This window comes from Oncorhynchus mykiss, chromosome 18 (genome assembly GCF_057628025.1).
Source record: "Oncorhynchus mykiss isolate SJ-2025 chromosome 18, ASM5762802v1, whole genome shotgun sequence".
Classification (NCBI taxonomy): Eukaryota; Metazoa; Chordata; class Actinopteri; order Salmoniformes; family Salmonidae; genus Oncorhynchus; species Oncorhynchus mykiss.
The window spans coordinates 50,042,003-50,104,694 of NC_143039.1; the positions used below are offsets into that span (position 1 = coordinate 50,042,003).

Here is a 62,692-nt window from a genome sequence, read left to right on the forward strand (position 1 = left end):
CTGCAGTACGAGCTCTCAGAATGGTACGGATATCTCCGTTCACCAAGGGTTTTTGTTTGGGGTATGTTCGGATTGTTATTGTGGGTACATCATCAACACATTTCCTATTGAAGCCTGTGACTGACTGTATATTCCTCAATGTTGATGGATGAGTCCTGGGTGGATGAACATATTCCAATTAGTATCCTCAAAACCGTCCTTCATCTTTGAGTCTGCTTCTTCTGTCCAGTGCCTCACTATTCTCTGTGTTGGTAGCTCAGTTACATACTTTTTCATGGCAGGCTAGGAGAACGTACACAGCAGGTTAAGATAATTAACGTAGCAGGTTAGAGAGTTAAGGTTAGGAAAAGGGTTAGGGTGAGAGAAAATGCTCTCCTAACCTGCTACGAAAAATCAATTGTCTCGAAGTGTCCTGTTTTTATGGAGGGACATTCTGAATGTGTCCTTTCCTCATTCATTTGTTACTTGTTGTAGGCCTAGGCTACAGCTATCAATGTCTTCTGCGGTAACCACTCCGTCTGTTGTAGTAGTCACGATTTGTTACTTTACTATATTTCTGTATTTATAATGCTATTGTGTTGTTTTTTTGTTATAGGGAAAGCCAGGTGGAACTACGAGAACACATAGACAATCTAGCTACAGGTAAAACTATTCACTTTTACATGCTTAATATGCACTCCCGGGGGAACAGGGAAGTGGACGGGTGCCAGGTTAATGCACTTGACCTTGTGAAAGAAAGCCAAGCCCATGGAAACCCCTGTGTGAGACAGGCAGAGGCTGCTGTGATGTGACTAGTATAACCACAGGTTTCGAAGCTTGTGTGTAAGGCTTGTACAAGCTCCTGTGCTGCCTGGTTCTCATGAGGTCATAACAATACATTGCTTTTAATTATATACAGAATCAATCTGACAAATTTGAAGGCATGAACAACAGCTGAATACCTTACCAAAATGACTGCTGCCTTATCCATTTTCTTTATGAGATTAGCCAATCATCCTGTCGGTCATCCTCATCTCATCCCTTCATTTTTAGAGCTGTGCAGGATAAATGAGCACCAGAAGGTGGTGCTAGATCTGGACCCCTATGTGAAAAAGCTGCTGAATGCGAGACGCAGGGTGGTGCTGGTCAACAACATACTACAGAATGCTCAGGTCAGTGGCTCAAAGCAAGAGCTTGGATGCTTTCTTTCTTTGCCTGTGCAGTGTCTTACACTATTTTGTGGGCCTTCTTTTACTCCTGTCCTTGTATCTAACACTCTATTTGTATGTGTGTCACTGTCAAATTCAGTGACGTGGTGTTCATCCCATGTATCTATCTATACCTTAATTCCAATGGGCATGGCAATTCTGCTTTGTTCGGTGCCTTTTGAATTCATGCCGCTCGGGTGGTATTTTATGTCAAGCTACTGACTTTCAATGCTCACTTGAGTTTCACTCTTTCTCCATCTCTCTAGGAACGGTTGCGACGGCTCAATCACAACGTCGCCAAAGAGACAGTGCGTCGGAAGACCATGCTGGAGACCTCCGGAGCGTTCACGCCTCGGTCGCCCAGTAAACCATGACCAGTAAACCATGCCCCACTCCTCAGCTTGGAAAAAAACTGCTTAATAACAACACTGAGCTTGTCTGCCTGTGTCCTGGACTGAATAAAGTTTTCATGAACTCTCCACTAAGGTTGGGCAGTATCCAGATATTCATACCGTTCTTGTACCATACCAGGAAATACGGTATTAGTCAGTGCACACAAGGGGCACTATTATTTTCAAACATATTCAAATGTTTACGGGGGCGTTGGGGTCCCAACAAGTTACTAGTGACAAGTTCTCTTTCAATTCTCACAGATTAAAGCAATACTCAGTTTACCTGCTTAAACGCCAACCTCACATCTCTGCTTTGTGCTGTTGTAGCAATGTGTACGTGTCTTGTGTAGTCACAAACTACTAGTTTACAATAAGCCAAAGGCAATTGGAATCAGGGGTGCTTTGCTTCAAAAACGTACACAACTTGATCAAATGTTAAGATTGCGCAAGCTAAAATTGGAATCGGAAATAATAATCTTATGCAAAGAAATGTGTTTACACTGCTGGAGTGCTTTGGGCCTACTGGTTTTTACAACCCTCTCTCTTTCCAGAATATGTGTATGGATGCCTCTGCATTCCATTCAAAGCTATGGCCACAGGGTGAAGTATTTTTGTCACTGTGGACTAAGTAACTAGACCCGGCAGGAAAAAACAAATGTAGTGCAGGAAAATAAAGATGCAAGGAATGTACGGAAACAGAGCCGTCACTGTTTCACGCTTCTAGCAGCAACTGATATGCAACCCTGCCTAATATGGTTTTGTCAAAACTTTTTTTCTCAATGTCGAATCTAATTTTATTGGTCGCGTACACATATTTTGCAGATGGTATCGCAGGTGCAGCAAAATGCTTATGTTTCTAGCTCCAACAGTGCAGTATTACCTAACCATACAAAATATGTTAATGACAACTTCTGTACTTAGTTGCTATTGAATAAAACAGAAGCATCACCCTTTTTTTGGTCTGTATTATGAATTGCACATATAATACAGTTTATACACTTTAACAGAGTATAAGGAAACTGTCTTAGTACTACTGTCATTACATGGTTGTATGATGTGTGTGTAGACAATCAGAGCAAATCTGTACAATTATTTGGGTTCTATGGGAGTGGTCTGACTCCACAATGAAATGTGTTATTGTAGTCAAATATTTACTTTTAAGTTTTGTACAAACAGTTTTAATTGGTTCAAGATGACAGATCAGTATCAAAGTGGAAGATGGTGGTGAGCCGGTATCCTTCTTCTCAACTGTTTTCAAGCATTTTGACAGTAAAACTTCAAGGACACCTTAAAAAATGCGATTTAATTCAAATTCTGCTCTGTAATTCTAATCACAAATCTCAACCAACTCCGTTTTTCTCACAAACAAACCTTGTGTGGTGTATAAAACTCATGTTTATGTGGGTATACTGATCTTAAATAATTGTGTTGTCATGCCATGAGAGACAGCGTTGTAGGATACTCCGATCAATTTATTAGGTACACCACCTTGTTCCCGAAAATGGATCGCTCCTACAGACAGTGAGTCACATGGCCGTGGCTTGCTGAATAAAGCAGCCATAAAGCATTCAGTTACTGTTCGAATGAAAGTTAGAATGGGTAAAACGAGTGACCTACTGTAAACGACTTTGAGTATGGTATGATCATCAGTGCCAGGTGCACTGGATCCAGTCTCTCAGAAACGGCCGCCCTCCTGGGCTTTTCACGCATTACTGTGTTTATGTTTTACTTAAAAAGGTGGAACAAAGTCCAGTCCTGTGGGCGAAAACAGGTTGTTTATGAGAGAGGTCGAATAAGAATGGCAAGAATTGTGCAAGCTAACAGGCGGGCCACAAACAGACAAATAACGTCGCTGTACAACAGTGTTGTGCAGAACGGCATCTCGGAATGCACAACTCATTGATCCTTGTCATTGATGGGCTATTGCAGCAGACGACCACACCAGGTTCCACTCCTATCAGCTAAAAACAAGAAGAAGCCGCTCCAGTGGGCACGCGATCACCAACACTAGACAATTGAGGAGTGGAAAAACATTGCCTGGAACTTGACAGTGAGTTCAGTTTACTTAAGTGGCCTGGCCAGTCCCCAGACCTTAACCCAATAGAGCTTCTTTAGGATGAGCTGGAACGGGCAGTTCGCAGCATGAATGTACGGCCGTCCAATCGGCAACAACTGCTTGATGCCATTGTGTCAGCATAGACCATTATCCCTGTGAAACGTTTCCAACACATTGTAGAATTCCCCCAAAGAATTCAGGCTGTTCTGGAGGCAAAGGGGGGGATCCGGCTCAGTATTAGATGGGTTTACCTAACAAACTGTCCGGTGAGTGTATATTGACCATCAGTGACATCACTGATTGTGATAATTTAGGACCAAAAAGACAATCAACTGTTCAAACCTGTTGTTAGAACAATGGGCTATGTTTTTTATATTTATTATTGCTCTAGCCTGCTCCCATATCTTTTTGTGCTTTCTTGTCAGTTCCTATGGTCATTGTTAGCCAACAAATATGAGATCGAGCTAGAATTGCTCCACCTCTCTTTTTAAAAAGTCCTTTGTCTGAATACCTTTATCAGCATTGCCCTCTTGCATAATTGGATCAGTGATAAAAATGCAAGGTATGTCTGCCTCCAATGTCAATACTGAATGTTTTGTAATGAGAGAAGGGGGGTTGAAGGTGACCCCGTTGGGTTTGAGCTAGAGTCGGAGGGAATGTGAGATAGGGATATGAGAGAGGGGCGGAGGTCAAGAGGGGAAGGCTTGTGGAAGAGGAATTGATCAAAATGGTTTGGGTGAGGCCCGAGTTTTAGTTTTATGGTGGCGTCATCTTAGGTTGGGGTAGTTCGAGAGAAACGGAAAGGCTGAGACAAAGTGAAGATGTACACTGACTGTACAGCCCGTGGTATGTGTTGCAGATCAGGCCTGACTTTCTTGAATATCCCTGGATTTCCCTGAACATGGATTTGGAGAGAATTTGTGCAGACAGGTATGTATGGCACTTTCAATGGAGAGTTAGAGTTTCACGACAGTTCTTTGTGCCTATAACTCTTATTGTATCTTAGAGAAAAGCTGAAGGGGGCTCGATCCTCAATCTGCGGTGCAGAAGCAATCGTTTAATGACCTATACCACAAAGCCTGAGGCTCAGGTAGAGGTAATTGCACTCACATATGCCACGCGAGTGGCACTGCTTATCACAGAATGTCATACAACACTCAAGTGTTTTAATACTATATCCCTTGACACAATGATGAAAATAATCATGGCCTCTAAACCTTCAAGCTGAATACTGGACCCTATTCCAACTAAACTACTGAAAGAGCTGCTTCCTGTGCTTGGCCCTCCTATGTTGAACATAATAATCGGCTCTCTATCCACCGGATGTGTACCAAACTCACTAAAAGTGGCAGTAGTAAAGCCTCTCTTGAAAAAGCCTAACCTTGACCCTTGGGGATGTCATTTGAAAACATAATGTTAACTTTCACTGCTATGCGGATGACACACAGCTGTACATTTCAATGAAACATGGTGAAGCCCCAAAATTGCCCGCGCTACAAGCCTGTGTTTCAGACATAAGGAAGTGGATGGCTGCAAACTCGAACAAAACTGAGATGCTTGTTCTAGGTCCCAAGAAACAAAGATATCTTCTGTTGAATCTGACAATTAATCTTAATGGTTGTACAGTCGTCTCGAATAAAACTGTGAAGGACCTCGGCGTTACTCTGGACCCTGATCTCTCTTTTGACGAACATATCAAGACTGTTTCAAGGACAGCTTTTTTCCATCTACGTAACATTGCAAAAATCAGAAACTTTCTGTCCAGAAATGCAGAAAAATTCATCCATGCTTTTGTTACTTGTAGGTTAGACTACTGCAATGCTCTACTTTCCAGCTACCCGGATAAAGCACTAAATAAACTTCAGTTAGTGCTAAATACGGCTGCTAGAATCCTGACAAGAACCAAAAAATGTGATCATATTACTCCATTGCTAGCCTCCCTACACTGGCTTCCTGTCAAGGCAAGAGCTGATTTCAAGGTTTTAGTACTAACCTACAAAGCATTACATGGGCTTGCTCCTACCTATCTCTCTGATTTGGTCCTGCCGTACATACCTACACGTACGCTACGGTCACAAGAAGCAGGCCTCCTAATTGTCCCTAGAATTTCTAAGCAAACAGGTGGAGGCAGGGCTTTCTCCTATAGAGATCAATTTTTATGGAATGGTCTGCCTACCCATGTGAGAGACGCAAACTCGGTCTCAACCTTTAAGTCTTTACTGAAGACTCATCTCTTCAGTGGGTCATATGATTGAGTGTAGTCTGGCCCAGGAGTGTGAAGGTGGACGGAAAGGCTCTGGAGCAACGAACCACCCTTGCTGTCTCTGCCTGGCCGGTTCCCTCTAGTGGTGTGGGGGTTGTGCTTTGGCAAAGTGGGTGGGGTTATATCCTTCCTGTTTGGCCCTATCCGGGGGTATCATCGGATGGGGCCACAGTGTCTCCTGACCCCTTCTGTCTCAGCCTCCAGTATTTATGCTGCAGTAGTTTATGTGTCGGGGGGCTAGGGTTATATCTGGAGTACTTCTCCTGTCTTATCCGGTGTCCTGTGTGAATTTAAGTATGCTCTCTCTAATTCTCTCTTTCTCTCTTTCTTTCTCTCTCTCGGAGGACCTGAGCCCTAGGACCATGCTACAGGACTACCTGGCATGATGACTCCTTGCTGACCCCAGTCCACCTGGCCGTGCTGCTGCTCCAGTTTCAACTGTTCTGCCTGGAATCCTGACCTGTTCATTGGACGTGCTACCTGTCCCAGACCTATTATTTGACCATGCTGGTCATTTATGAACATTTGAACATCTTGGCCATGTTCTGTTATAATCTCCACCCGGCACAGCCAGAAGAAGACTGGCCACCCCTCATAGCCTGGTTCCTCTCTAGGTTTCTTCCAGGTTTTGGCCTTTCTAGGGAGTTTTTCCTAGCCAACGTGCTTCAACACCTGCATTGCTTGCTGTTTGAGGTTTTAGGCTGGGTTTCTGTACAGCACTTTGAGATATCAGCTGATGTACGAAGGGCTATATAAATAAATTTGATGATACAAATGGTACATTAAAACAGAATTGTACTGACTCTACGGAGGTGAGAACATACGGCCCAGTACATCACCTGACCCAAGGTTCCATCCATCAAATTGAATTGTCAAAGACTTGAGCCACCCTAGTCATAGACTGTTCTCTCTGCTAGCGCACGGCAAACGATACTGGAGGGCCAAGTCTAGGTCCAAGAGGCTTCTAAACAGCTTTTACCCTCAAGCCATAAGACTCCTGAACAGCTAATCAAATGGCTACCCAGACTATTTGCATTGCACCCCCCTCCCCTTCTACGCTGCTGCTACTCTCTGTTTTTTATCTATGTATAGTCACTTTAATAACTCTACCTACATGTACATATTACCTCAATTACCTTGACACCAGTGCCCCCGCACATTGACTCTGTATATAGCCTAGCTATTGTTACTTACTGCTGCTCTTTAATTATTTGTTATTCTTATCTCTTACATTTTTTTGTAGGTATTTTCTTAAAACTGCATTGTTGGTTAAGGGCTTGTAAGTAAGCATTTCACTGTAAGGTCTACAACGGTTGTATTCGGCGCATGTGACAAATAACATTTGATTTGATGGTTGGTTTAGAAAAAAAGTTATCACACCCTTTCTAGAGTTCAGTAGATCAAATGTATTACCCAAGACAAGTGGAGTACTAATTGCCCCATTTGTCACCATGGTACCTTGTTGTCTGTCATTGTTAGCCATGCCCCTTCAGTTTCACTCTAAAATGACCTTAGAGTTAACAAATGAGGGTCAAATCAAATCAAAGTTTACTTGTCATGTGCACCGTGCTGGGCGCAGAATACAACAGGGAAATGCTTAGTGGTGCAAAAAATAATAGGGACAAAATTAACAATACAATAGTCATCAAACTTGGGGTGGTGTGTAGGCCTACGTGGGCGACAGGTGGCCTAGTTGTTAGAGCATTGGGCCAGTAACTGAAAGGGTGCAAGATCGAATCCTGAGCTGACAATGTAAAAATGTGTCGTTCTGTCCCTGAACAAGGCAGTTAACCCACTGAAATAAGAACTTGTTCTTAACTGACTTGCCTAGTTAAATAAATGTACAAAATAATGATAATAGCTTACAACACACATCACTAGTCATTAGCAGTGTGGAAGGGCAGAGGGGCGTGGTAATCTCCGCGGCGCCACTTTAAAAAAACAGTCGCGTTGATATGTTAATCTTTCACCGTGAAAGCCTCGTCACTATTGGCTGAGAGCCGCCGTCCCTTTGAGACCGGAGGCCCCATTGGCTGGTGCTCAGCGAGACACTCACGCGCACAATATCTTCCTTCTTTTGTTATTGTACGGAGCGCGAGGTTTCTGGGCGCTAGCAGGATGCACGAGCGGAGACAGCGAGGCTGATAGTCATATCGACAGGGATAGAAGCAGATAGCCCCTTAGGGGAGGAAGGAAAGTCGGGTTACTAGCTACCTCAGTGCACCACATTCACCACTATTTCACTTCTTATCCTTCAATACTCCGGCTGATGTGTAAGTATAGTTAATTTATCAAAGTATGCGGCTTTTTCTCGTCACGGGAGCTCTTCATTCTCCAATCATACTAAATAAGATATGGATGTTGAGGAGATTTCTGTACCCGGTCCTGACAAGCAAAATAGCTTGATTACTCGCTAACGTTAGTTGTATCAACCAGGCATGTGTCTGGGGAGTGTGTCTGTGTGTCTTGGTTTTTATGATATGCTTAAGATAAGGTGCTTTTATTTCGAATGATTTGGTCCTGCAGTGATTTCACTGGCTGCATGACTGTCTAACGTTAAGTCTGCATTGGCGATTCTTTTTTCGGAAAGGTAGTTGATATGACATTTTGCCCTCTATCTTATCAACTTCTGATGTTCTATTCAAATATGCTACTGTAATGAGTTGTATTGTAGCGCCGGCTTTCGTATGATTAGATTGATACAATGCCGAAAGCGTTTTATCATCCCTACCAGGATTTCTTAAAATGTTTAGACGTTAGACGGTAGCCTAGATTTGGTGACGCGTAATGACCAAATATGGTGTGGCAGTGTTTACGTCTCCGCGGAAGATCCTAGTAAAGTGAATGTATGGCTTGAAAATTGGTCAGATTGAGTTAGAATAATGCATTGTAAGGGTCGGCCAAGAAGGTTACAACAGCAGTGCTGTGTTTTGGTTGTAGTCTATTTTTTCCATGTAAGGATACTTTCCATTCTATGAGATTAGTTTATAGTCAAGTGCAAGTGTACCAGACACTGCCATAAAACAGTACATCTTCAATTGGCAAAGCATATTTGGGCGCTGTTATAACTGTTATGTTATAATAGGTTCACTACTATGGTTTTACAGATACAGTATATCATGTTAACATGAAATGTAACAGCAACACATTATACATGTAGGCTTATAAGTGGATGACAACCTTGTGCTCATTGTTATTACATTTTAATAATATTTTACCTTCAAAATGGGGCAGCCATAAGAGGGTACTTTTGGCCTAGAGGAATAGTGTCAGAACAGAATTGTAGTCCTTCCTTCATTAATTGCTCACTTGATAATTTTCTAGTTATATACCTATTCATTGTGGGGTAGGCCCTAGTTTAGTACAAATCTATCATATACCCACAGAATGACATCTCTATGCCAGGCTATCATTCTTTTCTCAGACTGCCCTTATTGTTGGTCACCTGTTGCATGGATTCACTTCTGAATACTTTAATTTTGCTTTATGATTTAGAGCCCTTCTTAAGCTTGGTTTGTAGTCGGTCTTACGACAGGTCGATCAACAGTCCTTAGACCTGTGGTTACTAACCAAACTGGTCGATCTCCAAGGCATTCGTAGTCGATCGCCAAACATTTTCCCCCCCCTGAAAAATTATTAATGCTTGCGTTCCTTTTTTTTTTTTTTTTTCCTCTCATGCTGTTGGCGGTAGGTGCACTAGGTAGGCGAAATGTTCCCATTTTGAACCAGTCTGAAGGTACAAACTCTGCTTTCCCTGCGGGCCCGGAGAGCAAATCAAGTGCACTCAGATTACAGTGTCTGCTGTAACGTAGCAGACCCAAAAGAAAGCTACAGCAAAATGTATACTGTGAGATTTCAACACTTTTAAAAACCATGACAAAAGAGAGACGCCAACGAATACAGCAAAGAGCTGCTGTTTTTATGAGTGAGTTCGCTTTAAGTTCTTAGTCAGCACTGTCAACACTTTTTATTCAACACTTTTATAAGCCATAAAATGCCTGTTCTTCCCACTTCCACTTGCGCTACAACCAGCACTGCAGATGAAATGATTGAGTAGGAAAGTGTATCGATATGCTTGCATTATTATTATTATATTTTTTAATATTGAGAAACATTTCACTTTCTCTGCTCATAGGAATAACAAACTGAATTTGTGCATGAGGCAGAAATAATGTGGTGCGACTCGAGTTTCGCCATCAGTGTAACGGATTTCCTCCTCTTCGTCTGAGGAGGAATAAGGATCGGACCAAAGCGCAGCGTGGTAAGTGTTCATGATGATTTTAATAAAATAAAGCACTGAACACTGAATCAAAACAATAAACGATGAGGTGAATTTATAAAACCGAAACAGTACCGTGTGGCCCAAGCACTTACACGGAAACAAACACCCACAAACCAAAAGTGAAACCCAGGCTACCTAAGTATGATTCTCAATCAGAGACAACTAATGACACCTGTCTCTGATTGAGAACCATACTAGGCCGAACACAGAAACCAAACATAGACTGTCCACCTCAACTCACGCCCTGACCATTTAAACAAAGACAAAACAAAGGAACTAAGGTCAGAACGTTTTGGTCAGTGTCATGGGAGGAAAGGGAGAGCGGAGGGATGTTGATAGGCAGACCCTCCGTCTGCTGCTCTCTCCCTCCACTGAGACTGACCATCAGATGAAGAAACATACTTAAATGTATGCTCACTCAGAATACAACAACTGACCTATTACCGGTGTGATCATATAACCTACCTCAAATTTTGAAATATATTTAAAAACAATGGTCAGAACAACAATGCATTGGCAAGGCAATTCAAGCAAAGCCAATATGCGTGGGTATGTATTGGGCCTATAGCCTACTGCACAAACCTCATTGCTACAGTACTGTTTTCAATGGGTTACTGTTTGGTTTAGGTTTACGTTTTTTAAGTCATTTAAAAAAAATCTGAGCGGGAGTTCTCGGCGGGCATTTTTTGTTGTTGTGAATTTTACCCCTTTTTCTCCCCAATTTCGTAGTGTCCAATTGTTGTAGTAGCTACTATCTTGTCTCATCGCTACAACTCCCGTACGGGCTCGGGAGAGACGAAGGTTGAAAGTCATGCGTCCTCCGATACACAACCCAACCTAGCCGCACTGCTTCTTAACACCGCGCGCATCCAACCCGGAAGCCAGCCGCACCAATGTGTCGGAGGAAACACTGTGCACCTGGCAACCTCAGTTGGCGCGCACTGCGCCCGGCCCGCCACAGGAGTCGCTGGTGTGCGATGAGACAAGGACATCCCTACCAACCAAGCCCTCCCTAACCCGGACGACGCTAGGCCAATTGTGCGTCGCTCAACGGACCTCCCGGTCACGGCCGGTTACGACAGAGCCTGGGCGCGAACCTAGGGTCTCTGATGGCACAGCTGGCGCTGCAGTACAGCGCCCTTAACCACTGCGCCACCCGGGAGGCCTCGGCTGGCATTTTGACTCAAAAAGGGATCTTGACAGGGCCTTCCGAGTGAAGCAGTGGTCTAAGGCACTGCATCACAGTACTAGCTGTGCCACTAGAGATTCTGGGTTCGAGTGCAGGCTCTGTTGCAGCCGGCCGCGCCCGGGAGACCCATGGGGCGGCGCACAATTGGCCCAGCGTTGTCTGTGTTAGCGGAGGGGTTGGCTGGCAGGGATGTCCTTGCAGTGATGAGACAAGACTGTAACTACCAATTGGGTACCATGATATTGGGGAGAAAAAGGGGTAACTAGGAAAGTGATCTTGACTCAGAAAAGGTTAGTGACCACTACTGCCTTAGACCTACTGTAAACCATCGTAGCTTTCTCTTCAACTGAGACTTTCCCCTTTCCACAGAGCCCTCAAATCCACTCATAATATCACCCTCAATCTCCATTGGAGCAATGACCTCAGAGTAACACTAACCTAGTCCAGTGTAACCCCCTTAACCCCTGCCCCTAGACACTTCTCAGTTTTGTTCAGTGTAAGAGGACAGACACACCAGGTTTTTTGATGGTGACATACACCATTCTCTATGACTGCTTTAAAAAAAACGACTATCAAAGCAGTGCTATACTGCTCTCGATAAGCTTTTAACTACAACACCAACTCAGTAGGCCTGGCCTATACAGTATATCCTGAATAACGAAGACATGCATCACTTGATATGAATAGGACAGGCATTTTTGTAATGTGAGGCACGTTATAGTGACTGAGTTTGTCTTTTTATGGATGTTCTATGTTGAAGAAGCTGTGTCAATGAATTTTCTTCATGAGAGGACACACGCACACACACGCACGCAAGCACACACACACACACACACACACAGCTTGAAGCCATGTTGTTGTGCGAGCATGTTTCCAAACGGACAGATATTAAGATAATGAGAGGAGAGGGAGAACAGAGTCACTTCCAGTCAGATTAGCCACGTAGATGCAACAGGTTATGTATGATAGCTCTCATGGCAGAATTAGATTACCTCTGGCGCGTATTAACAGACAAACAGAGCAAGGCTGCAGTTTTGCTACGGAGTTCCTGATAGTGACATGTTGGCTTTATTGGCCTAACAGTTCAGAAATGAGCTTACATAAGATCAAGCATTTCTTTTTAGACATTAACTTTTTAGATAGTACCTTCCTGTTTTCTCCTTTCTTTTTTTGTGCCTCCTGAACTCAGGCATGGTAGGGAAGTTATGTTGATTAGTGAGTATGGGGGGCTTCATTTAATCAAATTCACATTGCACTAGTAGCACATAAACATGTTTTCCCCCTTTTCAAATGAAACTGTAGAATGGTTAAGGGCAGACTACTTTAAAGTACCAGGTACATTCCCCTCACAGGTAGATGCCTCCCGGCTAGACCAGGGTTGCCAAGTTGGATCAAGCTCATTCTGGGAGATTATAATTGTACAGTACCAGTCCAAAGTTTAGACACATCTACTCATTCAAGGGTGTTACTTTATTATTTACTATTTTCTACATTGTAGAATAATAGTGAAGACATCAAAACTATGAAATGACATTAAAGGGGTCCCACAAGGTTCTATACTTGGTCCATTACTGTTCACTCTCTACATAAACAATATCGGTGACGAGATAAAGTGTAAAATTAATCTATATGCTGATGACACTATCATGTACTCTATTGCTCCAGCGGCTGACCAAGCATTATCACAATTGGTGACTGTTTTTAAGATATTACAAGGGTCTTTCATTCAGCTGAAACTTGTTTTAAATGCAAAGAAAACACATTTTATGATTTTTAATAGGTTCAAAAAGTTGGTTGGAAATACACTTGCACTTACGAGTTTAGATGGCTCTCAAATTAATCAGGCCTCTGCATATAAATGCTTAATGATATGGTTGGATGATAAACTGTCTTTTAAAATGCATATTGATGAACTTTGTAATAGGCTAAATATCAAGCTAGGCTTCCTTTATAGAAACAGGACATGTTTGTCCTCTACAAATAGAAGAAAAATTGTGCAAGCTACTTTCATTTCTGTTATAGAGTATGGGGATATTATCTACATGCGTGCTATGGCATTCACACTTAAACCTCTGGATGTTACTTATCATTGCGGACTTAGGTTTATTACGGGTGCTAGCTACAGAACTCACCACTGTGTTTTATATAAAAATGTAGGTTGGACTTCGCTGTCCATGAGACGAGAACAACGTGCTCTCGTGTTTGTCTATAAAGCACTTCTGAATAAACTACCTTCTTATTTATCATCACTCATCAACATTAAAATTATAATTCCTAAAACCAGGTCTCAAGCATGGATAACACTTGAGGCCCATGCGATTTCCACAGAGTTGCGTATGGCTGCCTTTTCCTGTTACGCTCCTTGCTTATGGAATAGCCTGCAGACTAAACTTAAACTTGATACTCTTGTCCCCCTTGCCCATTTTAAACATTTATTGGAGGATTTTTGTATTGCAAGTTCTTGTGCTGTTAGGGAAATAACCTGTGTGGAAATGTAACAATCTGCTGCTTCTGTGTTATTTGTGATCGTTTTGTTTGTCTTGTGTAGTTTCTTAATCATTGTACCTAAACTGTATGTGTAAACATGTGTACACAGGGTCCAGCTGTAAAAGAGACCGTGGTCTCAGTCTGTGTTCCTTGTTGAAATAAAGGTATAATAATATGGAATCATGTAGTAACCAAAAAAGTGTTAAACAAATCAAAATATATTTTATATTTGAGATTTTTCAAACCCTTTGCCTTGATGACAGTATTGCACACTCTTGGCATTCTCTCAACCAGCTTCACCTGGAATGCTTTTCCAAGAGTCTTGAAGGAGTTCCCACATATGCTGATCACTTGTTGGCTGCTTTTCCTTCACTCTGCGGTCCAACTCATCCCAAACCATCTCAAATGGGTTGAGGTCGGGTGATTGTTGAGGCCAGGTCATCTAATACAACACTCCATCACTCTCCTTGGTCAAATAGTCCTTACAAAGCCTGGAGGTGTGTTGGGTCATTGTACTGAGGGTTATCAGCTGAGTAACAATGCCAGTAAAGAATGATAACACACACACTCGCAAGTCGTAAAAACTAAAAGCACAAGCCTTGATGCACAACTTCCCTACGTTTTGTGTGTGTGTCTGTATGCGCTAATGGTGTGCACTCATGTCTGTTCTCATGAATGCAGTATGGGTTATGAAGGAGTAATGAAGTCCTATTGTAGGACACTATTTTGAATTGTATGCCATAACAGTATCACAATGTTGTAATTAACACGGCATAACAACTGAATGTCAAGTGACAAGACATGCACCTGAACCTTTATGACAAATGTAATTAACATATGTAAAGGGTTATCATTATGCCAATCACTGACCTCTCCATCCTCCCTCCCTCGGCAGCATCATGTCGGTAAACGCCCCCAGCAGCAATGACGCCTGCCTGAGCATCGTGCACAGCCTCATGTGCCACCGGCAGGGTGGCGAGAATGAGGGTTTCGCCAAGCGTGCCATCGAGAGCCTGGTGAAGAAGCTCAAGGAGAAGAAGGACGAGCTGGACTCGCTCATCACCGCCATCACCACCAACGGTGTGCACCCCAGCAAGTGTGTCACCATCCAGAGGACCCTGGACGGACGCCTGCAGGTGGGTCATACAGTAGTAAAAAGAGAGGGACTTCCTCATTTTGAGTTGCACCCCCTTTTGCCCTCAGAACAGCCTCAATTCAACAGCCCGTGGACTCTACAAGATGTTGAAAGCGTTCCATAGGGATGCTGGCCCATGTTGACTCCAATGCTTCCCACAGTTGTGTCAAGTTTGCTGGATGTCCTTTGGACCATTCTTGATACACACGGGAAACTGTTGAGCGTGAAAAGCCCAGTAGCGTTGCAGTTCTTGACACACTGCTGCGCCTGGCACCTACTACCTACCATATCCCGTTCAAAGGCACTTAAATCTTTTCTCTTGCCAATTCACCCTCTGAATGGCACACATACACAATCCATGTCTCGATTGTCTCCTTCATCTACACTGATTGAAGTGGATTTAACAGGTGAGATCAGTCTATGTCACGGAAAGAGCATGTTTTGTACACTCAGTGTACATGAATGAATACACAATATACAATTGATACTATATAGACATATTCATAGTGCAAAAGCATTGTGCAAAGTCTATAGGATAAATTATATATTTTCCACGTTTTGTTTTGTTACAGTCGGAATTTAACATTTATTAAATTGAGATGTTTTGTCACTGGCCTACACACGATACCCCATAATGTCAAAATAGAATGATGTTTTATTGATTTATTTGTACAAATATTTGGGCACTAGGGACCTATGTATGGTGAGCATTGCTGGATAGGAGATGTTATTAGCAACATCGGCTGTTTTATGAGGAAATGTCAGAATGCTCACTGTTTGCTACATAACAGCAGACTCTGTAATGTATACTGTTATGTTATAATAGGTTCACTACTAGGGTCTAAAGATACAGTATATCATGTTAACATGAAATGTAACAGCAACATATTATACATGTAGGCTTATAAGTGGATGACAACCATGTACTCATTTTATTACATTTGTTATTACATTTTAATAATATTTTATTATTAAAAGTTTAAATCTGAAATGTATTGAGTCAATAAGTTTAGGGAAAGAGCGATACCTAGTCAGTTGTACAACTGAATGCCTTCAACTGACTCTGAATCGGAGAGGTGTGGGGGGTTGCTTTAATCAGGATCCACATCTTCGGCGCCCAGAGAACAGTGGGTTAACTGCCTTGCTCAGGGGCAGAACGACAGATTTTTGCCTTGTCAGCTCTGGGATTCGATCCAGCAACATTTCGGTTACTGGCCCAACGCTCTAACCACTAGTATTGACTCAGTTGTGTAGATACTTCTGTACTTCATTTAGGGCTGGGCAGTATACCGTATTTTACTATATACCGGTATTGTTGCACAGACCGGTTTGAGTTTTTACTTTGAATTTCAGTGTTTGGTTTGTTAAATGTGACGCGCAACTCAGACACGTGTAATGTCCAATTTGATAGTTTACGCCATTTTCTAGTTCAGTCATCTCTCTCCTAACCACACCAAGCCCTGCCTCCTGTCACTCAAGGAGAGAGCAGTTGCTCGACCACGGAGTCACAAGCACTTTCTTGACGTTTATTATTCATGGTCAGATGGATGCAAAAATGTTGGTGACGTGCTGCTTTCCATAAACGTTCTATAATTACTGTACACTATTAGTTTGTGTACCTTGTTGTCTGCAAACTCCTGTTTGTTATTTTGTCTTTTTTTAGTAAGGTTGCTAAAATAATTTGTGTTATCCGCTAATGCTAATCACTAGTTAGCTGGCTAGCTAGCTTGCTAAATGTGAGTCAGAGCAAACAGTCTGTTAAAAATTTGATTTGATTTGAGGTAATACTGCCGGGTACCAGTGCTGATCTAGGCCAAGATAAGCATGTTTGTGCAATGGCATCTTAACAGAGAGGAATAGGCAAAGCATGAATATGTTGGCTAGCTTCATGAAGTAGGAAAACATGTAATGTAACATATATTTAGGATCACCTGGAAACACTGACCAACACTTTGGTCCCTACCCTGACAATAATATTTCACTCACTTATTAATTCGTTAACATGACAGACAACAATGCCTTAAAGCTCCAGCCCACTATATTCCAACTGTAGAATTAGAATAATCATTATATTTCCATGATTCCAACAGTTCACCAATTAACTCGCCCTAGATTTTCTTGTGGCACAGTATTGTGTGGCACAGTATGGAAATTATAATAAAAGTGCAGAAAATGCAGAAAATGATATTTGTTTGGATTCAACAGTATAAATGGAGATAGACCCATTTTGTATTTATTAGCTGCTGCCAAGGCAAGTTACTTACATTGTGTCTTCCAACGCCTCTTCTGAACGCCTCTACCGTTCAAAAGTTTGGGGTCACTTAGAAATGTCCTTGTTTTTGAAAGAAAAGCACATTTTTGTCCATTAAAATAACATCAAATTGATCAGAAATAAAGTGTAGACATTGTTAATGTTGTAAATTACTATTGTATCTGGAAATGGCAGATTTTTTTATAGCCCATTATCAGCAACCATCACTCCTATGTTCCAATGGCACGTTGTGCTAGCTAATCCAAGTTTATCATTTTTTTTTTTTTTTTTTTTAATTGATCATTAGAAAACCCTTTTGCAATTATATTAACACAGCTGAAAACTGTTGTTCTGATTAAAGAAGCAATAAAACTGGCCTTCTTTAGACTAGTTGAGTATCTGGAGCATCAGCATTTGTGTGTCGATTACAGGCTCAAAATGACCAGAAACAAAGAACTTTCTTCTGAAACTCATCAGTCTATTCTAGTTCTGAGAAATGAAGGCTATTCCATGCGAGAAATTGCTAAGAAACTGAAGATCTCGTACAACACTGTGTACTACTCCCTTCACAGAACAGAGAAAACTGGCTCTAACGAGAATAGAAAGAGGAGTGGGAGGCCCCGGTGCACAACTGAGCAAGAGGACAAGTACATTAGAGTGTCTAGTTTGAGAAACAGACACCTCACAAGACCTCAACTGGCAGCTTCATTAAATAGTACCCGCAAAACCCCAGTCTCAACGTCAACAGTGAAGAGGCAACTCCGGGTTGCTGGCCTTCCAGGCAGAGTTGCAAAGAAAAAGACATATCTCAGACTGGCCAATAAAAATAAAAGATTAAGATGGGCAATGGAACACAGACACTGGACAGAGGAAGATTGTAAAAAAAAGTGTTATGGACAGATTCATTTAAGTTTGAAGTGTTCGGATCACAAAGAAGAACATTTGTGAGACGCAGAAAAAATTAAAAGATGCTGGAGGAGTGCTTGACGCCATCTGTCAAGCATGGTAGAGGCAATGTGAGAGTCTGGGTGTGCTTTGGTGGTGGCAAAGTGGGAGATTTGTACAGGGTTAAAGGGATCTTGAAGAAGGAAGGCTATCACTCCCATTTTGCAACGCCATGACATACCCTGTGGACGGCGCTTATTTGGAGCCAAATTCCTCCTTCAACAGGATAATGACGCAGAGCACAGCTCCAAATTATGCAATAACTATTTAGGGACTATTTAACTATTTAGGGAGTGGACAGCACAGTCACCAGATCTCAACCCTGTTGCTCTGTTGTGGGAGCAGCTTGACCGTATGGTTCGTAAGAAGTGCCCATAAAGCCAATCCAAATTGTGGGAGGTGCTTCAGGAAGCATGGGGTGAAATCTCTTCAGATTACCTCAACAAATTGACAACTAGAATGCCAAAGGCTGTAATTGCTGCAAATGGAGGATTATTTGATGAAAGCAAAGTTTGAAGGACACAATTGTTATTTCAATTAAAAATCATTATTTATAACCTTTTCAATGTCTTGACTATATTTCCTATTCATTTTTCAACTCATTTCATGTATGTTTTCATGGAAAACAAGGACATTGCTAAGTGACCCCAAACTTTTGAACGGTAGTGTACATTTTCTTAAGCATTATGACAACTCAGCGACACAATGGTAGGGATTAACTGAGCTGGGCTTGGGTCATTGATAATCATTGTCTCAACGCAGCTTTATAATGCTGTGAAACGATCCAGGAACCCAAATGATTTGGGTGGAAAACAAGCTTGTTTCCATAAGGTATCGAAATTGTCAATAAATATTACACCCTCAGAGTTGCAATAGTCACGTAGCCAGTTATGGAAGGCTAAATGTCTGCTGGAATGTTCAAAGCCATGATTTAGGGAGGGCACAGGGACAGATATTATGGTGCGTTTGTTGGTGTAAAGCATAGACCCATTCATAATGTCATTGAATCCCACATGAACTATGATCGACAGAATTTCCTGCTGCAGGTTTAAAATGTTTTGGCGCATCTTATTGATGACCTGTACTCCGTTTTTATTCCAGTTACTGAGATGTTTCTCGCCATTGAACTGCCCAATACAACGGCCGGAGAAGGGGATGGGGAAATCTGCCCATTCCTACCCCTCACATTAGTGGAACCTTTCACGAGCCCACGAGAAGCAGGATAGTATACGGCCGCAGCTCCTGGCGATAGATCCAGACCTCCCACAGCAGGCAGTGCCCCGTCAGATACAGAGAGATGGAAAGGAGCTGAACTCGACGACAAAGCCGCTGCTGGAGTCAGCGTAGTTGGGAGTCAGCTCAGCCGTCGCAGACACAGGCAGTCCCAGCGATAAAAACGCAGGTAGATCAGGCACGAGGGCTGCGAATATCAGTCCTCAGGGTAAGACCCAGATGCAGACAGTTCAAAGTAACAGAAGTTTATTACAAAAACAGGGGGCAGGCAAACGACAGGTCAAGGGCAGGCAGAGGTCAGTAATCCAGAGCAGAGTCTGAAATGTACAGAATGGCAGGCTCAGGGTCAGGGCTGGCAGAATGGTCAAAAACCGGGAAAACTAGAAAATGGACTAGAGAGAAAACAACAGGAGTACGGGAAAGACTTTGGTAGGCTTGACGAGACAAGACGAACTGGAAACAGACAAACAGATAACACAGGTATAAATACACAGGGGATAATGTTAACATGAAATGTAACAGCAACATATTATACATGTAGGCTTATAAGTGGATGACAACCATGTACTCATTTTATTACATTTGTTATTACATTTTAATAATATTTTATTATTAAAAGTTTAAATCTGAAATGTATTGAGTCAATAAGTTTAGGGAAAGAGCGATACCTAGTCAGTTGTACAACTGAATGCCTTCAACTGACTCTGAATCGGAGAGGTGTGGGGGGTTGCTTTAATCAGGATCCACATCTTCGGCGCCCAGAGAACAGTGGGTTAACTGCCTTGCTCAGGGGCAGAACGACAGATTTTTGCCTTGTCAGCTCTGGGATTCGATCCAGCAACATTTCGGTTACTGGCCCAACGCTCTAACCACTAGTATTGACTCAGTTGTGTAGATACTTCTGTACTTCATTTAGGGCTGGGCAGTATACCGTATTTTACTATATACCGGTATTGTTGCACAGACCGGTTTGAGTTTTTACTTTGAATTTCAGTGTTTGGTTTGTTAAATGTGACGCGCAACTCAGACACGTGTAATGTCCAATTTGATAGTTTACGCCATTTTCTAGTTCAGTCATCTCTCTCCTAACCACACCAAGCCCTGCCTCCTGTCACTCAAGGAGAGAGCAGTTGCTCGACCACGGAGTCACAAGCACTTTCTTGACGTTTATTATTCATGGTCAGATGGATGCAAAAATGTTGGTGACGTGCTGCTTTCCATAAACGTTCTATAATTACTGTACACTATTAGTTTGTGTACCTTGTTGTCTGCAAACTCCTGTTTGTTATTTTGTCTTTTTTTAGTAAGGTTGCTAAAATAATTTGTGTTATCCGCTAATGCTAATCACTAGTTAGCTGGCTAGCTAGCTTGCTAAATGTGAGTCAGAGCAAACAGTCTGTTAAAAATTTGATTTGATTTGAGGTAATACTGCCGGGTACCAGTGCTGATCTAGGCCAAGATAAGCATGTTTGTGCAATGGCATCTTAACAGAGAGGAATAGGCAAAGCATGAATATGTTGGCTAGCTTCATGAAGTAGGAAAACATGTAATGTAACATATATTTAGGATCACCTGGAAACACTGACCAACACTTTGGTCCCTACCCTGACAATAATATTTCACTCACTTATTAATTCGTTAACATGACAGACAACAATGCCTTAAAGCTCCAGCCCACTATATTCCAACTGTAGAATTAGAATAATCATTATATTTCCATGATTCCAACAGTTCACCAATTAACTCGCCCTAGATTTTCTTGTGGCACAGTATTGTGTGGCACAGTATGGAAATTATAATAAAAGTGCAGAAAATGCAGAAAATGATATTTGTTTGGATTCAACAGTATAAATGGAGATAGACCCATTTTGTATTTATTAGCTGCTGCCAAGGCAAGTTACTTACATTGTGTCTTCCAACGCCTCTTCTGAACGCCTCTACCGTTCAAAAGTTTGGGGTCACTTAGAAATGTCCTTGTTTTTGAAAGAAAAGCACATTTTTGTCCATTAAAATAACATCAAATTGATCAGAAATAAAGTGTAGACATTGTTAATGTTGTAAATTACTATTGTATCTGGAAATGGCAGATTTTTTTATAGCCCATTATCAGCAACCATCACTCCTATGTTCCAATGGCACGTTGTGCTAGCTAATCCAAGTTTATCATTTTTTTTTTTTTTTTTTTTAATTGATCATTAGTGTTGCGGTGCGTGAATGAGGACCCAAAAGCGAATTAACAAAACAGAGTATCTTTAATTACAAAACAAAACGTAGGCTCAGACGGACAGGCAGATTCCGACAGGACAGGACAAGGTTACAGGAACACGACGATGGTCTGGTTCAGGCATGAATGACACAAACAAACAAACAAGAATCCGACAAGGACAGGAGCAGAAACAGAGAGAGATATAGGGACCTAATCAGAGGGAAAAAGGGAACAGGTGGGGAACGGGGTGAATGGGTAATTAGGAGGAGACAAGGCACAGCTGGGGAAAAGAGGGGGAGAAAAGGTAACATAACAACGACCAGCAGAGGGAGACAGGGTGAAGGGAAAGGACAGAGACAAGACAACATGACAGTACATGACAGTACCCCCCCACTCACCGAGCGCCTCCTGGCGCACTCGAGGAGGAAACCTGGCGGCAACGGAGGAAATCCTCGATCAGCGCACGGTCCAGCACGTCCCGAGAGGGAACCCAACTCCTCTCCTCCGGACCGTACCCCTCCCAATCAACAAGGTACTGGTGACCACGGCCCCGAGGACGCATGTCCAAAATCCTGCGGACCCTGTAGATGGGTGCGCCCTCGACAAGGATGGGGGGGGGGGGGGGAAGACGAGCGGGGGCGCGAAGAACGGGCTTAACACAAGAGACATGGAAGACCGGGTGGACGCGACGAAGGTATCGCGGAAGAAGAAGTCGAACTGCGACAGGATTAATGACCCGAGAAATACGGAACGGACCAATGAACCGCGGGGTCAACTTGCGAGACGCCGTCTTAAGGGGAAGGTTCTGAGTGGAGAGCCAAACTCTCTGACCGCGACAATATCTAGGACTCTTAGTTCTACGCTTATTAGCAGCCCTCACAGTCTGCGTCCTATAACGGCAAAGTGCAGACCTGACCCTCTTCCAGGTGCGCTCGCAACGTTGGACAAAAGCCTGAGCGGAGGGGACGCTGGACTCGGCGAACTGAGATGAGAACAGCGGAGGCTGGTACCCGAGGCTACTCTGAAAAGGAGATAGCCCGGTTGCAGACGAAGGAAGCGAGTTGTGGGCGTATTCTGCCCAGGGGAGCTGTTCTGACCAAGACGCAGGGTTGCGAAAAGAAAGACTGCGTAAGATGCGACCAATAGTCTGATTGGCCCGTTCTGCTTGACCGTTAGACTGGGGGTGAAAGCCGGAAGAGAGACTGACGGAAGCCCCAATCAAACGGCAAAACTCCCTCCAAAATTGAGACGTGAATTGCGGACCTCTGTCCGAAACGACGTCTGACGGAAGGCCATGAATTCTGAAAACATTCTCGATGATGATTTGTGCCGTCTCTTTAGCAGAAGGAAGCTTAGCAAGGGGAATGAAATGAGCCGCCTTAGAGAACCTATCGACAACCGTAAGAATAACAGTCTTCCCCGCTGACGAAGGCAGTCCGGTGACAAAATCTAAGGCGATGTGAGACCACGGTCGAGAGGGAATGGGAAGCGGCCTGAGACGGCCGGCAGGAGGGGAGTTACCGGACTTAGTCTGCGCGCAGACCGAACAAGCAGCCACGAAACGACGCGTGTCATGCTCCCGGGTGGGCCACCAAAAACGCTGGCGAATGGAAGCAAGCGTACCCCGAACGCCAGGGTGGCCGGCTAACTTGGCAGAGTGAGCCCACTGAAGAACGGCCAGACGAGTAGGAACGGGAACGAAAAGAAGGTTCCTAGGACAAGCGCGCGGCGACGGAGTGTGAGTGAGCGCTTGCTTTACCTGCCTCTCAATTCCCCAGACAGTCAACCCGACAACACGCCCCTCAGGGAGAATCCCCTCGGGGTCAGTGGAGGCTACTGAAGAACTGAAGAGACGAGATAAAGCATCAGGCTTGGTGTTCTTAGAGCCCGGACGATAAGAAATCACGAACTCGAAACGAGCGAAAAACAGCGCCCAACGCGCCTGACGCGCATTAAGTCGTTTGGCAGAACGGATGTACTCAAGGTTCCTATGGTCAGTCCAAACGACAAAAGGAACGGTCGCCCCCTCCAACCACTGTCGCCATTCGCCTAGGGCTAACCGGATGGCGAGCAGTTCGCGGTTTCCCACATCATAGTTACGTTCCGACGGGGACAGGCGATGAGAAAAATACGCGCATGGGTGGACCTTGTCGTCAGAGAGGGAGCGCTGAGAAAGAATGGCTCCCACGCCCACCTCTGACGCGTCAACCTCGACAACGAACTGTCTAGAGACGTCAGGTGTAACAAGGATAGGAGCGGATGTAAAACGATTCTTGAGGAGATCAAAAGCTCCCTGGGCGGAAACGGACCACTTAAAGCACGTCTTGACAGAAGTAAGGGCTGTGAGAGGAGCTGCCACCTGACCGAAATTTCGGATGAAACGACGATAGAAGTTCGCGAAGCCGAGAAAGCGCTGCAGCTCGACGCGTGACTTAGGAGCGGGCCAATCAATGACAGCTTGGACCTTAGCGGGATCCATCTTAATGCCTTCAGCGGAAATAACAGAACCGAGAAATGTGACGGAGGAGGCATGAAAAGTGCACTTCTCAGCCTTCACAAAAAGACAATTCTCTAAAAGGCGCTGGAGGACACGTCGAACGTGCTGAAGATGAATCTGGAGTGACGGTGAAAAAATCAGGATATCGTCAAGGTAAACGAAAACAAAGATGTTCAGCATGTCTCTCAGGACATCATTGACTAATGCCTGAAAGACAGCTGGAGCGTTAGCGAGGCCGAAAGGAAGAACCCGGTATTCAAAGTGCCCTAACGGAGTGTTAAACGCCGTCTTCCACTCGTCCCCCTCCCTGATGCGCACGAGATGGTAAGCGTTACGAAGGTCCAACTTAGTGAAAAACCTGGCTCCCTGCAGGATCTCGAAGGCTGAAGACATAAGAGGAAGCGGATAACGATTCTTCACTGTTATGTCATTCAGCCCTCGATAATCTATGCAGGGGCGCAGAGACCCGTCCTTCTTCTTGACAAAAAAAAACCCCGCTCCGGCGGGAGAGGAGGAGGGGACTATGGTACCGGCGTCAAGAGCTACAGACAAATAATCCTCGAGAGCCTTACGTTCGGGAGCCGACAGAGAGTATAGTCTACCCCGGGGGGGAGTGGTTCCCGGAAGGAGATCAATACTACAATCATACGACCGGTGTGGAGGAAGAGAGGTGGCCCTGGACCGACTGAACACCGTGCGCAGATCGTGATATTCCTCCGGCACCCCTGTCAAATCACCAGGCTCCTCCTGTGAAGAAGAAACAGAGGAAACAGGAGGGATAGCAGACATTAAACATTTCACATGACAAGAGACGTTCCAGGAGAGGATAGAATTACTAGACCAATTAATGGAAGGATTATGACAAACTAGCCAGGGATGGCCCAAAACAACAGGTGTAAAAGGTGAACGAAAAATCAAAAAAGAAATGGTTTCGCTATGATTACCAGAAACAGTGAGGGTTAAAGGTAGCGTCTCACGCTGAATCCTGGGGAGAGGACTACCATCCAGGGCGAACAAGGCCGTGGACTCCCTTAACTGTCTGAGAGGAATGTCATGTTCCCGAGCCCAGGTCTCGTCCATAAAACAGCCCTCCGCCCCAGAGTCTATTAAGGCACTGCAGGAAGCTGACGAACCGGTCCAGCGTAGATGGACCGACAAGGTAGTGCAGGATCTTGAAGGAGAGACAGGAGTAGTAGCGCTCACCAGTAGCCCTCCGCTTACTGATGAGCTCTGGCTTTTACTGGACATGAAGTGACAAAATGACCAGCAGAACCGCAATAGAGACAGAGGCGGTTGGTGATTCTCCGTTCCCTCTCCTTAGTCGAGATGCGGATACCTCCCAGCTGCATAGGCTCAGCTCCCGAGCCGGCAGAGGAAGATGGTAGTGATGCGGAGAGGGGGGCAACGGAGAACGCGAGCTCCTTTCCACGAGCTCGGTGACGAAGATCAACCCGTCGCTCAATGCGAATAGCGAGTTCAATCAAGGAATCCACGCTGGAAGGAACCTCCCGGGAGAGAATCTCATCCTTTACCTCTGCGCGGAGACCCTCCAGAAGACGAGCGAGCAAAGCCGGCTCGTTCCAGCCACTGGAGGCAGCAAGAGTGCGAAACTCAATAGAGTAGTCTGTTATGGATCGATTGCCTTGACATAGGGAAGACAGGGCCCTGGAAGCCTCCTCCCCAAAAACAGATCGATCAAAAACCCGTATCATCTCCTCCTTAAAGTCCTGATACTGGTTAGTACACTCAGCCCTTGCCTCCCAGATTGCCGTGCCCCACTCACGAGCCCGTCCAGTAAGGAGAGATATGACGTAGGCGACACGAGCAGTGCTCCTGGCGTAAGTGTTGGGCTGGAGAGAAAACACAATATCACACTGGGTGAGGAACGAGCGGCATTCAGTGGGCTCCCCAGAGTAACACGGCGGGTTATTGATTCTGGGCTCCGGAGATTCGAAAGCCCTGGAAGTGGCCGGTGGATCGAGGCGGAGATGGTGAACCTGTTCTGTGAGGTTGGAGACTTGGGTGGCCAGGGTCTCAACGGCATGTCGAGCAGCAGACAATTCCTGCTCGTGTCTGCCTAGCATCGCTCCCTGGATCTCGACGGCTGAGTGGAGAGGATCCGAAGTCGCTGGGTCCATTCTTGGTCGGATTCTTCTGTTGCGGTGCGTGAATGAGGACCCAAAAGCGAATTAACAAAACAGAGTATCTTTAATTACAAAACAAAACGTAGGCTCAGACGGACAGGCAGATTCCGACAGGACAGGACAAGGTTACAGGAACACGACGATGGTCTGGTTCAGGCATGAATGACACAAACAAACAAACAAGAATCCGACAAGGACAGGAGCAGAAACAGAGAGAGATATAGGGACCTAATCAGAGGGAAAAAGGGAACAGGTGGGGAACGGGGTGAATGGGTAATTAGGAGGAGACAAGGCACAGCTGGGGAAAAGAGGGGGAGAAAAGGTAACATAACAACGACCAGCAGAGGGAGACAGGGTGAAGGGAAAGGACAGAGACAAGACAACATGACAGTACATGACAATTAGAAAACCCTTTTGCAATTATATTAACACAGCTGAAAACTGTTGTTCTGATTAAAGAAGCAATAAAACTGGCCTTCTTTAGACTAGTTGAGTATCTGGAGCATCAGCATTTGTGTGTCGATTACAGGCTCAAAATGACCAGAAACAAAGAACTTTCTTCTGAAACTCATCAGTCTATTCTAGTTCTGAGAAATGAAGGCTATTCCATGCGAGAAATTGCTAAGAAACTGAAGATCTCGTACAACACTGTGTACTACTCCCTTCACAGAACAGAGAAAACTGGCTCTAACGAGAATAGAAAGAGGAGTGGGAGGCCCCGGTGCACAACTGAGCAAGAGGACAAGTACATTAGAGTGTCTAGTTTGAGAAACAGACACCTCACAAGACCTCAACTGGCAGCTTCATTAAATAGTACCCGCAAAACCCCAGTCTCAACGTCAACAGTGAAGAGGCAACTCCGGGTTGCTGGCCTTCCAGGCAGAGTTGCAAAGAAAAAGACATATCTCAGACTGGCCAATAAAAATAAAAGATTAAGATGGGCAATGGAACACAGACACTGGACAGAGGAAGATTGTAAAAAAAAGTGTTATGGACAGATTCATTTAAGTTTGAAGTGTTCGGATCACAAAGAAGAACATTTGTGAGACGCAGAAAAAATTAAAAGATGCTGGAGGAGTGCTTGACGCCATCTGTCAAGCATGGTAGAGGCAATGTGAGAGTCTGGGTGTGCTTTGGTGGTGGCAAAGTGGGAGATTTGTACAGGGTTAAAGGGATCTTGAAGAAGGAAGGCTATCACTCCCATTTTGCAACGCCATGACATACCCTGTGGACGGCGCTTATTTGGAGCCAAATTCCTCCTTCAACAGGATAATGACGCAGAGCACAGCTCCAAATTATGCAATAACTATTTAGGGACTATTTAACTATTTAGGGAGTGGACAGCACAGTCACCAGATCTCAACCCTGTTGCTCTGTTGTGGGAGCAGCTTGACCGTATGGTTCGTAAGAAGTGCCCATAAAGCCAATCCAAATTGTGGGAGGTGCTTCAGGAAGCATGGGGTGAAATCTCTTCAGATTACCTCAACAAATTGACAACTAGAATGCCAAAGGCTGTAATTGCTGCAAATGGAGGATTATTTGATGAAAGCAAAGTTTGAAGGACACAATTGTTATTTCAATTAAAAATCATTATTTATAACCTTTTCAATGTCTTGACTATATTTCCTATTCATTTTTCAACTCATTTCATGTATGTTTTCATGGAAAACAAGGACATTGCTAAGTGACCCCAAACTTTTGAACGGTAGTGTACATTTTCTTAAGCATTATGACAACTCAGCGACACAATGGTAGGGATTAACTGAGCTGGGCTTGGGTCATTGATAATCATTGTCTCAACGCAGCTTTATAATGCTGTGAAACGATCCAGGAACCCAAATGATTTGGGTGGAAAACAAGCTTGTTTCCATAAGGTATCGAAATTGTCAATAAATATTACACCCTCAGAGTTGCAATAGTCACGTAGCCAGTTATGGAAGGCTAAATGTCTGCTGGAATGTTCAAAGCCATGATTTAGGGAGGGCACAGGGACAGATATTATGGTGCGTTTGTTGGTGTAAAGCATAGACCCATTCATAATGTCATTGAATCCCACATGAACTATGATCGACAGAATTTCCTGCTGCAGGTTTAAAATGTTTTGGCGCATCTTATTGATGACCTGTACTCCGTTTTTATTCCAGTTACTGAGATGTTTCTCGCCATTGAACTGCCCAATACAACGGCCGGAGAAGGGGATGGGGAAATCTGCCCATTCCTACCCCTCACATTAGTGGAACCTTTCACGAGCCCACGAGAAGCAGGATAGTATACGGCCGCAGCTCCTGGCGATAGATCCAGACCTCCCACAGCAGGCAGTGCCCCGTCAGATACAGAGAGATGGAAAGGAGCTGAACTCGACGACAAAGCCGCTGCTGGAGTCAGCGTAGTTGGGAGTCAGCTCAGCCGTCGCAGACACAGGCAGTCCCAGCGATAAAAACGCAGGTAGATCAGGCACGAGGGCTGCGAATATCAGTCCTCAGGGTAAGACCCAGATGCAGACAGTTCAAAGTAACAGAAGTTTATTACAAAAACAGGGGGCAGGCAAACGACAGGTCAAGGGCAGGCAGAGGTCAGTAATCCAGAGCAGAGTCTGAAATGTACAGAATGGCAGGCTCAGGGTCAGGGCTGGCAGAATGGTCAAAAAACGGGAAAACTAGAAAATGGACTAGAGAGAAAACAACAGGAGTACGGGAAAGACTTTGGTAGGCTTGACGAGACAAGACGAACTGGAAACAGACAAACAGATAACACAGGTATAAATACACAGGGGATAATGGTGCAGATGGGCAACACCTGGAGGGGGGTGGAGACAAGCACAAAGACAGGTAAAACAGATCAGGGTGTGACAGCGAAGCTATTCCTCATGATAATCTTCTCCGGACCTCTTGCAGACACTCCAGTTCACTTAGCAGCATGCCGCTGCCTTTGGTTTCCACGTTACTTGTGACATGGGACCAGCGCTGATTGGAACAATCCTCTTGCTGTTCTTCGTCTACTCCGCTACAAGATGGAGGATGAGAAGCAGTTGGAGATGACTTCCTTGACAGGCAGGCTCCAGGTAGCACAGGCCATTCGGATAGGTACAGCTGACAAGGCGGGGATACATCCATGAAGCCCGAGTGGCATTTGCGCAGAATTGAAATTTGCTTGCTAAGGATAGCCACCTTATTCCTGTAATCCTCCGCAAGCAAACAATTGCTGCACTGTACTCCTGATTGTCAATATTGTCCTGGACAAGAGCATAATCAACACAACTTCTACCGTGCTGGAAACGTTTGTTAGCTATTCCAGGCGAAGCAGGCTCCATTGCAACCTAGCTAGCTAGCTGGCTAGTTGATAGCAGGTTTTGACACAAACACTTATGAACAAATAAAACAAAATCGAACTTCGAAAACAACTGCACGAAATAACAGGTCGAAGCGCAGGAGGTATCTGAATTTGTGATGAGTTCGTGGCAGGAAATCGCTTATAATTTATCTGTTGCCAATCTAGGGGTCATGAACTACTCAGAAAGCATATTTAGAACTTGTATTATTCAAAAACATAAAATGCTGTCAAATACTGGCATTATTTCATCTTCAATAAATGTGCAAACATTTCTAAAAACATGTTTCACTTTGTCATTATGGAGTTTTGTGTGTAGATAAAAAATAAAAATAATAATTGAATTCTGGCTGTAATACAACAAATCATGGAATAAGTCAAAGGGTATGAATACTTTCTAAAGGCACTGTATATTGACACCTGCAGAATGGTCACCTTTAGCACACATAGAGAAATGTAAGTAGTGCACAGTACAGGCCTATTGATCCTGGGCAAAGTGTAAAAAATACAGTAAACCTCAATCTTGCATTATGATTTAATTTGAAACTTGTCTTTAACAATGTTTGATATGAGGAGGCTAACACGACTCAGGATAAGACCCAGATGCAGACACAGGAGGCAGACAGGTCGAATTCCAAATGTTTATTACAAACAGGGGGCAGGCAAACGGCAGTTCCAGGGCAGGCAGAGGTCGGTAATCCAAGAAAATGTAAAACAGGGACAGAATGGCAGGCTTAGGGTCAGGGCAGGCAGAATGGTCAGAACTGGGAGGACTAGAAAACAGAAACTAGATGTACTGGAATACGGGAGAACACGCTGGAAAGACTTGACAAGACAAACGGGCAATAGACCAACAGAAAACGCAGGTATAAGTACACGGGATAAAGGGGGGAAATGGGAGACACCCGGTGGGGGGTGGAGACAAGCACAAGGCAGGTGAAACAGATCAGGGTGTGACGGAGCCGATTATTTAACTTGAGTTTAATAAACGGAGCAATACATAAATAGACCATTTATGTATGTCATGCCACATGGTCATATGTAGCCTAATGTGAAATCTCTCAAGGTTTCTTCCTACCTACTGTAGGGAATTTTCCCTTGCCGCTGTTGCCCTGGTTTTCTCTTTTGAGAGTTAGGCCCAGGTTTCTGTCAAGCACTTGCTGCCAAACACATGTTGGAGATATTCTGCTGAAAGACATGGACATTTCTGAATGATTTTTATGATGACGGAAACCTCTTTTATAGACTATGCCTGTAACGAATGTTGGCTAATGTTACATGGCAACAGTCAACAGCTAATTTATGCAGATGCTATGAGGTTTCAGTTACTTAAGCCTTGCTAATGGTGGCTAATGCTGCAAAGTTACTAGGCAGCTGACTCAATGAGTCTGTGTGTGTGTGTGCGCACCCACGGTGGAACTAGAGAGAGGTAGTTAATTCAATACGCCCTGGCAGAATAAATCCTAACTGCTGAGTGAAGACATCATGCCTCACCTTCTGTGACCTTCTCCCCAACAAAAGAGGGAGGGGAGAGAGCGAAATAGGGAGAGAGAGGGGGAGCTGTGGAGACATAGCTGTGGACTAGATCAGGCTTCAAATGTCTAATGACTTTGCTCACAGTCACATGTAGATCCATATCCTCTCTTTCTGTCACCCACTCTCCCCTTCTCTGTCTCTCTTTCTGTCACCCACTCTCCCATTCTCTGTCTCTCTTTCTGTCACCCACTCTCTCTCCCCTTCTCTGTCTCTCTTTCTGTCACCCACTCTCCCATTCTCTGTCTCTCTTTCTGTCACCCACTCTCTCTCCCCTTCTCTGTCTCTCTTTCTGTCACCCACTCTCCCTTTCTCTGTCTCTCTCTCTCTGTCTCTCTTTCTGTCACTCACTCTCTCTCCCCTTCTCTGTCTCTCTTTCTGTCACCCACCCACTCTCTCTCCCCTTCTCTGTCTCTCTTTCTGTCACCCACTCTCCCTTTCTCTCTCTCTCTCTCTTTCTGTCACTCACTCTCCCCTTCTCTGTCTCTGTCCCTTTTCTCTATCACACACACACACACACATGCATGACCGCACGCATGCAGGCACACACACATGCATTAAATACTGTACAAACTCACCCCCCCATTTTCACACATAATTAATCTCCCTGCCACACACACACCGTTTCCCCTGCTGATTCCAGGTACAGTCAGAACAGTATTGACACCAGCAGCTGTAGTAGCAGAGCAAAAGTGACATCATCACACAATACATTAGACTTAGTGCAGGGTGCAAATTATACATTGACCCTTGGAGGAACCCTGAAAAGTTCTCTACACAAACAATTTGACAATAATTTATGTGTTCATAATTTATGTTTTTTCAACATGATTGATGAGAAAAGTATGGTCCAACTCACTGGTTATCTCACCGTGCCCTCATGACATACCTTGAAATATGCGGATAGACGGATTAAAAGTACATTTACATTGTAAAACTTCCGACAGCCAACTTTCTAACTCCACCCATAACTGCTGTACTTTATAGCACTCCCAGAAAGCATGAATCATTGAGTCACTGTTAGTTTTACACTTAAGACATGACTCTGCCGTTGTGCTGTAGAATTTATGCATTTTGTCTCATGTATAATACGTTCTATACATTCGTTTATACTGGATTAAACATACATTTTAGTTAACTGTAATTTCGTTAGTTATGTCCCAACACTCCCTCCATCTTGTGCCAATATCAGTTATTTTTAAGTCTTGGTTCCAATAGTTTGTATTTTTTTCTAAGAGATTGTTAGATGGATAGGCTCCCTGCAAGGTTTTGTATATCTTACCTAACAAATTAATATTATTTTCTGAATCAAATTGGATTCCCTCAACGTTGCTTGATCATTATTTTATTGTGTGATATAAAACTTTGTATTTGAAAATGTCTACATTGGTCAGTCCAAAAAGGATTTTTAATTCTGTCATGGAAATGCATTTATTTGACTTGACTTGACTTTTCCATGTGGGCCAATTTATCGCTGAATTCTGAAAAGCTATCCAATAATTGTTCCATCGGGGTGTGTTTTTAAGGAGTGTTATTAGTTCTTGTACAATCTGTTTAATTTTCTTCCATATTGTTATAGTGTTCTTAACTATCAAATTGTTAATGTTCTTAGCTTTATCTTTTGAAAATAGACATGTGTAAAGATTCTGGGGATGTGCATCTTCAATATGTACCCATTGTTCCTTTTTAGTGCATTTAACAATATGTCGCAAGTAAAAGCCTTGGGTGGCGAGTTGATACAATTCCAAGTATGGAAAGTTAAAACCACCATCAGACTTAAGGAGATGTAAAACTTTCCTTTTTATTCTATGAGTTTTATATCCCCATATAAAGTGACCGAGTATACATTTTATAATATAGAAACTTTGGGAGCCATGCCATTCTAAAGATGTTTATTCTACCAGTGAGATTTATGGGAAGATTATTCCATTTAAATAGATCTGCTTTCATGTTGTTGAGTAATGGGATAAAGTTAACTTCTTGTCGCACCCATCCCTTTAGTGGGATCATTTTCATCAACACCCCCTGAATTGCAACGCTCCAAATTCAAATTAAATTACTACAAATATTTAATTTTCATGAAATCACAAGTACAATATAGAAAAAACACAGTTTAGCATGTTGTTAATCCACCTGGCGTGTCAGATTTCAATACAGCTTTTCGGTGAAAGCATAACAAGCGTTTATGTAAGAACATCTCTCTCAGTAGACAAAATATTACAAATACTAGCAGCCAAGTAGATTGGTCACGAAAGTCAGAAAAGCAATAGATTAAATCGCTTACCTTTGATGATCTTCGGATGTTTGCACTCACGAGACGCCCAGTTACACAATAAATGTTCCTTTTGTTCCATAAAGATAATTTTATATCCAAAATACCTCCATTTGTTTGGCGCGTTATGTTCAGAAATCCACAGGCCCGAGCGGTCACGACATCGCAGACGAAAATTCCAAATAGTATCCGTAATGTCCACAGAAACATGTCAAATGTTTTTTTTATAATCAATCCTCAGGTTGTTTTTAAAATATATAATCGATAATATATCAACCGGGACTGTCACTTTTTCAATAGGAGAGGGAGAGACAATGGCTGCCCCACTCTGTTGCGCAAGCAAAACTCTGCGAACACCCAGCTGTCCACTGACGCGATGTTATCTTTCTCGCTCATTTTTCAAAATAAAAGCCTCAAACTATGTCTAAAGACTGTTGATACCTTGAGGAAGCCATAGGAAAAGGAATCTGGTTGATATCCCTTTAAATGGAGGCAAGGCATCCAAAGGAACAGAGAGCTTTTAGGAAAAACAACACTTCCTGGTTTGATTTTCCTCAGGTTTTCGCCTGCAATATCAGTTCTGTTATACTCACAGACAATATTTTGACAGTTTTGGAAACTTTAGAGTGTTTTCTATCCTAATCTGACAATTATATGCATATTCTAGTTTCTGGGGCTGAGAAAGAGGCAGTTTCAAATGGGTATGTCTTTTAGCCAAAAACCAAAATACTGCCCCCTACACGCAAAAGGTTAAAAGCATCCCAAATTATGTCAGGGGTCGGCTTTTCTCTGTCCTCTATGTCTCCATTTGTAATGGTAAAGGTTTTAAAATTTTTGTTCACGTATTTAATCAATTTCGGGTCTTGAAGATGTGCTCTGTTCAGTCTCTGTCATGCCCTGATCTGTTTCACCTGTCCTTGTGCTTGTCTCCACCCACCTCCAGGTGTCGCCCATCTTCCCCATTATCCCCTGGGTACTTATACCTGTGTTTTCTGTCTGTCTGTGCCAGTTTGTTTTGTTCATTCAAACCTACCAGCGTTTCCCTTGCTACTGTCTTTGCTGCAGTCTATGTTTTCTAGTTTCCCGGTTTTGACCTTTCCTGCCTGCCCTGACCCTGAGCCTGCCTGCCTGCCATCCTGTACCTTTGCTTCTACTCTGGATTACCGACCTCTGCCTGACCTGACCCTGAGCCCGCCTGCTGTTCCAGTGCCTTACACCATCTCTGGATCATTGACCCCTGCCTGCCTTGACCTGTCGTTTGCCTGCCCCTGTTTAAAGAATAAACATTTGTTTCTTCAACACTGTCTGCTTTTGGGTCATACCTTAAAACGTGATAGTACGAACTGGCCATGACTGACCCAGAAAACTAGTACCAGCTCCGCGATGCCATCTCCTCCCAAGGAGCCGCCATTGGTAGGCACGAAGGGTTGCTTTGCGGTCTGATGGAAGGGTTCTAGAACGTGGCCGAACGTCACGACCTAGCATTGGACACATTGCGGGAGCAATTCCGTGGGCTGTCTACTAGACGGTACCCTCCCAGCCCCACAGTAGCCCGGCTGGTAGCAGCTCCGTCACTCCGGTTTTCCGGGAACTCCACTTACCTCCCCCGGAGCGCTTTGATGGAGAGTCGGGCACCTGTCAGTGTTTTCTCGTCATGGAGTTGCAGCTTTCCTCCTTCCCCTCGGACCGCTCTAATATAGCGTACCTCATCACGCTTTTGTCCGGGAGGGCCCTCCCCTGGGCTATGGCCGTTTGGGAACAACAGTCTGGAGGGTTTCGCGGTGGAGGTGAAAAATGTCTTAGAGGCTCCGGTGTCTGGGAGAGAGGCTACCTGGAAGTTACTCCAGCTTCGGCAGGACTCTCTCAGTGTGGCAGACTATGCAGTGGATTTCCACACGCTAGCAGCGGAGGGTGCCTGGAACCCAGAAGCGCTGTTCGACACATTCCTGCACGGATTATCGGAGGAAGTAAAGGACGAGCTTGCAGCCCGGGAACTACCGATGGATCTCGACTCACTCATTGCCTTAACCATCCGGATCGATGGACGGCTACAGGAACGTAGGAGGGAGAAGAGGTCTGATTGCGGTCCCAATCGCTCACTCAAGGATCCCACCTTGCAGCTGATGAACTCCAGAAGTCCCCGAGAGGATCCAAGCTTACCTGAGTTCCTCCAAGAGCCTTCGAAGGCTGCCGATTTACCTCTTCCCGAGCAGATGCAGCTCGGCAGGACTAGGCTGTCTCCGGCTGAACGGGTACGCAGACTTACCACCCAGAGTTGTCTGCATTGCGGTACTGCCGGTCATTATGTGTTTACCTGTCCCTTCAAGAGACCTAGCTCATTTGTAGAAATGAGTACTCTGGTGGGTCTTAAGGACAATTTTGCTTCTCCCCTTTCTCACCTCCCCTCCATACAACCCTGCTGTGGGGGTACCTGTTCAAGTCTCTCCAGATACTCATCGACTCGGGGGTTGATTTGAGACTTATGGACGTTACCCTGGCGTCCGAGGTGAGTATCCCCACTCGACCTCCATTCCCATGGATGTTAGAGCACTGGAAGGGCGCTCTATAGGCCGGGACACCCACCATACCAACCCCGTCAACCTACGAGTGTCGGGAACCACAATGAGACGATCCAATTCCTGCTAATTGAGTCTCCCGTGGTTCCCGTGGTATTGGAATTCTCTTGGCTCTAGCGACACAATCCCTCGATTGACTGGTCTATTGGTGCCATCATGGTCTGGAGCCCGTTCTGCCACACTCACTTCCTGAAGTCAGCTCTGCCTGCCCAGGGACGCCTTCCGCTAGCCATGCGGAGTACCAGGACCTCCGGGAGGGGTTCAGTAAGGCCCAGGCGACTTCGCTTCCACAACACTGACCGGTATCCAAGAAGGTCAAGCCAGATGCGCTGGCACGCCGCTATAGCCCCGCAGCTACACCCCCTGAAGCCGAGGCCTTTCCCCCCCTGATCTAAGATCATTAGCCCCTCTGCTGTTCGTCCTCTGTTGCCCCCTACCCTTCGTATACTTCCTACCTTTCCTGTGTCTAGAATTAAACCCATGTCTCACAACCCTTTGTCTCCTGTTTCCAGGTCCACCCCTCTCCCTCGTCTCATCGACGGCCGACCAGCATACATGGTGAGACGCCTCCTGAAGGTTCAACCTCGGGGCAGGGGATTCCAGTACCTGGTTGACTGGGACGGTTATGGCCCGGAGGAGAGGTGCTGGGTCTCCGCTAGGGACATCCTGGACCCAGGCCTCATCTCTGAGTTCCAATGCCGGCACCCCGCTCAACCAGGTATGTGCCCAGGTAGGACTCCAGGTGGCGTCCCTAGAGGGGGGGTACTGTCACACCTGATCTGTTTCACCTGTTCTTGTGCTTGTCTCCAACCCCCTCCAGGTGTCGCCCATCTTCCCCATTATTCCCTGGGTACTTATACCTGCGTTTTCTGTCTGTCTGTGCCAGTTCGTTTAAACCTACAAGCGTATTCCCTTGCCCCTGTCTTTGCTATAGTCCATCTTTTCTAGTTTCCCGGTTTTGACCTTTACTGCCTGCCGTCCGGTACCTTTGCCCCTACTCTGGATTTACCTGACCTGACCCTGAGCCCGCCTGCTGTTCTGGTGCCTTACACCCTCGCTGGATCATTGACCCCTGCCTACATTGACCTGTCGTTTGCCTGCGCTGTTAAAATAATAAACTTTAGTTTCTTCAACACTGTCTGCACCTCTCCATATTCTGTCGCTAAGTGTATTTTATTGCTGTCTGTCTAACTTGCCGAATGTGTGATTTAGATCACCTGCTAAAATACTAGTTCCTGTCTGGATTTGATTGAATATAGCTTGAATTCTATCTAAAACACCAGATTTGCCCCTGGGGGGATATACAATGAAATCAAGTTGCATTTTTCACCATGAAAGGTACAATTCAACATTAGAAAGCGGCCTTTTTGGTCCGTGTTCTGAGGTATAATGGAAAAGGGTTCTTATTTATCAGGATGCCTACACTTTTCAAGAGGTTAAATGAAAATGATTATAGTAAGTGCTTTTTAAGTGCCAAATAAAGTAACAGGGTTGAAGTTTTCATCTTAAATCAGTCAAATCAGCTTATGTGCAAAAACATTTTTTTTGTTATGCCCCCATGCAGTCTATTTTCATTTAAATAATAAATAATCTATGTATGTCTAATAAATCACTATGTGTTTATTTCATGAAAATAACTCCAAATATATTAGCCATTTATTTCCCGGAGCCTCCTTTTGCCTTTGAAATGTTCAGCCTCATCATGTGGGCGTGTTGATACAATTATATTTACATACACAGTCCTGATTGGCGGATAAGATTGTCTAGACTCTAAAGCCTACCCCACTTACCCCTTCAATGTAGGAGGATACATATGCAAATAAAAGGTCATTGGTCAGAATAATCAGATCAGATTGCAATGTCATGATGTGGGCCAAAAACTCCATCCCACCCGAACAGGCTGAAATTCCGAGCCTAAAAAAGAGTGTTATTTCAAACTCATGGTGTGGAAATATCATTAAAAAAATAAGTAAAATCTAGTTTTTGACTGCAATGCCTCTTTTAAAAAATGTCTAGCCCAGTTAAGAGATTTAACATAAACCCATATACTAGTTTTGATCGAATAGGGCCTTGTATCTCTAACTCTCTCTCCACCCTCCCCCTCACTCCAGGTTGCAGGGAGGAAAGGCTTCCCCCATGTGATCTACGCTCGATTATGGCGCTGGCCAGACCTACACAAGAATGAGCTAAAGCACGTCAAGTTCTGCCAATACGCCTTCGACCTCAAATATGACAATGTGTGTGTCAACCCTTACCACTATGAGAGAGTGGTTTCGCCCGGCATTGGTAGGTCTGCTCAACAGCTTAATGGGATAGTTCACCCTATATTGCTTAATGCCTAATGGTGCAGATGTTTCTGATATGTACTGTAAATACTATGTTTTCTGTCATAACATTACAAATATTACAGTAGCTAGGTTTCAATCCAACTGGCGACAGATTGTCATGCAAATTTTCTAAAATCCGCTTAACAGGAGATTTCTTTCCATCAAATGGACTTTTTGTGGATAAAAATCTCTGCGTGATGAAATTCCCATGTACCTAATAAAAAATACAAGTTAAATGGGTTTGCAACGGATTTTCAATTCTACTGATGGTTTAGTCAAACCAAAAAAAGGTGTGTCCACTCTGGTCTTGGCACTTGTGCTCTAGCCAACAACTTGCAGATACAGTGTGGATAGGCTACCTACATGATGAGATTATTATGGATAAGAGCGAGATTATTTTTTATTTGACAAATGGCAGCCAAGCATCGATCATCATGTCACCAGAATTAGACCCTCAATATTTACTGGAAAGTAGAATCAAGCTCATCACCGTGCACTTTCACCACCCTGTGAAGTTCATCATAATTTATTTAATCTGTAGCCTAATAATCTGCAAACTTTCCCGAGTCGTAGTGGGAGGACCACACAACATATCACAGCGTGTGACTTCAAGTTTACTTCCATGTGATGGTTATTATACACTACATTACCAAAAGTACATGGACACCTGCTCGTCTAACGTCTCATTCCAAAATGATGGGCATTAATATGGAGTCGGTCCCCACTTTGCTGCTTTAACAGCCTCCACTCTTCTGGGAAGGCTTTCCATTAGATGTTGGAACATTGCTGCAAGGACTTGCTTCAGGTCGGGCACTGTAGTTGGGCGATTAGGCCTGGTCGGTGTTCCAATTCATCCCAAAGGTGTTCGACGGGGTTGGACCTTGCCTTGTGCACGGCGGCATTGTCATACTGAAACAGGAAAGGGCCTTCCCCAAACTGTTGCCACAAAGTTGGAAGCACAGAATCTTCTAGAATGTCATTGTATGCTGTAGCATTAAGATTTCCCTTCACTGAAACTAAGGGGCCTAGCCCGAACCAGGAAAAACAGCCCCAGACCATTATTTCTCCTCCAACCAACTTTACAGTTGGCACAATGCAATGGGGCAGGTAGCGTTCTCCTGACATCCGCCAAACTCAGATTAGTCGGTCGGACTGCCAGATAGTGAAGCGTGATTCATCACTCCGGAGAACGCGTTTCTACTGCTCCAGAGTCCAATGGCGGTGAGCTTTACACCACTCCAGTCAACGCTTGGCATTGCGCATGGTGATCTTATGCTTGTGTGCGGCTGCTCGGCCATGAAAACCCTTTTCATGCAGCTCACGACGAACAGTCCACATACTTTTGGCCATATCAATATTTTGTATAAAAGCGTTTCCACCGCCATTCTCACATAATTCATTTTACCGACACAAAATGATCCCACCTCGTATAGTGTATTTTTTAAAATGTTTACATATGGAAAGTTTACCGACATTTGCTGTTTCCATCAGGCCGGTCGTGGCATTTTTTTATGTAACGTACTTTACTTTACTCGCATAAAGATATTTATTTATGTGAATGATATTTGGACTTCATCAGAATTTGAATTAATTACAAATGATAAGTATAACATTACAGTGAAATTGCAGACATTTACCCCCTATTTTCTCTCTCGTATTCTTTCTTTCTTTCTTTCTTTCTTTGCCCCCTCCTTCTTTCTTTTGTTCTCTTTCAAAGTTGGTCTCAGTCTCCAAAATACAGGTGAGTGCACTATCACAGTACTAAGGAATTTACTGCAGGCTTGTTAAGTATAACAGTATTATTTTCTCTTCATCTACAAACATTCCTCTTTCCCTTCAGCCCTATACCCTTTTCATACTATAGAGCCTAGCCACAACAAGCCAAGCTGCACTGTGCTGGTCTGGTTAAGAATCCACCATAGTTGCTGGAACTGTGCTGGAAAGGACACTGTGAAAAGAAAATATCCAAGCCAGCAACTTATGGTTCGGCTTGGCACAATAGTGTGAAAAGAGTACTATTGTGGTATGCCCATGTCTCACTGGCTTGGATGCCAGACTGTTTCTGCATTCATCAATTCTTTATAGTTACCTAGCCAAAAATGACTTGTATTCATTACAAAGCATTGCACTTTTTAATGTTTATAATTGCATAAATGCATTTACAATGCATTACACACAGGTGGTTGATACAGGTGTTCTTCCTGTTAATACAAGTCGTTAATGCATTATACACTGGTGGCTAATATACTTTATGCTAAAACACACTGGTGGCTAATATACTTTATGCTATTTTATGCTAAAATCTTTATTTTATTCTACTGAGCTATTTACTTTATATTTGTATTCTAATATTGTATTATTTCTTATTGTTGTTGCATTGTCGAGAAGGAACCTGCAAGTAAGCATTTTGTTGGACGGTGTATACCATGTGTATCCCGTACGCCTAATAAAACTTGAAACTAATAACAATGTTATACCATGTTGTTGGTAGCCCTCTCTCCTCTAGGCCCCCCTGGGAGGCTGATCAAGGAGGAGTATATTCATGACTGTATCCAGATGGATATGCCACCAGGCATATCCCCCCACCCAGGGGCGCTCAAGCTACAGCCTCCGGACCACTACGGCCAGCCACTCCCGCCTCTGCAGCTCCCGCCGGAACCGCAGCGGGCCCCTCTGCCCATCACCCTCTACCCCAACATGCCCCTCTCGCCCACAGGTAAGACCAATAGGTGTTTAATGAATGGAGGGAGTTTTACGCCCATCCAACATAATAACGGGAGCTGGACAAAAATAAGTTACAATACGTAGAAAAAAATGGAATGTCTGCTCCTGTTTTGCTGCTCCCTAAGGTGATCTTTTAATAAAGCTTAGGGGATTGTTTGACAGATAGGTGCGACCAAAGATGTCCACAAGTGTTCTGTTTCTATGGGTGTCACTGCGTCATCCTGTTTTGTGACATTTGTTTATCGATTGCTGCCTACCCATTGATATTGACAACACCTGGTAGCTCTTCATGTGTGTGTGTGTGTGTGTGTGTGTGTGTGTGTGTGTGTGTGTGTGTGTGTGTGTGTGTGTCTCCTGTCTAGTGTCCGGCTCTATGCTGCCTCTCCAGGGAGGTCACAGTGAGGGGCTCCTACAGATAGCCACTCCTCAGGGTCAGGTCATGACCCCTATGACCCCCACGCCGCCCCCCTCCACCCCAACACACGGGCTGCCACACGGGCCACCGCAGAACCCCCAGCCACCCCAGCCCCCGCCTGGTCAGAATGGATACAACAGCTCCAAACACACACAGTCACAGGCTGCGTTCCACAGTTAGTACTGCCATATGGTTCACACACACACACACACACACACACACACACACACACACACACACACACACACAAACACTCAGGGAGCCAAACACAATTCATTTCAACGGCATGATAAATCATCATACTGTATTTGAAAACTGTAAAAATAAAAATATATATATATATTTGTAAAAATGCAAAATGGTAGTTTGCCAGATTTATGGCTTGAGCTTGTGCCTGTTGTTAATTTGTATTTATTGTTTTGTAATTCAGCAACTTGGACAGGTAGTAGCACAGCCTCCTACACTCCTGTGGGACCCCAACAACAGAATGGGCATGGCCACCAACAGCCTCCTCTCCACCATCCAACCAGCTTCTGTAAGTTTGGCAGTTACAGTAAGTCACAATATGCCCAAAGTGTGTCTGTATGTCTTCTGAGGTGCTTTTTTGGGGGACACTTAGGAATAGTGTATGTTTGGTAACCTGTGTCGTTTCCTTGTTCACCTTCTAGGGTCTCAGCATCATGGCTCAGCCTCATTTCCTCCCCCTGTGTCCAATCATCCAGGTAAGACAACACATATGTACAGTATATATAGATGTATAGATGCAAACGCATGCACGCCCACTCTACTAACCACATTATTGTCTGTGTGCAGGGCCAGAGTTCTGGTGCTCCATCTCCTACTTTGAAATGGATGTGCAGGTGGGGGAGATGTTCAAGGTGCCGGCTAGCTGCCCGGTGGTGACGGTGGACGGCTACGTGGACCCCTCAGGGGGCGACCGCTTCTGTCTGGGCCAGCTAAGCAACGTCCACCGCACCGACGCCAGCGAAAGAGCCAGGTCTGTGCTCCTCTAGTGCCATCTCTATATCAATAAGCATGTTAGTTCCTACCTTGCCACAAATGTCTATTTTGAATGCCTTTATATGTGTCTGTTGAAATGTTGATTGGTATATCTATGCCTTTGTGTAAACTGTGTATATGCGTATATTTCTCATTCATAATCATGCCATGCCTTGTCTCTCTCTATCTGTTTGTACCTGTGGCAGAAGACCCATTGTAGCAAAATGCGACTTCTGTTATTGACTGAAATATAACACTTTAATACAACTATATTCACGTGTACTCATCATCTTGATCTCTCCCTCTCTCTCACAGGTTGCACATAGGTAAAGGAGTGCAGCTGGAGTGTCGTGGTGAGGGAGATGTGTGGATGCGCTGTATGAGCGACCACGCCGTGTTCGTGCAGAGCTACTACTTGGATCGAGAGGCAGGTAGAGCGCCAGGCGACGCAGTACACAAGATCTACCCCGGCGCCTACATCAAGGTGAGAAACACAATGACCTCTGTTTGTTCTCTTTGCAGTTGTTTGTCCTCTTGATGACCTTCTCCCAATAGGAGTTTGACTGGACACTGATGTCTCACTGTAGGTGTTCTGACATCAGACTGTTCTGTCCTCTGTAGGTGTTTGACCTGAGACAGTGTCACAGGCAAATGCAGCAGCAGGCAGCTACAGCGCAGGCAGCGGCAGCAGCTCAGGCTGCCGCCGTGGCAGGCAACATCCCTGGGCCAGGCAGCGTTGGAGGCATAGCCCCTGCAGTCAGTAAGTACAATATATGAGATATGCACAGGCTTAGTGTGTTTTATTTTCATATTTTTCCAATTAGGCTATTGTGAATTTATGGCCTCTGTTGAAGTGGTATTCTTTTGATGTCACGCCCTGGCCTTAGTTATCTTTGTTTTCTTTATTATTTTGGTTAGGTCAGGGTGTGACATGGGGGTTTTATTTGTTTTGTCTTGTCTAGGGGTTTGTATGTTTCCTGTGTCAGTGTTTGTGCCACACGGGACTGTTTCGTTGCCAGTTCACTTTATTATTTTGTATATGTGTTCATGTTCAGTTTTTCTTATTAAAAACCATGGACACCTACCACGCTGCATATTGGTTTGATCCTTGTTTCACCTCTTCAGAGGAAGAGGAGGAAATCTGCCGTGACATTTGAATGAGAATGGGTCCAAGTATTGACCCATGTGGGACACCACATTTGTATTTTAATTTATACCTCATAGGAATGGGCACAGCTATTCAAATATTTTAATATCCAAACGGACGTTAGTATTTGATTACTTGAAGGAGTATTCATTTTTTTGTTAAAAAAAATTAATATAGCCCTATTTTAACAATGAAGGCTTTTTCTCAATTAAATCAAATGATCTATGTGACAATGCTACACACAAAGATATACCATGACATGTTATATGCTTCATTTAATAAAACAACAAACAAAAGTCGTACCTTATAGCCTATACAGGTTATACATATGGTGTAGCTTGTTGTTGTTGTTGTCAGTGACTTCATGTGTAGCAAGTGAAGTGGGAGATTTCCAATCACTGCCAAATGGAATTACAATTACGGAATTAAGTTGGCTAAATGAGAAGTAGAAGGCTACAATGATCAACCAACAGGTAGGCTGTTGTTTCATATGAATGGAGTTGTTGTAGATAAGGACAGGGAGAGCAGCAAAATAGCCTCAATTAGCCTTGCTACTTTATCTAGCTAGCTGGCTAACTTAGCTGGCTACTGTAGCTAGCTAGCATCTTTACATTGATTTGATGCAGTCAAGACAGGTACTACCAGATGGTATGATAAATCACCTATAAAGAGACAAGTTTATCTAACTAGTGTGAGTCGGTTTTGCTACTTTTTTCTCTCCCTCCATATCACACGCATAGACTGTCACACACACAGGCCCCTGCTCCTCTTCTGCCGATTCCCCAAACAAGCAGTGCGCAGCGCACTGGCTCTCTCCCGAGTCACACAAGCAATTCCACATGAAGTTTCCAAATCATTAATGTTTTCTTTAAAAAACCTATATTTTGACTATCTGGATATCCGAGAGAAATATCGTGATATTATTTGAATAGTGAAATCATTTAAAATGCCCATCCCTAATACCTCACTTCCTCTTTCTTCCAGGTCTTTCTGCAGCAGCAGGGATAGGTGTGGACGACCTCCGGAGGCTGTGTATCCTGCGGCTGAGCTTTGTGAAGGGCTGGGGCCCTGACTACCCCCGGCAGAGCATCAAACATACCCCCTGTTGGGTGGAGGTACACCTGCACCGGGCTCTGCAGCTGCTGGACGAGGTACTACACACCATGCCCTTGGCCGACCCAGGACCCGCTAACTGAGTAAAAGGAAAGAGGATCAGTTAAAAATCCATACTGGGTTAAAAACGTACACACACACACACACACACACAGCAGTAAAAATTTATGTTTTTGTCATACCCGTGATATGCTGTCAGCCAATCAGCATTCAGGGCTCGAACCACCCAGTTTATAAAGGCTGATACAGATTGATACATGCACATACAATCACATGCATGTTTCTGTTCTATGTAACACACACAATGTAGAGCTACTCAAAGCCCCACAAAGGCTATCCTCAATCTCTCCGTCACACACAGACACACACTCAAGCAGCCAACAATCACTGCACTCTCCTTAACCACTTGTACTGTCTCCCACACGCCCATGCAACCACTAACCAAACCTGTGGGCATGCAGATATAAAACTACTGATGTCCTGATCATACTTTCCATGTTTTGTGAACATTAATTATTGTTTCACAGCACAAACACTACAAAGCAGCCTTGACCCCTGAATTACCTTTCATAGAGGTTCTATATTATAGTATAAACAGGTAACATTAGTGAAAATGTAGTAGTAATTTATGTTTATTCTTCTATTCTCTACAGAAATAGAAATGCACTGTAGAAATCTAGGGATGCTTTTCAGAGATCCAGTGTTCTGACATGATACAAGCACTTTAGTACTCCTCAAATGCACACACAATCCACACTTGCTCATTTCCTTCTTACATGTACACACACACACACACACACACACACACACACACACACACACACACACACACACACACACACACACACACACACACACACACACACACACACACACACACACATCAGAAATCCAGAGATGACCCAAATCCAGGAGGACTAAAGATCTTGACCTAAATAACTCATGAACAATTTGTCAAACACAAATCTCACACTACAAAATCAGATTTGGATTCCGATGTTAACCTAGAAGATGTACAGAGTTTTTGGTAAATCCAGACCAATAGAACAGATGCTTTATATCGGTGATTAGAAAACTGGGTCACAGAAACAAAATGTCTCGGAACTGTGAAGGGGAACCAGCGTCCTAATTAATCTAGCCAGCCATCCTTTTGTCATCTCTGTGTGTGTGTTGTGTTCTCCTGTGTGTGGATCTCAACTCAAATAGTTAGTCATTCTTATCTTGTTAGCCCTATAATAACACAGGGCACTTTTCTCAAGCTAATTTATTTTCTTACGAAAAGGTGAAAAAAGCCAAAAAAATGTAAGCTTTAAAATAGTGGTGTGGGTATTTGTGATGAAGCAGTACAGTGTATGTAACCAAACAGTTTGCCACACGGCGGAACTCACCAAAGCCAGAATACCTCATGATAACAGTGTAAACCCACAGTTTGTCTTTCAGCCAAAACCTCAGATGCTCAGTATTTTCTCTTGTAAGTTCCTCCTTAAGGCGTCCGCATGCTTCCCAGCCGAAACAGTTTGTGCATATATTATGACAACATTTTGTGAGGTTTTTGTTTGTTTTGGACTTCGGTAAAGAGTTTTTTCAGCTGTTCGGGTACACAAATGTTTTTCTCGAGGCCAGCCGACGTTCAGGAGCCGAAGTCTACGCCCCTTCGTCCGTAATTAGTCAACTGTGGGGATTCTTCAATAAAGTCTTTGGGTGTGTTTGTAAATTGCCTTCAGTGTGTCAGAGTGCGCTCTGGGTCGTTCGCTCTGGGTCGAGCGTTGTCAGATTGTCGGTTCTAAATTCAGACCATTTCGCTCTCTGCAAGTTCAGAGCGCACACTGGATTCTCTGGCTGACGTGTAGGGTTGATCCGAGTGTTCTGACCTCAACGGCAGTCAAGCACCCAAGCTAACTGGCTAAAGTTGGTTAGTTTGCTAGCTACTTGCAGGCACAAATGAGAGAACACGTCACTCTGACCATTTTACTCGCCCTAGCAGAGCTGGTTAGGCTGTTTTCATGTTATCTAGAGCATTAGTGACTTTAACTGTGCTGCTGGCGACAATTAAATTATGTTTTTTTGCAGATGTTTACTGACACTGGTCATATTCATTGGGTGTTGCACATTTGTAAATGTATCAGTTATTCTGTGCTCTGGCACACTCAGACAAGAGAGTAAATAGTCAGAGTAAATTACGAACGCATGGTTGTCACTCAATGAGAAACTTGTTTTCATGCTAATTGTTTCCTTGAGAAATACTGCACCTTAGTTAGATGTAAAATTACACGACTAAGATCTCCCATGCAAAAACGTCAAAATGATGATTTCTTGAGTTATCTTAGATTCATTCTGACTTCTGAGGAAGTGTATACTGGACAAACAGTACGATTGACACTTTTTTCTCATTTTTCAAGGGAGTATGCGAGCACACTCTTTCGGTTCGCCTAGCCAACTTTGGCTAGCCGTCAGCCGAACTGAAGCATGCTGACGCCTTTAAAGCCTCATATCACACTATGCCTTTCCCCAAATTAATATAAGATGGAATATGGAATAGACCCACAATGAAGCCTTGGGGAACACCAAGACATGATCCCGGCAGTTATACAGTAGTTATTAGGCTTTAAAAGTTGAAATCCAGTGACTCGTGGGAATAATGTTTTGAGAAGAAACCCGACACAACTTGTAAAAATATCATTGTAATAGGATGCCCCAACTTTGGATACAATGATGAATTGTCAATCAGTTTAAATTAGGCCATAATAATATCACTTATACTGTGACAAAATATTAAGAACACCTTCCTAATATTGAGTTGCACCCCCTTTTGCCCTCAGAACAGCCTTAACTCGCACGGACATTCGCTCTACAAGGTGTCAAAAGTGTTCCACAGGGATGCTGGCCCATATTGATTCCAATGCTTCCCTCAGTTGTGTCAAGTTGACTTGATGTCTTTTGGGTGGTGGACCATTATTGATACGCACAGTAAACTGCAGGTGTCCTTAATGTTTTGTACACACAGTGTAGGTCACTTTGGAAAACATCAAAATGTATCTTTGGAAGGAAATATGACTTTCCTTTGCATTCATCTCAATCAGGTACCCTAGTTTTGGTAACGATCAACCTCAAGCCTACTGAAGTGAAGTTATGACCGATGTTCTAACCTTGATGCATAATACGACATGCAAGCTCATCATTTAAGACAGCAGCCGGAAGAAGTAGGCTAGGCTTCATGATGTTGCGTTGAAAAACCTGGACTGAATGCAAACCGTCACTCTATCCAGGGGCAGGAACATGAGTGCTTTTATTGGCTCCTTCCTGTGCTCTGGTGCATTTGATACATGTGCCTTTCCGTTCTCCAAGTCAGGCTGTTTAGGGATGTACTTCACAGATGCTAGGGTTTATGTCGTCCATAAGTGGGACATCTCCAAAGCATGACAATTTCATCCAGTTGGAATGTAATTTCTACTAAGCCTACATGTTGGCAACATACCCTATGCTCAAGGTCAAAAGGTCAATTCTTTCCCCCATAGTTATCAAATCAGAGGTGTCCATTTATAATCACTGTTTGTGATTTGTGCTTTTAGTTTTGGTCAAAGTAGATGACACCCCTCACAGTGGATTGTAACACAGACAATACTTTGTCTTCCTTTGTCTGTAGATATACAGTACCATGATATATGGGTTGTCATCTCGATAGGTTTATCCCTTCTGTTGAGTGTGTTGGTTGGGTGGGAAATGGAAAATAACACAGCTCAAGTGCTTTGTACACGTCACTGAGTTTTGCTGATCAATTTGGGCAATGCAGCAATAAGAAGTGAAACGTGTTGAGCTCAACAGCCCCTGAGTTAGATTGAGCACAACATATAGTGGTTCCCTCAGGTACTGTGTTACAGCCCCATTGTAGGTGTTATTACATAACACTTTATTATTGCATCAGGCTGGTATTGGATTAATACTGTTTGACAGTTATAACTCAACTATTCATATAGCCCTTGTGGTGTTATTTAGTCTTGCTGAAATATGATGTTACTAAGGTGTCTAATGGAATTGGAAAACTTGTTGCCCTTTGAAACTGCCCATGCACTCCACACACCTATGTCACAATTGATTTCATTATTTGTCACTTAGGCTCCACGTGTCTGGGAGTGTTAGGTATTCAGGGATGAAGAGAGGTTTAAAACTATTGTTGCTCCATCTATGGCTCTGCTTATCATAGTGCTATATCTACCCAGCTACATTTCCACTCAACCAATGCTTTAACCATTGAGAATAGGGTTGCAAAGCTACCTGTAGTTTACCAAAGTTACCAGAATCCTTATTAATTTTGGTAATTAACAGAAAATATATGGCAATCTATTGTAACTTTGGTCATTTATACTTGAATATCTTAAAAAAAAAAATGTATTCATATATAGTATTCCTGTTTTTTTTATATCTGTATCCATATTGTCCATGAGTTTCTAGTATATAGACCATACGGTTCAAGAGAAAAGAGTCTTATTAATGAAAAATCAACAATGGCATTATTTAGATTTAACTCTGCAACTCTTCCAACTATTGACTTTTGTTTTACAACTGCCACCAGTTTGATGCAAAAACATTGACAACAAATACATATTGACATAGTAAAATAAATATATATATATACACTACCAGTAAAAAGTTTTAGAACACCTCCTCATTCAAGAGTTTTTCTTTATTTTTTACTATTTTCTACATTGTAGAATAATTGTGAAGACATCAAAACTATTAAATAACAAATATGGAATCATGTAGTAACCAAAAAAGTGTTAAACGCATGAAAATATATTTTATATTTGAGATTCACAAATAGCCACCCTTTGCCTTGATGACAGCTTTGCAAACTCTTGGCATTCTCTCAAACAGCTTCACATGGAATGCCTTTCCAACTGTCTTGAAGGAGTTCCCACATATGCTGAGCACTTGTTGGCTGCTTTTCCTTCACTCTGCGGTCTGATTCATCCCAAACCATCTCAATTGGTTGAGGTTGGGGAATTGTGGAGGCCAGGTCATCTGATGCAGCACTCCATCACTCTCCTTCTTGGTAAAATAGCTCTTACACAGCCTGGTGGTGTGTTGGGTCATTGTCCTGTTGAAAAACAAATGATAATCCCACTAAGCCCAAAGCAGGTGGGATGGCGTATCACTGCAGAATGCTGTGGTAGCCATGCTGGTTATGTGTGCCTTGAATTCTAAATAAATCACCGACAGTGTCACCAGCAAAGCACCCCCCCACCATAACACCTCCTCCTTCATGCATTACGGTGGTAAATACACATGCGGAGATCATCCGTTCACCCACACCGCGTCTCACAAAGACATGGCGGTTAGGAACCAAAAATCTCCACTTTGGACTCCAGACCAAAGAACACATTTCCACCGGTCTAATATCCATTGATCGTGTTTCTTGGCCTAAGCAAGTCTCTTCTTCTTATTGGTGTTCTTTAGTAGTGGTTTCTTTGCAGCAATTCAACCATGAAGGCCTGATTCACACAGTCTCCTCTGAGCAGTTGATGTTGAGATGTGTCTGTTACTTGAACTCTGTGAAGCATTTATTTGGGCTGCAATTTCTGAGGCTGGTAACTCTAAGGAACTTATCATATGCAGCAGAGGTAACTCTGGGTCTTCCATTCCCATGGCGGTCGTCATGAGAGCCAGTTTCATCATAGCGCTTAATGGTTTTTGCGACTGCACTTGAAGAAACGTTCAAAGTTATTGACATTTTCTGTATTGACTGACCTTCCCAAAGTCGCCTCTTCACTTTTGACATTGAGACTGGGGTTTTGCGGGTACTATTTAATGAAACTGCCAGTTGATGACTTGTGAGGCGTCTGTTTCTCAAACTAGACACTCTAATGTACTTGTCCTCTTGTTCAGTTGTGCACTGGGGCCTCCCACTCTATTCTATTCTCGTTAGAGCCAGTTTGTGCTGTTCTGTGAAGGGAGTAGTACACAGCGTTGTACGAGATCTTCAGTTTCTTGGCAATTTCTCGCATGGAATAGCCTTCATTTCTCAGAACAAGAATAGACTGACAGGTTTCAGAAGAAAGGTCTTTGTTTCTGGCCATTTTGAGCCTGTAATCGAACCCACAAATGCTGATGCTAAAGAAGGACAGTTTTATTGCTTCTTTAATCACAACAACAGTTTTCAGCTGTGCTAACATAATTGCAAAAGGGTTTTTTAATGATCAATTATCCTTTTAAAATGATAAACTTCGATTAGCTAACACAATGTGCCATTGGAACACAGGAGAGTGATGGTTGCTGATTATGGGACTCTGTACGCCTATGTAGATATTCCATTAAAAATCAGCCATTTCCAGCTACAATAGTCATTTACAACATTAACAATGTCTACACTGTATTTCTGATCAATTAGATATTTTAATGGACAGAAAAAGTTGCTTTTCTTTCAAAATCAAGGACATTTCTAAGTGACCTCAAACTTTTGAACGGTAGTGTATATTTATACATGTAAATATATTTCACACTGAAACCCTCATATTAAACATCAATGGTATTCACTAAATTGATTGTTTATATTTAGGACAATGTTTTACAGCTTATATTTTACATGTGATAAGGCTACACAGAGGGCCAGAGATAAATACAGACACCTGTGATAATCTGAGTGACTCAAAAGGGCCACCTGATGTCTTGTGATAATTTTAGTATCTTACAATCATTCAAAGATACAAAAATGTGGGTAGTTTACTAGTAAACTGAAGGTCTCCAGTAATATACCCTCCCTTTGCAACCCTAATTGAGACCCATGCCATGTTCCTCTGCATTTGACCACATTCAAACTGATACCTGTCACAAAAGAGAACGTGAGTGAGATGACGGTCACTCAACAGGAATCATACATCATTCCATAAATAAATGAACTATTTCCTTTTAAAACAGAAAATATATAGACAATATGTTGTCAAGTGTGAAATGACTCAATTTGGCTATTTTATGGATATTGTTATTTCTATTATTGTTGCAATTGTAATTATTTTATTGTAAAAAAAAAACGTGCTGCTCTTGTAATGTTGACTGTACACCCAAGTGAAATAAAAAATACAGCATTGTAATTTTAATACAAACTTTGTTTTGTCATGTATTGACACTGTTTAAATGACTTTTCATGTTAATTTATGTTCATTTAGTTATACAATATTCAGGTTCTTCATGTCCTGTGGAATGGAATTAGTAGTTTCTTCTCACAGCCACTGTGTCTCCGGCTTTGAGGAGAGACTATTATTCCAGTGGCCATAGGCTTGCTACTGTTCAGGTTGAACACTGGAGGGCATTCTTTCTCTATCCAGCCATACCCTTTCCCTTTTAGTAGTAGCAGGAACTGTTGACAGACCGGGAAAAACACACCACATGTAGCATAATCCTTCAGTTCCTTAGTGTATCCATCATTAACTGAGTTTATGCATTGGGAATAGATTTTACATTCTATTCATCCTATTTACTTTTTAGTATAGCCTTTTATATATTCTGTTCCAAACAACTATACATAACCTAGGCTATCCTATATTAGTCAATGCCACTCACATTAGCATTTTTTCACTTCAATGTTTCATATTGTGTAACTAAATTGTGATACTGTTATGGCATACAATTCAAAATAATGTCCTACCATAAGGACTTCATGACTATTGGGTTCTAACTTGAAATATACTTATTCCTATCACTATATAAGAACGTACTGGTTACGTTACGTATGATAACGGTTTATGTTCTGTGTCAATGAAGGGTGAATAAGGAATGTGTATGGAAAGTTACTGAGGGAGGCAAAGGGCAACCGTCTCTGATAAGGCAGGCCAGCTGCGGAACTAGGGGGGAGCGAGGAATTTGGCCCGAGGTCAAGTCAACAGGTGAAGTGAGAAGAAACCTCTGGGTGGGGGGCCAGAGAGGCCCACCCCAACGACTCTCCTACTACAGTCCTATCTCACACACATACACTTCCAAGCCATGACTACACTAGTGAGAGGAACCAATTAAGGTCCTGTATAGCAACAGAGATGTATTGGCTGTCTAGATGATGTAAAGAGTTGACCCCGCCTAGTAGGAGGTTATAAATATATGTGCTTGTATAATCATACCTTGTCTTTGCAGCTGTATGACCCAATGGGATGAATAAACTTGCCTTGAACTTTTGCAAGTCGTCCATTTGAGGTATTACTATTAGGTTGTTAGGTTCTGAACCTAACAACCCATTCATAACCCAAACATACTGCATTCATGAGCACAGACATGAGTGCACACCATTGGCGCGTACAGACACACAAAAGGGAGGGAATTTGTGTATCAAGCCTTGGGATTATAGTTGTTATGACTTGCTTGTGTGTGTGTGTGTGTGTTTGTGAATGTTCATACTCTTCCTCGTTGTTGCTATTGTTCACATTGAAGAGAACCTGCACACTGGGGGTGTTTCTCAAAATGCATACTACTGCGCTCTGAGCACGCAAATTGGAGCAAAGGAGGGTCGGAGTATGAGATCAAATCTAAGTATGCCAAACGGAGGGCACTTCTTGAATGCGTACTCCATTTCTACATATTTAAAAGCATTCATCGATGCAGGCTTCAATGGAAAGTATGCAAAGAAATATGACGCATCCACGTAAAAATACGATGCAGAATGTATTGAAATCAATGGTGGCCATCATTTGAGCTGAAGCGAGAGAAAATACACTGACGTAAGAATGAAATGTTGCCTATTCACATCTCACATGTTGTCTGACTACAATATTTTATCTTGATACGTTAATAAATACATGCGGTGTTCATTTTGGCATGTTTATCTGCCTACGTACCATAGATCGCAACCCCATAATAAGTCAATTGGGCTAACTCGCTAGCTACTACTGTTAGCTACCCACAAAGAATTGACATCAATCTTGCATACTATTAGTTTTAGGTCATTTAGCCTGTTGCTTTGTGTATATCTTCTTTTGTCTTTATTGCCATTGTCCTGGCTGGAAGACGGTTCAGTTAATGGGTAAGACCATAGGTCAATAGGGCTAACTGGCTAGCTAGCTAGCCACGGAAAATGTACAGCTACCTGACATAACATTAGTTTTAGGTACATTTTGCCTGTTTAACTAGCTGGATAGTTAGATTTTTGCGATTCACATATCTAGCCGATAATCATGAAGTAAAATGTTTGCTTTGTGTTTATCTTGTTTTGTCTATTGTTGCCATTGTCCTGGCTGGAAGAAGGTTCAGTGAGTTTATACAACGGGTGGGTCTAACCCTGAATGCTGATTGGTTTAACCACATTCCAGCCGATGTCTATCCCACAAGTTACCACCGGCTAAATCTATGATGTTAAAATGCCTTTTCATCAGACCAGCCAGACAATTTATAAACTTGATCTCCACTATAAAAAGCATCTATACATTATCTCACATTTCTATTAGTCTAACATTTCGTTTTCAACAGTGGAGATTTGTATAAACCTTGCTGTCTGTCTCCGACATTTGCAACATTGTTTCCATAATTAAATTAGATCTGCTGCTGTCCCATAGTAATGAAAGTGTCGGGATGAGACAGACAGTCATGTTTGCTTTGTGTATATCTTGTTTTGTCTATTGTTGCCATTGTCCTGGCTGGAAGAAGGTTCAGTGAGTTTATACAACGGTTGGGTCTAACCCACAAGTTACCACTGGCTAAATCTCCTGCTGTCCCATAGTAATGAACGTGTCAGGAGTCGGGACGAGACAGACAGTCACGCAGCGTTTTTCAGCCAGTCGAAATCATGAATCAGCTGGCATAATCTTTTATGGAAATATACAAAGAAATGTAAATTGAAAGAAGGTAAAACAAAACAAAGTGCAGCTAGTTTGCAGTCTTTCCAGCTTCAGTTTGAAGTGATTGTGTTAACTGTGTTGTTGGCTAGCTCCTCTGAACAACAGTGTCCCGACGAGAGGACATTTCTATGCCAAGGGTAACCGCGCCTCATTAGCTCATTGTTATGGATGTGTCCAAATAAATGTCACTAGAAAACAGCTTAAACAAATGGAGCTACTGTTGTTATTCTGTCTGCACTGTTTGACGTGACTAATAATAAGTCATTCGTTTCCAGTGAGGTGAAACAGCCCTATCTCAACACTGGGACAGGTGATGTTCAGATTCCTCTATGGGTACAAGCTGTCAGAATTCAAACTAAAACCATTGATGTTCCCTTTACTTCACATTTCCCAATGGCAACCATGTTTAGTGCCAAGTTATCGACCAATATAAATCGTCAGAATGTTACGAGGCTCTAAAATCAGCTTTAGAGACTTAAGGGAGGCTGTATCACATCCAGGCTGTATCACATCCGGGCGTGATTTGGAGTCCCATAGGGTGGCGCACAATTTGCCCAGCGTAGTCGGGGTTAGGCCGGGGTAGACTGTCATTGTAAATAAGAATCTGTTCTTAACTGGCTTGCCTAGTTAAATAAAACAAATAAAAAGGGAGGCCAGTGGAGGACTTTGAGGAAGAGTTTGCTGCTATTTGCAGCTATTAATTTAATATTACATCTACATACAATATCCTCACTGTGATTACATTTGACATCTTATAAAAGATATCAGTTTGTCTCTGTGAATGGTTTGTCCTCTGACAAATCAACTGTAAATTTCGGTGTTCCTCAAGGTTCCGTTTTAGGACCACTATTGTTTTCACTATATATTTTACCTCTTGGGGATGTAATTCGAAAACATAATGTTAACTTTCACTGCTATGCGGATGACACACAGCTGTACATTTCAATGAAATATGGTGAAGCCCCAAAATTGCCCTCGCTAGAAGCTTGTGTTTCAGACATAAGGAAGTGGATGGCTGCAAACGTTCTACTTTTAAACTCGGACAAAACAGAGATGCTTGTTCTAGGTCCCAAGAAACAAAGAGATCTTCTGTTGAATCTGACAATTAATCTTAATGGTTGTACAGTCGTCTCAAATGCAACTGTGAAGGACCTCGGCGTTACTCTGGACCCTGATCTCTCTTTTGAAGAACATATCAAGACTGTTTCAAGCAAAAATCAGAAACTTTCTGTCCAAAAATGATGCAGAAACTGATGCAGAAAAATGTATTTGTCACTTCTAGGTTAGACTACTGCAATGCTCTACTTTCCGGCTACCCGGATAAAGCACTAAATAAACTTCAGTTAGTGCTAAATACGGCTGCTAGAATCCTGACTAGAACCAAAAAATTTGATCATATTACTCCAGTGCTAGCCTCCCTACACTGGCTTCCTGTCAAGGCAAGGGCTGATTTCAAGGTTTTACTGCTAACCTACAAAGCATTACATGGGCTTGCTCCTACCTATCTCTCTGATTTGGTCCTGCCGTACATACCTACACGTACGCTACGGTCACAAGACGCAGGCCTCCTAATTGTCCCTAGAATTTCTAAGCAAACAGCTGGAGGCAGGGCTTTCTCCTATAGAGATCCATTTTTATGGAATGGTCTGCCTACCCATGTGAGAGACGCAAACTCGGTCTCAACCTTTAAGTCTTTACTGAAGACTCATCTCTTCAGTGGGTCATATGATTGAGTGTAGTCTGGCCCAGGAGTGTGAAGGTGAACGGAAAGGCTCTGGAGCAACGAACCGCCCTTGCTGTCTCTGCCTGGCCGGTTCCCCTCTTTCCACTGGGATTCTCTGCCTCTAACCCTATTACAGGGGCTGAGTCACTGGCTTACTAGGGCTCTTTCATACCGTCCCTAGGAGGGGTGCGTCACTTGAGTTGGTTGAGTCACTGATGTGATCTTCCTGTCTGGGTTGGCGCCCACCCCCCCCCCCCCCCTGGTTTGTGCCGTGGCAGAGATCTTTGTGGGCAATACTCAGCCTTGTCTCAGGATGGTAAGTTGGTGGTTGAAGATATCCCTCTAGTGGTGTGGGGGCTGTGCTTTGGCAAAGTGGGTGGGGTTATATCCTTCCTGTTTGGCCCTGTCCGGGGGTGTCATCGGGTGGGTCCACAGTGTCTCCTGACCCCTCCTGTCTCAGCCTCCAGTATTTATGCTGCAGTAGTTTATGTGTTGGGGGGCTAGGGTCAGTTTGTTATATCTGGAGTACTTCTCCTGTCCTATCCGGTGACCTGTGTGAATTTAAGTATGCTCTCTCTAATTCTCTCTTTCTTTCTCTCTATCGGAGGACCTGAGCCCTAGGACCATGCCTCAGGACTACCTGACATGATGACTCCTTGCTGTCCCCAGTCCACCTGGCCTTGCTGCTGCTCCAGTTTCAACTGTTCTGCCTGTGATTATTATTATTTGACCATGCTGGTCATTTATGAACATTTGAACATCTTGGCCATGTTCTGTTATAATCTCCACCCGGCACAGCCAGAAGAGGACTGGCCACCCCACATAGCCTGGTTCCTCTCTAGGTTTCTTCCAAGGTTTTGGCGTTTCTAGGGAGTTTTTCCATTGCCACCGTGCTTCTACACCTGTATTGCTTGCTGTTTGGGGTTTTAGGCTGGGTTTTCTGTACAGCACTTTGAGATATCAACTGATGTACGAAGGGCTATATAAATACATTTGATTTGATTTGATATTCATAATTACAAACTTATACTCTTATTTCCACAGCAGACATAGACCTCATCTTCAAAAAGTTGGTACGACAGGTGGACCACCCTCGACCGCAAGGCTTTACAGAGGGTGGTGAAGACTGTACAGTCCATCACTGGGTGCCAGCTCCCAGCCCTACAGGACATCTACACCAGGCGGTGTCTGAGGAAGGACTGGAAGATCAACGAGGACTTCAGCCACCCCAGCCACGGCATGTTCTCTCCGCTTCCAGTACCAGGGAATACGGTCCCGGACCAACAGCTTCTACCTCCAGGCCAACTGTTGAAAAGCTGACCTTAGCTGTCCACCTGGGTGTACTGGCTTTGTGGGTGTGATCAGGTGGGTATTATCTGACCCGATCAAGAGGAGAGGGTGTACCTTGCTGAAGGGCTGCAGAGGGAGATCCATTAAGTGAGCATGATGTCGCTGCATTGACTTCATTGGATAGGTCTGCTCTCCAAACCTAAAGAAAAGTGCCTCTCCAAATGGCTCACCAGCTGACCATATGAAGATCGACGCCATACACACACCACACCAAACAATTCATTGAACAGCAGCCATCATCTGGGGACCAGCAGTAAGCATCATCAACCAAAGGTGAGTTATTATCTGATGTTTTGTCTTACTCTGTACTTTGATTTGTTCTATATTTTCCGACTTAGATGTTCTTGAACTTTTGTTGCTGTGCTGCCATATTGTTTGCCCATGGCATATTGTTAATTTAGGTTTAAGCCATTCAATATTGCTACTTAAGAGCACCCTTTTGAGTAGCGTTACATAGGAAATGTGTAACGATGAATTGGGCCAGGGTAATTGCAGTTTATTGTGGATTTGTTGATAACTGGCACTTGTTTCCTTTGTTCCTAGAACCATACTACATACTGACCTCTGCCAAAATAAAACGGATCACAGTGATCAAAGATAAGTCCTGAATCTGAGTCTCTCTGACAAGAGCCCTTTGGCGGCCACCACCATTCTCATTAATCCCAGCCATACAATCCTTTCAAATGTGTTGTGTTCTAGCCAAGGAATAACACACCTGATTCAACTGTTTGGTTGAAGTCTATGATTAGTTGATTTGTTTAATCAGGTGTGTACTGGTTGGTAAGAACAAAAGTCCACATTGATCTCCGTGGATATGATTGGACACACCCTTGTTATGAGTGTTACTTTTATAATGAATAGTAATGATATGTTTATTTAATAACTTTAGGGGAGATAATATCATTTTACATAAGAAATATCAGTTTAAGGTTTGAACATTTGGAAGTAAATTTAAACTGATTATTCAAGAGGTGGACTTATTTGGAACATCCATGGGCTTAAAGGGTACATTCAGTACCCATTAAGCCCAGTCTGGACTTTTCACATATTTTATCAAATATTTGTCTTAATATTTGCTCTTGTAATTCTGATTGTCTCCACCCCTTTCCAGGTGTCGCCCATATTCCCCTTCATCCCCTGTGTATTTATACCTGTGTTCTCTGTTTGTCTGTTGCCAGTTCATCTTGTCTGTCAAGTCAACCAGCGGTTTTGTGTCTCAGCTCCTGCTTTTCCCTGTCTCTCTTTTTCTTGCCCTCCTGGTTTTGACCCTTGCCTGTCCTGACTCTGAGCCCGCCTGCCTGACCAGTCTGCCTGCCCCTGAGCCTGCCTGCCGTCCAGTACCGTTGCCCCACCTCTGGTTTACTGACCCCTGCCTGCCTTGACCTGTCTATTGCCTGCCCCTGTTGGATTATTAAACAATTGTTAATTCGACGTTGTCTCCATCTGTGTCTCAACTTCATACCTGATAGTTAGAAATGTCAACTTAGATTTTGTTGGGCTTAATAGGTACAATTACCCTAGCCTGTCAATTATGATGATTTAGTAACATGTTTATTTGCAGACAATTACCTTGCCAAATTATGCCTACATCGAGGCTACTCTTCTGCTAAAATAAAGTTATTGAAGACCAACTGTTTATTACCACATTGTAAATTAAAGTGATTTGGAATGCAGCAACGTGTGGAAGACCATTTTTTTTTAGATGTTATAAAACAAAGCACTTTGCATACATTTCTTTGGTTAAGAGAACGACTTCCAAATAATAAGAAATGACTCTCCCTACCACATCAGACATTGTTTCTACAATGAAGTACAATATGCCACAGTAGACATACTGGCCTTGTAGTCCTGTAAGAAAATATGAAGGTTCACTATTGAGTGTTATCGCATTGTTCTACAAATAAATGGATAATCTCCACTCTCAACACAACATAAAAAATGTTGCTTTTCAATACCAGCCTAACCACGAACACCATTTTTTTTTTTAAAACACGATAATTTGTGCAACTTTAAATAACTTAATTAGAATAAATTATAATTTGATTCAAAATTCAACACAATCGCAATTGAATGTCAAATGTGTAGCCTACAGTTCAAGAATGTTTACTTTTCTCCTCTTGATAAGAAATGACTATGTTTTATTAGTACAAGTACAATTTTAGGCCCTTCACTCAAATGTGCTCCTTGTCACCTGGGGCCAAATGGCCCAAAACACAAGTCTATTTTAAGGGCTAGTCAGCCCTCCCCTTGTTTAGGACAAAATGTATGTTTTGCAGACATGACTGTAATATACTATAGTATTCACTGTAGTGTTTTTGTTGACTTTAATGTAGTGTTTTTGCATACACGACTAGTTACAATAGTTTTCACTATAAAGTTTTGCCAGACATGACTAGTATACTGTAATATTCCCTGTAGTGTTTTTGCAGACATAACTATTATTTACTGTAGTATATTGAGGTAACACCTGCCATCTTGGGTTGAGTTGAGTTTATTTGTATTTTTACAGGGACACTGCACATTAATCAACGTTTCTGTAAAAGTGCAGGTTTAATAGTTATGTCTGCAAAAACAGCTAATTTTCAACCTCAGTCTCTGGGCAGGTCATTAAAAACAATTACAATAACAATACAGACAAACAATGAGCAGTGAGCACATGCCGAGCAGCATAGAACAAGCAACATGTAGCACGTAGACAGAGCAACAGCACAAAAAGCAACAGTTTTTCCACACCTCACAAGCTACAGACAACATGGAAAGCGGCAATACACAACAAAACTCTTCATGTTTTTTTGTGAAGGTGCAATGTGTGTTCCAGACATGGGAAGCTCTCACAGAGAAAGAAGTTTAGGAAAAGCAAAGGGAACTATGCAGTCACCTCTCATGGCAGACCTTGTGGATCTGCTGCCATGGGTTTGGGTTTTCTATTTAACAAAAGTACTAAGTGGAGGGGGAGCTAGGCCATTTAGGATCTTGAATACAAGACATGCATCGATGTATTGCATAAGATTTTCCCAACTCAGGAACTCATGCTTTCTGAGGATGTAACAGTGGCTGTTGGGCTTCCTATCAATCACTTTGAGAGCCTGTTTGTAGACAGACTGAATGGGTTTTAATGTTGTACAGCAAGCTTGGGCCCAACTAATCAAGCAGTATGTTAATTGGGGGAGTATCATAGATTTGAAGTACAGTTTTGCTACCTCTGTAATCAAACAATTTCGTGTGAATCTGAAATTAGCTCAGTTGAATTTGGTTATTTGAGTTACCCTTTTCACCTGCTTGTTAAAAGAGAGGTTGAAATCAAGTATGATGCCAAGGTACTGCAAATTGGATACCAGCTGGAGCTTCTCCCCTGACACATAGACATCTGGCTCAGTGGTATCAGTTGCCCTCTTTGTGAAGAACATGCAGACTGTTTTTTTCACATTGAGATGCCAACATGAGTCTCTGAGCCACTTTGTAACCTGGACCACTACAGTAGTGAGTTCTTGTGCAGCCTGTTGTTTGCTCTTTGCTTGCACATATATCACTGTATCATCTGCATACAATTGAACTTCAGACCCAGTACAGACAGAAGGCAGATCATTAATGTACAGGCTGAACAGGAGAGGCCCCAGTATTGACCTTTGGGACACGGCCACATCATAGCTGAGAGTGATTAAATCACTCTGACACACTGGGTTCTACCTTCGAGGTATGATTTCATCCATCTCAAGGCATCAGAGGAAAAGTTGAACTTGGAAAGTTTGGTGATGAGAACCTCATGGTTAACAGTATCAAAAGATTTCCTAAGGTCTAGATCATCTTGGACTTCACATTTTCCAGAAGAATAAAGTTAGCCATTTCTGTGGAGTGTTTTGTTCTGAAGCCAAACTGCATGGAGTGTAATGTGAAGGGGCTGTTGTTGAGGTGGGCAATCAGGTGCTCTGCTACACACTTTTCAGTAACCTTCGACACCACAGGTAGTATAGTATACTAATGGGCCTGTAGTTACTCATGTCAGCAGGGTCACCTGATTTAAAGATGGCCGTTATTAGGGCCGACTTCCAGACCCTTGGAAACACCCCCTGACCAATAGATGTGTTGGTGACCTTAAGTAATTGGGCCAATGAGTGACTCTTTGTAGTTTTTAAGAAAGGTAGAGTCCAGCCCAAACACATCTTTGGCTTTAGAGTTCTTTAGTGAGCTAATCACCTTGTTCACCTCTGACTCAGAAACCTCCCTTATGATGAAGACAGGTTGAGTGTCATTCACTAGCACTGAGCCCAACAAACCAGTGGAGGGGTTCTGTGTCAGTACCTTGACAGAGTCCGCAAAGTAGGAATCGACTGCATCCTGTGTTATACTGTCTCTTTTTGCAGTGTTACTGTGATCTTTCCCTGTAACTTTTTTAGATTCTCCCATTGCTTCACCAATTATATTGATAAAAACTTTTGCCTTGGCCTGTCTGATTTCTTTCATCACCTTATTTCTCAGCATGGTAAACTGTCATGTTCTAATTTGGATTTTAGGGCTGTTTTTAGAGCATGATCTCATTCTTTCATCAGTATCTAGATTTCTCCATTTAGCCATGGAAGAGTGCTCTTCCGGCAAGGTTTGGATTTTATTTTCTTTAGGAAGGCATTTATTGTAGTCTGGATTGTGTATAGAAAAACCTGACTATCAGCTTCCACATCTGTGGGAGATCATTCCAGTTAATTCCCTTAATTGCATTTCCAAAATACTTTAATTCACTGTCAGGTATTCTGAGCTGATCAGGCTTTCTAACAGTAGTGTTCTTGGAAAGCTTTCTGGCTGTATGTGTCAGATTGTGATCAGACAGCCCATATTGAATGATTTATTCACACTGGTTTATTACGGAACACCAAATCAATCTGTGTTTTAGAACAACAAGTCAACTTGGTCGGCCCTTTAACTAGCTGTAACAGTACAACTTTAATCCGTCCCCTCGCCCCTACCCGGGCACGAACCAGGGACCCTCTGCACACATCAATCAACAACAGTCACCCACGAAGCTTCGTTCGTTACCCATCGCTCCACAAAAGCCGCGGCCCTTGCAGAGCAAGGGAAACCACTACTTCAAGGTCTCAAAGTGAGTGACATCACC

At 43.2% G+C, this 62,692-nt stretch overlaps 2 protein-coding genes and 1 long non-coding RNA gene across 6 annotated transcripts in view; all 3 read left to right on the forward strand.

Moving 5' to 3' along the window:
• LOC110496301 (SNARE-associated protein Snapin) overlaps nucleotides 1-2,532 on the forward strand; it is a 5,530-nt gene extending 2,998 nt beyond the window's left edge. The window contains exons 1-4 of one of the 2 annotated variants that reach the window (XM_090208719.1): nucleotides 1-23; nucleotides 596-642; nucleotides 1,033-1,151; nucleotides 1,454-2,532. The exon at nucleotides 1-23 is cut by the window's left edge and continues 1,654 nt beyond it. In XM_090208719.1, the coding sequence (XP_090064845.1) occupies nucleotides 1-23; nucleotides 596-642; nucleotides 1,033-1,151; nucleotides 1,454-1,561 (297 nt within the window). In that variant the 3' untranslated portion in view covers nucleotides 1,562-2,532. The remainder of the gene's footprint in view (nucleotides 24-595; nucleotides 643-1,032; nucleotides 1,152-1,453) is intronic. The other variant, XM_021572120.3, reaches the window with a different exon arrangement.
• Nucleotides 2,533-7,923: 5,391 nt separating this feature from the next.
• LOC110496821 (SMAD family member 4-like) lies at nucleotides 7,924-51,797 on the forward strand. 3 transcript variants are annotated; one of them, XM_090208720.1, is made up of 13 exons: nucleotides 7,924-8,171; nucleotides 10,034-10,159; nucleotides 14,752-14,992; nucleotides 38,087-38,261; nucleotides 40,020-40,043; nucleotides 40,794-41,018; nucleotides 41,389-41,616; nucleotides 41,872-41,994; nucleotides 42,110-42,163; nucleotides 42,255-42,438; nucleotides 42,756-42,924; nucleotides 43,062-43,200; nucleotides 44,572-51,797. In XM_090208720.1, exons 3-13 carry the CDS (start codon nucleotides 14,756-14,758, stop codon nucleotides 44,781-44,783), a joined length of 1,770 nt encoding a protein of 589 aa, XP_090064846.1. In that variant the 5' UTR covers nucleotides 7,924-8,171; nucleotides 10,034-10,159; nucleotides 14,752-14,755; the 3' UTR covers nucleotides 44,784-51,797. The 3 variants fall into 3 exon arrangements, with proteins under 3 accessions (XP_090064846.1, XP_036808766.1, XP_090064847.1); XM_036952871.2 differs by lacking the exon at nucleotides 10,034-10,159 and having other exon boundaries at nucleotides 7,978-8,171; XM_090208721.1 differs by lacking the exon at nucleotides 10,034-10,159 and having other exon boundaries at nucleotides 7,978-8,171; nucleotides 41,872-41,976.
• Nucleotides 51,798-56,499: 4,702 nt separating this feature from the next.
• Nucleotides 56,500-59,014, forward strand: LOC149975546 (uncharacterized). Its single transcript, XR_016488518.1, has 2 exons — nucleotides 56,500-57,858; nucleotides 58,129-59,014. It is a non-coding gene; the product is annotated as an uncharacterized LOC149975546 (long non-coding RNA).
• Nucleotides 59,015-62,692: the final 3,678 nt, after the last annotated feature.

Bases quoted from the DNA above. Each gene is read 5' to 3' on its own strand.
- LOC110496821 (XM_090208720.1), top strand. From the start codon at position 14,756: ATGTCGGTAAACGCCCCCAGCAGCAATGACGCCTGCCTGAGCATCGTG. The intron at 41,019-41,388 runs GTAAGACCAATA...TCTCCTGTCTAG, and splicing joins CATGCCCCTCTCGCCCACAG to TGTCCGGCTCTATGCTGCCT. The intron at 43,201-44,571 runs GTAAGTACAATA...TCTTTCTTCCAG, and splicing joins AGGCATAGCCCCTGCAGTCA to GTCTTTCTGCAGCAGCAGGG.